This window comes from Myripristis murdjan, chromosome 9, assembly GCF_902150065.1.
Source record: "Myripristis murdjan chromosome 9, fMyrMur1.1, whole genome shotgun sequence".
NCBI lineage: Eukaryota > Metazoa > Chordata > Actinopteri > Holocentriformes > Holocentridae > Myripristis > Myripristis murdjan.
Genome location: NC_043988.1, coordinates 15,292,344 through 15,364,432, shown reverse-complemented (window position 1 = coordinate 15,364,432; position 72,089 = coordinate 15,292,344). Strand labels below are relative to the sequence as shown.

General features: G+C 42.2%; 1 protein-coding gene across 1 annotated transcript; it reads right to left on the bottom strand.

Moving 5' to 3' along the window:
- Nucleotides 1-35,633: 35,633 nt before the first annotated feature.
- Nucleotides 35,634-71,377, bottom strand: LOC115365904 (drebrin-like protein). The gene is made up of 16 exons (XM_030061116.1): nucleotides 71,067-71,377; nucleotides 51,744-51,799; nucleotides 51,381-51,493; nucleotides 49,963-50,037; nucleotides 42,732-42,875; nucleotides 42,070-42,147; nucleotides 41,783-41,934; nucleotides 41,581-41,635; nucleotides 41,396-41,470; nucleotides 40,426-40,531; nucleotides 39,645-40,226; nucleotides 38,348-38,761; nucleotides 37,807-37,905; nucleotides 37,428-37,591; nucleotides 36,971-37,022; nucleotides 35,634-36,864 (listed from the first exon to the last, which is right to left on the bottom strand). The coding sequence occupies exons 1-16, from the start codon at nucleotides 71,156-71,158 to the stop codon at nucleotides 36,728-36,730; spliced, it is 2,394 nt and encodes a 797-aa protein (XP_029916976.1). The 5' UTR covers nucleotides 71,159-71,377; the 3' UTR covers nucleotides 35,634-36,727.
- Between the last annotated feature and the right edge of the window lie 712 nt (nucleotides 71,378-72,089).

The following is a 72,089-nucleotide window of genomic DNA, read 5'->3' as shown; positions in this document are numbered from 1 at the left end:
ACAGAGACCACATTTAAATACCAAATATTGCCCATTCATTTCTCCCTCTCCAACCGTGGAGGAGTGCAGCACTGTGTTTAGCACAGGCCAGAGGGATTTGAGCAGGCAAACAGATGGGACCTGAGAAAAGGTATGGATAAGGTACAAATGCAGGAATGGGAATCCCCCTGGGAACACCCTCCTCATTCTGGCACCCACTTTCATGGTGTGTTTAGTGCCCTACTCTGTGTGAATTATGAACAGACTCAGAGACTGATTGTGTAAAGCTCCGAATACAAAGTGTGTTATGTTATATTCCGTGCTGTAACATCGAGATAAAGCAGTTTGCCGTTCTTTGCAGAGACAATAATCGCGTTGTTACATCTGAAAACAACAAACCTGACTATATGTTATCAATTTTGCTCAGATCTCCTCTCATCACAGTGCAACTTAATTCAGAGATTAAAAAAAAAAATCTGCCTCTCCATCTCTTGAGAAATACTGAGATAGGTATATGGTAGCACAGTAATCACGGCAATCAGCACTCTTATTTCAGCATTTCCCTGGACTGCACAGCACTGACAAAACACATGTAGGAGCAGAGCCGACAAATCTGGATACAAGATGGGCACTCTGACCTTCCCTTGGCACGCCGCCCACAGCCAGCAAACCCACTCAACATGACGGGTATCTATGCGTCTCGGCTGAAATCGTGGCAGGCATAATTGCGCCTCCTGTCCAAGTATGAGGAAGATATTCTTAAGGACCTTTTCTCTGTGCATCTCTGTGAGACATGACAGAACAAGAGTACTCATCCTCATCTATGCATCAGACCCCAAAGGTCCCATGCTTTAGCCTGAAATGTAATGAGACATTGTTAACTCAATTTTCACATTTTCAGAGGAAATGATGAAGATGAAGGCTTTTCAGTGGAATTGCAGCGCGGCATTGCTACCTTTTTAATTCTCTTGTCTGGAGTGAGGTACGCGGCTGAACGAATGGTCTTACAAAACAAGCGGCTCTGACACCTACAATGTCAAGTTCAAAAGAAGACTTGTAGCGTTATGATATCGTGGTAAAATACTATATTTTTACTAATATTCATGTTTTGTTTAAATCAGTACACTTTTTCCACATTTTTTTTTCATTTTCTCCTTTTTAATAGCCTCTAAGCTTCACATGATTCCAGGCACTTTATTGTGTTATTATATGACGACTCAGCTAAGTATTTTGGTGTTTTATGTTATACTATATGTTTTTTTCAGTGATATGGAACTGGTGAAGGACAGGTAGGAACTAAAACAGCAGGTCGGTGAATGAATGAGTCTAATAGAGGCAGTTATCTCTGTCTCTCTTGGTGTTAAAGGGGTGCTTACCACAACCGTGGGTTACTGTTCAGACACCCTGACATTTGCACAGTGTTTGATGTGCACAAATAGACACACACTGACGAGCAAACACACAAGCACAAAGAATCACAATGTTAATGTGTGTCACAATGCCCTCTGAAAAAGATTTGGCACCCTCAAAGAACCACCCCTTGCTACAGAGGACAGTTAGTGGCACCAGCACATGTTGTCAAGGCTGAGGTCACGGTGAACTGTGTCACTGCAAGCCCAGGAAACAAATGAGAAGTGTCTATTATGCCAACTCCTGGTTACATGGGCACATTTAAGGACATATGTCTGCTTAGGATGAATCAACTTGCACTGGATGGCAAGCAGGGAGAAAGAGCAAGTGAAGGTCTTGGCTATGCCCTTGCGTCCTCCTTATTCCCACTTTCCACTGAACGCACGTCCATCAACTACCACAACATCTCCATTTAGCGCTAATGAGTCTCACTTGCAAGCACACACAAGGGGTATGAGTGACCCTTTGCACCAGACATCAGTGTCCCCAAGCTGTAATCTTTGTCCTATCGTCCACTTCCAGCCTGATTTTTTTTTTTTTGAACATATGAATTTATATAATGAAGCATGTAAACGCTTTTATAGAAACAGGAGAAATGGAGAAATACTGCATGCACATAACAAAGGTTTCAAAAATGTTTTCATCTTTTACTGTGAAATACTGGTGTTCCTCAGATGAAGAGTCAAAAGAAGCCAGGCTGCTGTTCTGGTACGTCACATGGTGCCTGCATGTGAAGTGCTTGAGGAGGCAGCTGCTGGTTTGAAGCTGCTTGTCAGTCAATCTCTTTCACACATGATGCCTGGACTGTGATGTTAAGCTGCGGGCCTGGGGGCCATAAGAGAAACACAGCATTGTTGTGCTGTTACTACTTCCACTGCTGCCTCTGTGTTTTAAATCTGAAGAGTTTTACATCTGTACGTTGCTCCTTTATGTACAGAGTGCATCTGCCCACGCAGACCAAGTGTGTACGCCCAATGGGAGTAGGAGCAGGCATGGGGTGCAACAGGATGTTGTTTTCTTACTCAGAGACAGACTACTTACTGCCACTGACAAGGGGAGGGTGTTAAAAGTCAGTGTTTCCTTGGTAACAACATGCTTTCTCCACAGCCCAGTCCTGACTATTTCTTCGCCTCAATCAGCAGAATTATCAATGCAATTAAATAAAAAACGCAAATATTTTCATACGCAGTTCAGCATTTACTCTTGTTAAAATGAAAGATTGCGTGTTGGTGACTAATTGCCGTTGAAAAACAGTACAAAGCCACATGTGGTTATGGCACATTAACCAGCTATTTGGAAGCATTAAGCTATTAGCAGGTTTTCTTTTTCAAGTGTGGTGAGAGCCCCTATTTTCACTTTTTGTCTGATAAGAGACAAAACACACATTTAAAAAGGAGTTACTTAAGCTTCTCAGTGTGCCATACCACTGACAAAATGAATTTCTTATGTAATACTGCCCATCATACTTAGGAAGTCCAACTACCATGTGGCTTTAAGATATGCCACAGCTTATGTTTTAAGCAAAAACATCAATATTGTATGACATTGTATTCATTGAGTACACAATGCTGAAACAACAGTTCAGTCGTGTCATATATTTAGAATATGTCGTTCAACATAAAAAACGAAGCACTTGTCATTGAACAGACAACCTAACTTCTGAAGTGTATCCCATGCTGAGCTATAACACACCATTACAATCATCTTCCCACCCCCCTGTCCTTCTTCAGGACTAAATAACTAAATTGACACCACCCAAAAGCATGCACTTCACTGTAGACAGAGACGGGGTCTGTGAGGGGGGATGTGGTCCTGTGGGGATATAAATACCTGGCGGATCATCAAATGCCTACCGCTGAGACATGGAGGAGAGGCCAATCAGGTGAATAATGGCCACAGTTTTTGCACCATAGTGAGCAGCGCTGGTTGCCATCAGTGGTAATGTCCACCTTGAAAAACCCTAAGTGTGCTATTTGATCAATGCTGCCTGATGGGAAGCGAAAATCAAGCCCATAAACAGGCCCTTGGATGCTAAAAGGGGAGAGGGGCCTGAGGGACCGTGCATTAAAATGTATGGTGAGAGGTATATTGATGGCTGAGTTCCGAGAAGTAGAAGTGTTTGACCCTATAGCAGTCTCTCCCTGATTATAATATGCATACACCGCGCACCTGCGTATGTATGCTGGTGTCTGCAAACATATAGGCAGAAGCAACATATAAGATGTGTACACCACACGACTTTTCAAATCCTAACAGATTATGAAAAGGCGGGGCATGTTACACAAGCAGACTGATTTTTGTAGCTCATTTTATTTTATGACAGCAAAAAAAAAAAAAAAATGGAGATCACATACTTAATGATAACAAAATTCAATGGATCACAACATTACTAGACATTACAGAGGCACACATGTTCCTGCCATAATTCAATTAATTTCCATTTCTATTGTTCACTGCACCTGTGGATACTTCCCCTCCTCTGTTCACCATTTTTCTTTCCTATTTGCTGTATTTACTTTCTCTTCCTCTCAAATTTCCATTAGTTATTGACAGGATCTGTTCACACTGACTATTCATTACTTGAATACGTCCAGGTTCCACTCATTAATATCAAACATTGATAAAATCATAATGGCTTCAAATTAGATAAGTAGAGAATTGTTTAGTTATACCCCTCCTACGCTTTCTGATTTTCTGTACCAACCGTCCACTCCAATTTCCCAAAAATCGAACTAGCACAGACCAGCACTGACTAAGCCTGGCTAAAATCGGGGCAGCGGTTGTCCATTGTAACCCCAGCTTAAGGGTATCTGTGTCTCTTTCATCATGCTTCCAGGGTTGAAAAGTTCATCTTTTCAAATGGAGAGAAGGCCGGAGAAGTCTCCTGCAAAAGAGAAAGGGAGCACAAGAAAGAAGAAGAGAGAGCAGCGAGGAAAAGAAATAAGTCGCTGTAAAGTTTATCTTCTCAGCAAAGAGGAAGGCATGTTTCTGTGTCACTGTTTTCCCTTTTCATGGTGGAGGGAGGAGAGCCAAGGTCGAGCGTGTCAGTGTGAGTCAAGCCTGAAAGTGTGAAGACTCCAATTAGACATAGCCTCAGGTCTGACTCCAAAAGACAAGGATAACACACACACCCCTCCGTGAAAATGTGTCAAACAACGCAAAGTGCAAACACATACACAAACACACATACATGTGTATGCGCGCACACACATACAAACACACACACACACACGCCGCATGTCTTCATGTCCCTGTTTTACATGAAATGCATGTTGATACCACAGCTGTTTGCACCCCATCCATCATCTCTAGCAGGCAACAAGCAGAATTATTAACAAGCAAAATCTGTCATGCCTTATTATCGCAATAAGGGACCTGCTAAGGCAAGTAAACAATTTGTTAATGTATGGCTGATGTATCTAATTATCGTGTTCAAGAATGACCAAATATTTATGATTTCACAGCCTATTTGCACTTTATCGAACACAGAAAAATCTCGCAGCACTGATTATCTAATGAGCATTGGGAAGATTCTCAAAGTTTGTAGTAATGACTTCTATTCCTCTAAAGTTATCTCTGAGTGCATGGCATCTTTTCCCATCAAGTGAAAGTAGCATGTTTCTGGAACAAGAGAAAACCTGACCAGTGAGTGTTTTTCCTGTAAAATTTAGAGAGTACAATATATTTCCATTAAAAATCATGAGTAGATGGGCTGTTTCTCAGGGCGGTGCATGTGAACCATGCATTCAAATAGATGAGCCATATCATTACAATGGAAATGTAAACAACATGGATTTGTTTACATCCATAATGCCACTCATACAGACCTGTAAGAATATGTTGTTAGACAAATGTATTATTTCCAAAGACATTCAGAGTCTAAATTGTTGTTGTTTACTCTGGATCTCACTGTAGCTTGAACAGGAAGCTTCCATCCCGTTATTTGATTGATGGCTGAAGCAGAGACAGCTCAGAAAGGAGACGGCTCACTTACAGTCATTTCTTGTGTCTGCGTCACGTGAGTTTTGCTCTGCCCCGCCCCTTCAGGCGACTAGCAGCCGTCCTCAGTCTATTCAGTCCAATGTGTGAGGTGAACGTGAACGCATTCTGTCACCCCATTGTCACTGAAATAAATATTTAATTAATTAATTGAACCTATTTTTCATAAGCAGTGTAGCCTCTTAACATTGTGACACTAAAATAGTGTAATAGAAAAATAAACCAGGGGATAATGAATTAATTTTTAAGACTGGAATTGAATTTGTGTTTCTTTGTGTAATAATTCCATTATAATTTTTATTTAACCGTTTCTGAAGAGAAAAAAGTGAATATTATTGCTGATATGAACTTGTACTGGGTTGATATCAGATCTTAAGTTAGCAGATAAAAACGTGTAGCAGCATGGTGGCTCAGTGGTTAGCACTGTCACCTCACAGGTAAATTCTCCTGTCAGTGCCCTTTAGCAAGGCACTGGCTTGGAATTGGAGTTGGCGATGCACAGTGGCTCCGGCTGCTCCCAGTATTTAGGATGGGCCAAAGGCAGAGAACACATTTCCACAAGGGGATCAATAATGGATCACTTAAAAAAGGTGCAAAAACTGTATCTAGAGTTGCATTCTTTTGAAACGGACAAAAAATAATCCATCAGTCTTTCAAAAATGCCCAAGCTTTGTGCAGCAATAGGCACAATGCACAATTTTCACTTAACCTTCAAAACACCAACTGTTTCTGACAACATTTAAAAACAAGATGAGGGGACTGGGGGGGACACACAACCGCGCCCACTGAGGAGACACAAGTGTACACCATGTCATGCCATTGGCGCAGATTGTAATGTCTCATCTTTTTTAGAGCATCTTTGGCCTAAGTTGCAGGAGCTGTACCTGCTTGACCCGTCAGCGCATCATTTACTAGAATTTCCAGCTCAATATGGGATTGTAAAATAAGCAGCACAGCCAAACTAGCTAGCAAGCTAACTTACCAGTAGTACAGTTGAATTCACTTGAGTAATACAGTTAAGACAGTACACACAGAATACAATACAATACAATACAATACAATGGAAAGCCTAGATTGACAAATCCAATAAATATGAAACTAAAATAAATACTATAAAAAGAATGAATATTGCACTTAAAAACATCATGTATTGCACTTAAAAATGTCGTATATTACATTTAAATGTTGAGAATTAAAAGTTAAAGTGGCTCAGTATACTTGTTTGTCATTAATTACAGAACTATCAATTACATAAGTGTGTACAGAAGCTTTGTTCAGCTTTGTGACGAGCTCAGATGGCAAGTATAATGGAGGTCAGCAATTGTCTGAAAGTTGCACTATGGAACAAGAAAACTTTGTTTTCACAGAGGCAGTGCTTCAAATTCAGCCGAGCACACACTTATACAAAGCAGCGAGTTCCAACTAGGCTACTTACTTCTCACCAGAACTATTGGAAGTTAACAACAAGTGGACCCAAAAAGTAATTTGAGCTTTAAATGCAGAAAATGGTTGTTTTTTTAGGTGATTTTTAGTGAGTCTATTATTCTTTTGTTTTCAATCAGAGCCCCACAAGGAGTGAGCATCCACCTCGACCTGCTATCATAAAGCTGAAGGCAGACTAGTTTGTTTACAATAAGTAGAACAGTCATTTCCATGTACATGCTGGCCAACTATACCCAAGATGGAAATCCTATTTTTTGCAACTTTCAAGTTTCACATAGCAATTTTTCACATTTTTGGGTATAAACTGGAGAAAGTTAGCCTTTACTCCTAAGCTACCACAGCATATTCTGTACACTCTCACGCCTGTTCCAAACTGAACGTGATGTGAGCAAGCAAATGGAGGAGCGGCTCAAAAAATAAATAGCAGCCAGTAGTTCCAGTGAAGATGTCCAAATTTGCAGCGAGCGTCAGCAAGTGAAGCGAGCGACGCCACTTTGGGTAAAGAAATTGGTCACTTTGCCTCTATTTCTGCGACAAGTCGCAGGTGTACCGGGTGCAGATATGATCATGACTGTTTACGGCAAGTGAAAGTGGGACCGGAATAGCAGGTCCTTTAAAGCAGGAAATAAAATCAAACTACATACTACAGTCTGATTATGAGATTACCAGTAACTTGCTATTGAATTGCTGTTTGTTGTTGTTTATAAGTTTGTTTTGTCGTTAGTTGCTTGTTTTTTGTATGTTTTTTTTTCTTTCTTTCTTTGGAAAACTCCAGGCATGTATGAGATGATCATTAGCCCGAGTGGGTGGGTGAAGCTCAGATGATAGTGGGTAAGCCTAAGAAAACCAACAGTCTAGCCACGGCAGCCTCATTAAGGAAACATTAACAAGGTAACTTTTTTCATACATTGTTTCACTAAATGACCCCTATTATAGAATATGAGAAACCTGTGGAAATGTGACATAGGTTGCACTTACTTAAAACATAGGTCATTGCAATCCTTGCTTATGACAGTTTAATTGTGCTCTCTGTCTACTAGGTCAGTTTCACATCACTTTTATCTGCGTACCTGCTTCTAACAGCAGCATTGCATGAGATACAGCACCCTCAGAAAACACGGGGTCACATTGTTATGTGGAGAGGGAGAACGATTGTGTGTGTGTTTGAGCGCGTGTGTGTGAGAAGCAGAGAGACAGAGAGAGGAGAGAGACCACAATTGACCCTGGAAATAGAGTGGAGAGAAAGGATGTGTCAGGGAGAGGGAAAACTGTGACAAAATCCCCTCTCTCTCTTTCTCTCCATCTCTCCCTCTCTTGCACACACACACACACACACACACACACACACACACACACACACATGCAGAGCAGATGTCCAGTGTACAGTGTGGGCTTAATGAGCCATGAATGATATGAGAGGCAAGTGAAGAAGCCTGTCCTATTCAGTATAGAGTTAGACTGTGGTTGGGTCACATCTGGTACCTGCCCCCCTCCCCACTGCACCTGTGCTTCAGATGCTTGGGGAGGGATGTGAAGCAAACTACAATCACAACCTTCGCTTTGCCATTTGTACCCATTTGATGCCCAGTTATGGCACAGACCAGGAGAGGCGGGTTCAAGAACCTCACTGACACCTGATGTTAAAATGCAATTTGTACACACATGTTAATGCAAGGTGTGAATGTGCATAGTATCCATTTGCAGTCATGATCTTATTATTTGATAGACAAACCTCATCCAGAGTCAGCTCAGTGTAAATGCAATCCATACAATGGGAAGAAAAATCACCACTGTGCCTCTAACAGTAGCTGTACAAGATGACTTCTTCCACAGCAAAGGAAAAAGTGTATGTTGTCTGTAATGTCACATATAACAACCCTCCATCTACCATATTTTTGTCAACAATTAAGTGTAATGCCACCGCCACACCTTCTCACCTGCTTTGGATAGAAAGCACAAAAAACAAGGTCAAATCAAAAGGGCAGATAACAAGAGCTTATATAAAGTATAAAGTTCATTTAAACTGCATTTTAATACCAAGTGTAAATGTGGTACAAATGTGAATTTCCAGTGTCAGATTGAATTTTGAATTTTTATTTTATTTTATTTTTTTCTAAATTAAATTTTTGGTTTCTTGTCTGGCCATGTAAAAGCAAAATAATCTCAACAAAAGGCAAAAAAGGTTTGATGAAGGTTTGGTGGGGGCATGGGGGGTGATTAAAACACGGTGGTGATTATAATAGGGCATACAGGAGAGACGGAAATGAGAAAGGGAAATGAAAAAGACCAAGGATGGAGAAGGATGACGGTGAGGAGGGGAGCTGAGGATGGGAGGATGGAACATTGGTGGTCACTTGCTGCCCACTGGCCTTCAACTGGCTGTGTCTGGGGCACAGATGACCCAAAACCGGAAGCCCCCCTCCCTGCTGTCCATCTCCCGAGACCTCCATGGCACAGACATGACCTAATTTACTCTGATAGATCCTCTGCCAAGCCCTCAAAGCTGACCCCACTTTTCTCTACTACAAAACAAGTAAACTTCTTTTTCGGTATCTTAATGTTTTTAATTTGTCCGTTATCTCTATTATTTATTTACTCTTGTATGCAACTACATTATCTATCTGTCTATCTATCTATCTATCTATCTATCTATCTATCTATCTATCTATCTATGGCACTTTTGCAGGATTTGTAATAGAGAGATATAGAAAAGATAATGACATTGCTTAGTGTTTAACAAGGTTAAATGTGCCTTAACTCCTTAAAGTTATAAGGTATTGCTGTTTGTGCCCTCTTTTAAAGCTAAAATACTTTTGTATGCTTTTTTGAGTAATCAGTACAGCAAACGGTGCAGCCAGAAAACCACCAGCCATAGTGATAAATCACATTCCAAAAAATGTTACAACAAAGGCCTTAAATTTCACACTCATGAATGCATCTCAAATTCAAGTCTGGGATAGTTTGATGATATGATTATGGCAACATGTCGTGGACTGATGTATGATAATTTTCAGTCTGTCATCACACCCCATACTGCTGATTTATTTTATTATTAGATGATATGTCTCTATTATTCACCACTATCTATGTGTGTGTATGCTTATTAGACAGTCCATGAGGAGAATAGTACTGTGGCCACACTGATAAATGTTTTTTGTTTTTTTTGTTTTTTGTTTTTTTTAAGGAAGTGAAGTGAAGGAATGTTAAAGGTACATCATGCACAATTGCAAAGGGTCCATTACAGGCAGAAGAATTTAACCTCAGCTGACAAAAAAAATGGAATAAGCATGACATTTGATAGCTAAACCAGCATGGTTCTCATCATCAGCCAATGATGAGGACTGTGTATGCTCAACCAATAAAATACAGCTCTACATTTGATGGTCGAGTCTACCTGGTTGTCACTGTCTCACTCACCGATATACTCACCGATATTTATTCTGCTTGGTGCACGTTTAATGTACTGATTAGGAAGTCTGTAAGGCATCATTGCAATAAAGTGAAAGGCACATTGCATATTCTTTTTTGTATTTTTTTTTTCATAATATCGTCATCACCATCAGTGGTACCACACGAGGCTCGGCTCAGTCACCAGCCGTGAAAGCCAGATATGAAGGCACATCCATCCATCTATCCCTCCATCCATCTGTGGTGAAGAAAGTCTGAGGACTGGTGTTAAGAGAGCAGAGGGGGAAAAAAATCACTGGTGGCCTAAGACCAGCCTCTGTAGCCCCACACCATTCCCTCCTGTCCAGGCAGCATCTCAGTGAGTGAGACTGAGTGGCCTTGCTCCAGCTTGTTGAATAATGAATTAGAGGCTGATATCCTGTGACGGAGACTGGGAGAGAGCACTTCCTCCCTGGGCCAGAGTGAGGCTTGAATACCCGTGAATAATACATGGCCAAAAGTGGGTCTGTTGAAATGACTCAATACTGGGAGTCAAGTGCAAGATTATCTTTCCATGGTTATGAAAATATTGCAGCCCTTCTAACACAATAGGTGAGGTGAGAAGATGATCACATGAAGCAGGCTCAAATGTACTATTCTGTCTGTTGCGCTGAATTTGTTATCAAATTTTACAGAATGCCGCAGTTATTCTTCAAATGTTAGCTCTACTCTTGAGTTTAGGTATGTGCTTGAATAGTTCACCCATCCAACTGAAAAACTGATTTAGCTGGCCAACAGTTACAATTTAGTTTTCAGAAGGCGCACAACAACTGTATACGTGAGTAAATACTCAAAAATACATGTATTGTAGACGATGATTCTTACATTTGAAAAACACAAACACTTAAGTATCACATTTCATTGAATATGCCTTGAGAAGTGTGCCTCGCTGTTCAGCAGTACATGAGTAAATTTTCAGTTGTACCTTTTTTTCCCAGTCTTTCCTTTTTTTCCCTTCTTCATCAGTGGATTCTGGTTACATAAATGTGGAAAACTAATAATCGAGGCACCTGTCTTTTCAAACAAAAATAAATCCTCATGGACAGGATTATGACATATTTACTTATCTTTATACAGTTGTCAATTTACACATGCAGAAATGGATTTTCGGCCTCCCACAAGACTAACCCGGGGCCCCCTGTCTCTCACTGGGCCAAGTCAGCCTCCAAGAAAGCTGGAAACCACAGGCTCTCGCTCAGCCCCAGCTCTCCCAGCTAACCGCTAATCCATGTGTTTGATACATTAGACACTCTGCTTGGCTTTGTTCTGCAGGGATGTGCTGTCCTCTCTCCTGCCAAGTCTCCCTCTTTCGCTTTACTATCTCTCCCGCTCGTGCTCTCTCTCGCTCCTGCTGCAGTCCAGAGGATTATGTTGGAGTCCATGGGATTTATCTAATTGTGTTTAATTAGGGCCGGGTCAGGCCAGAGTCACACAGCTCAGGCTGTTGGATTTCAGAGAGCAGATACAGTGGAGCCCCCCCTCCAGATCTGAAGTCGGCAGGTGGGCCTGACTGGGGGTGAAAAAGAGCAAGAGAGAGGGAAGAGAGAATAAATAGATAGATAAAGAGAGAAGAGATAAAGCGCGGGAGATAGAAGACATAGAGAGTGAGGTGGATGCGAGGAATCAGCAACACGACGACAGTGTCTGTGCTGGATTCCCCCCGAGGAGAAATCGATTGCCACGCGCCTCGCTGTTCCCCAGACCTCTGCTTCTTCCATGCCTCTCTCCGTGACACCGTGCTGTGGGGAGCCGTAACTCATTGTGCCCTTGGTCGGGGCTTAAGCGGATTGTGGGTCAGGAAGTCTTTCCTTTGGCATGATGCACTGTATCCCTGCTGAAATAAATTCTCCACTGAACAGCATTAACAGCAAGCGGCCTCTTGCTCTTGTCTGCCGAGGACTACCAAGGGCTTAGAGGAAGACAAAGGCACAGAGGGGGTGCGAAGGAAATCACCAGTTCCAGTGATTTTCATCGCCTAAAGAACTTAGAGCACACTGAGAACATTTAACACCCACTATATCTGGGTTAGTTAGATACCGTCTCATCACATGTTACAACCTTATCACATGTAAACAAACATGTCTACATAAGTACACATAGTGTAGGAAAGAAGTGTACTACTAACTTGGTCCACCGCAACTCTCCGGTGCCAGCTTGATCCAGTATGTTACCATACAAACTGAATCAAGTGCTTAATTACACTCATCTATCATCTAGTGAAAAACATATATACACATTTTTTTCTCCATCCAGTAATCCACTGAAATACTGTCGAGAGGCAAACACACCACTTGAAGAAATTCAACAATGGATCAAAGAAAAATGTTTATCCTTGTGAAGGAGCTGTCATGTTAAATCTCCTGAGCTTTTTCTCCTGTTACAGACAAAATGAATCTGGTCGCCTCATAATGAGCCCTTATTATGGCATTGTGTTTATGGTGGGCGAAACAAATTGTTATTCCTGTGGGGAGGGCTGAGAAAAAAAAAATGCTTCTGTAATTTGTGTACCACGGCATTGTCATCAGAACTTACTGTAAAAGCAGGCGGCCTGTGAAATGTGATCCATAGACACACAAATGAAAAGCACGCAATTGCAAAGCCGCACAAAAAGGAGCTCTGGGGCCTATAAAGACGCGCTGATGGAGTGGCAGTTGTAAATGAAATGTAATGAAACGCTGCTGCTTGCTGCTGTCCTGATTCACTTCATCACACTGTGATCTAAGCCTTTATGTGACACACACCCCAGTGGACAAATCTGTATTGTGTTTTTTTTTTTTCTCTCTTTTTTTTTTCCTATGTGCTTATATGTGGGGGTGAGTGTGTGTGGGTGAGTGGCTGCATGTGTCCACGCTATTGACAATAATTTTTAAGGTTAGAGTTTACAAAGCTGATTGTGGAGGTGTGGGAATTGTCGACAAAGTGTTGAAGATAGAGTTATTCCTGCTGAATAGTCCATGTCAGGGCCCCTGTTAGATACAATTTCAAAGCACCAAATTGCTCAATCCAAATAACTGCCACAGACCAACCAGACAACGTAACCCTATGATTCCCCGATGTCCATCACAACCATAGAGTGTTGATTCAGCGCGCGAGAGACAGATGGCTGTGACAGCCAACGCTATCAACCTCAATTGACTCCAAAAGCTCCTACAATTACTCACTATCACTTAATCACAATGACCCATAACAGTATCCAAGGCACTCCACTAGGCTCAGAAATGGTTCACTGTACAATTATTCAAATCACAACCGAACAGGAGTAATGGATGGAATTGTTGGAATTGAGTAATTATAGGCCAGCCAGTGGTGGCTCCAAATGCCACAAGCTGAGCAATTAAGTAGTGGCCTTGTATCCAGGGTAACCTTTCTGAAGGAAAGTAATATGTGTATAATGTGCCTACATCACCAGAGACAGCGAGCCACAGAGAGAGAAGATGGTCAGCATCTTTGTGAACAGGGAAACATCAGTAGAGACACTGTGTAGGAACCTAGGTGTTGATTAATTTGTTTTTTTATATTCATGAAATAGTGAATCATAGGGTTTTATTACTGTGATACAGGACTTGAATATGAGGTGCACTGTATCTGCAGAGTCTGTCATAATCAGTGTTTTCTAACAGGTTGGGCGTGCTTCCAAGCATGGCCTGTTTTCACTCCCTACAATTTCTAACTTATTTTTAAATCGACATTGATGACCAGGAAATAAATATTATCACTGCTCTTCACAATCCCTGGTTTTCTGTACTGCACTGACACCTGCATTTATCCCATCATATAGAAAAAAAAGGGGAAGGTCAGTGGGAGGTTTCATCACATGGAGAGAGAGAGGGAGATGGAGAAAATGAATAAAACTTTATTATTCATCACAGGGTTGGCAGCAAGAAAGACTGAACACAATTTATCCATTTGCATTGCCCTAACATCTCTGTCCTCTGTCATCCCCAGCATTAAGAATTGAGCTCTATATCTGCCCCGGTCAGCCTCCTTTAAATCTCTGCATCCTCAAGTCAGCCTTATTCATTTTATTTGAACTCTGGGCATCAAAAAAGGATCCCAATGTGTTCCCAATGAGACCATTCTGTTGCATGTATCCCAAAATGCAACATTTCGGATCTATATATGTGAAGATGACCCTATCCCTGAATGGTCCAGCAACTGATGGTTTTGTGTCTCGATCCTCTATTTTGGATTTCAAAATGAAAGCAGAGTATATGAGAGCTACAAATCATATTTGTGTGATTCGTGTGATTTGTGCCAAAACTGGTGCCAAACACCATGCAATGCAATATTAAGGTTAACTCAGGACAAAAGATATAATGTGGAATATGGGTAAGAAGTTGCTGCCTTTTTATTACCCTTAAGGTATTTTCAGTGAGTGAAGGATAGTGTTCAAGTGAGCCAAGAAAGGTGTGATTTTTTTCTGATCTTCCCAAATGTCTCTGTAGAATACAAAGGGATATATGCAATTCCATACAAGAGTGCTATTTTCTTTACAGTTTGATGATTATATAAATGAATTTAAAAGTGACAATTACAGTTGAAGGGGTTGTGATATTATGCTGTGATTAAGATCCCCTGCGTGTTTTGACACCTGTGTAATTACATGAATTTTGTGTTTCAGGTGTTCTTTCTGCCTGCTTTCACTATAAAGCAGAGGCTGCGTAAATGTCACACAACTTAGAACACTTCTCCATGCCAGTGCTATGCAACACATAAAACAGCTGGGAATAGATGCACAAGTAAAACAATGGAGTTTAAAAAAACAACAAAAAAAGAGATAGGGATAGAGAGAGAGAGAGAGAAAGCGAGGACTGAGAGTGAATGTACGACTATGTTCTCCGCATCAGTCACCACTGCAGGCTGGCAGTAAGAAGTATAGCTGTATTGTCCAGACTGCATGAGGTAAAAGTGGGACACAGCCAGAGTTAAATTAAAGAGAGGCACACCAGTTGTATGTGTGCACATAACATTGAGGCTGGTTGCCTAGTCACAGCGGAACACAGCGCTGCATCCCCGTCCCAGAGAGTGGACTGGAGATGCTGACTCAGCCAAATCCCTCAGCTGCAGGCTGGAATTGGCCCCCACAGGAGCAGCATGTCTGACCCACATAACTCCATGCTAGGTACTGTAACAGCATACATTAAGTTTCAGTGCAGCGAACTTGTAGTTAAACTAACATTTCTGGTGACTTTTATGTCCTAACAGTTTGGATGCACCCTAATGATATCCCTGTTCTATTCTGCTTCACTACCGCACAAGCAAAAACAGTAATAAGGGCAAATTAGGCAGGGAATAACTGAATTAATTGCTTGAATAATGCTGTCCTCACCTGACCTGTGAACTCATGGAGAGAGTTAAAGGCAGGAATATTTGAGTTGTGTGTGCGGCATCTGTGTAATTTGCGACCGAGCGGCCCACCACATGTGTCTATTAGCTTGGTAAATGGGGCTTTTTGTTCTCAAGGTAGGCTTAAGCCCCATACTGGTCATAGACACATACACAAACACACTCACACACATACACACACACACACACATAAAGGACAGTCAGATGTGTGGTAGCCTGAGGGTTGCTTGCCCGTGGCTACAGACCGCGCGGCCATCGCCTCCCATTAACCTCCTCCGAAGAGGGGGGAGAGAATTGCAAACAGACACAAGCTGAAGACTTTATATTTAGAGGTGTGCTGTCGAGGCTCTGCTAGCTATCTGTTCCTTCTTTGTTCCACCTTGAGAGGCAGTGCTTGCGGGCTGGCTGTAACCTGGCAACAGGTTAGGTACACTTCAGTTATTGTGTGCTTTTATGAAACAATATTTACCTGTGTGACAGAGTTGAAGAAGTCGGTTAAACTCCCTCCTCTGGTAGAAAAAAAAAAAGCTGTCCAAGGGTGTACTTCTGAATATGTTTTGATCAATAGAATGCTTGCAGGCATGGAAACTGGAAGGTAAAGACTTCGTAATAAAGTCACCCCGGAGAGAGCGAGGGGAAGGAAAGGAGAGAAAGGAAGAAGAAGCTAGAGCTCTTTCATCTGTGAATGTCACCTGTGATACTGATGCTGTGGCCTAGATCAGTTGGTTTTGTGGTTTGTGTCTTCATGCTCCCCCTGCTCCACTCCTCTGGAAGAAATCATATCCTACTCATAATGTAAGAGCAACTCCTGTATGAGAGCACGGCTTTGTTCAAGATTGATGCATAACATGGCCATTTATCATGCTGGTAGGTACAGCAGTCGAGTTTGAGCCTGGGAAAAGAAGCTATGAGTTTTACAAGGCTGAACAACACCAGAAACATATGGAACATAGACTATGTTGTCAGACAACAGATTATATTTTCCTGTGACTGTGTCTTCAATATAGACCTAACTGTCAAACAATATTTCTGTGCAGCTACTACTGATACATGCCCAATAAGAAAATATTTTCATTAGTGATGCCTTGTGCATAGATTGGCCACTTAATAAGGCTCTGCCTTTGCCTATATGTGCTTGTGGGTTTTGGTTAAACATTATGTAGCTCTGAGGGACTTCTTCCTTCCTTTCAATCAATAATTCAGCATGTTTTTTGAGCAATGAGTAAACAGTAAACAAGATCAGGCTCTATGAAGATAGCATGACCTCCACTTTGATGTCATTTAAGCATGAAGGTTATTGATTGGTTTGGAAAAATCATCACTTATCAAACATATTCATTTATAGCTCCCATTTGCAAGATGGTTGTGGATCCGGAGGTAAGATCAGCTGCCCCTCTATCGGTGTAATCCATAACTGCCAGTTGTCCCACTGTGACCATAGTCTACAGTATTTTTCTGAAGTTGTAAAGTCTTCTTAAACTGTTGCAACTGATCATAAACAGATAAAACATAGTGACTGACGTGAAATCAGTGCTTTAATGACTTAGCCGCTGTTTCATTTCTTGGTTAGAGGTGAAGAAAAGCTCACGTGTACTTTTCCATGCCAACTTTGATCAATGTACTTAAAGCGGTGGTCATCTGGACACCGTAAAGGAAACGCAACCGTAATTGTTAAAACTAACACCGTGCAGCCTGCGCCGTATGCTCTGTGGGTTCTAGTGGGTACAACGGCAGCTGGCTCTATTTTGTTGTCAAATACAGGAAGGCGGGGAGGAGAAAAACACCATGAACTTGTATCAGTGCAAAGAGAGAGGACACTTGGTATTATTAATAGTAACAGACCCATGACAGTGAACAGAGAGGAGCCTGTGTGAGCTCCCTTTTATTTCAACCACCCTCCCATATACCCCACAACCTCCCACCTCCCTCCACCCCAGCATCTTATGAAATATGTACAAGGCAAACAGAGGTGGGGTTGATGCGCAGACCTGCCTCCACTACGACTAACCGCTACACGTCCAGTACCATTACTTATTTATAAGGCATGCCGTGTAAGTGCCAGAGTGGCCTCGCTCGCTTCCCTCCACGCCATAAGGGCACTTTCATAACACCCTGTTTACATTTCAACCACCAAGAGAGGAGCGATAACAAAAAGGGATCTCCAATTAGTTACAGTGTCCAGAGCATGGGCGAGACACAGGCCGCCGAGACGGTTCTGATAAATATTTGTAATGTGTCATAGAGCCCGTTGGTTTGTGCTGGTCATCATCCAAGGTTATTGGAGGAGATAAGTTGAACGCTTTCCCATAGGGTCTCAATTTGCTTTTGAAGTAAATGGAGGGAGTAAGAAGAAAAACAATAAATGTTGAGGTCTAAATGGCTTGTTAGATGTACATTGGAATTACATCCAAGGAACAATATACCCTGGTGTTATTATATTGTTCTTTTACATTGTCTGCACCTTGGAAATGATCTTTGTGCTTTCCTGTCTGACTGTTTCCACGTTTATGATGACATACCCTTACACATGCAGAGATTGTAGGTGCCAATTCATAATTTCAGTATTGTAGCAGGGACAGAACTATTAACAGGATTCAATATTATAACCACTATGCATGGTAGGAAATCATTTTGCAACGGCATTCATTTCAGCCCATATAATGATTTCATACAGATGTACTGCATGTTGAAAGGAATGATGGATGCTCAATAGGTGGATTAGATTCTCTTGATACACATGGATTGAATAATAATTATTTTGTCCATTAAAATCAAGTCCTTTCAAATCGATTCTGACATCATTATTTTGGCTAAATCATTTGAAGACTGGAAAGCCTCTTGCATAGTGAAAATATTGCATGATTTACACACAAACCACTGGAATGGTGGATGTGGGGGTTTCAGAAATTTGGCACCTCCGAAAAAAAAATGCTGCCACTTACATAGAAATAAGTGGGAGTATTCATTGTCAGCAAGTAAACAAAGCAATGTGACAAGCCAGCCCCCACCCCTCAACACACGTACTCTTTTGCAACATAATAAAGAAGTAGATCAAATCTGGATTAAGGACAGAGTGCCTGTGGCATTTTACATCTACTGTCCAACTGTATAGGTTGCCAGCTTCACCAGGGTACTTTGCAAGGGGACAAAATCTGGTATAACTGTTAGCAGTCTAGTACATGGCTCTGTTCACCCTAAATCATGTAACTCAGTGGGCCTTTTCATGAGATACTTTAGCTGAAAATCAGGTCACAGGCTGTAATTCAGCTATGAAAACAACAATGTCAAACTGAAATGTAACTGAGTCTGGATGACCATACTGAAAACCTTATTTTCTATGATATCATGTTTTATGGAAAATTGTCTGCACCACAGGACTATGTGCTAGGGACGTCTTTGAGATAAAAATTGTACATATAAAGTTCTCAGTCAGCGTCTGTCTACAGTACATTGTAAAAGCTAAGCAACCCTCCCTTATGGCAATGTAGGTCATATTTTCCTCCAACTCTGCCTCTTGAGTGTCTCAGCATCAGGCTAGCCCTGCTCCATCTCTGGATGCCACCAAACACAGAGCAATCACTACCTCTTGGGACACACACACACATAGACACACTGACTCACACACGAATGCACACACACACACACATTCTGACAGAACCTGTGCCAGACAGACCTCAGACATGTCACTGTACTGCACCACTGTCTGGGAGCTCCATTGCCACTGTATCCCCAAACCACCATCCAGTGCCACGCCTCATAGATCCAGCCCCAGGCCAGGCCAGCCCTGCCCAGTTCTGTGTAATCCAGCCCAGACCTGGCTGCCACAAGTCAGCCCTCTATCCACACCATCCACTCCATCCTTCTCCACATCTCCCACACCCTAATCTCTCTCTCATCACTTGTCTCTAGATGGATGGGGGCTTGGGATTGACGGCAGGCTTGCCGCCTCCGTCCTTGCCATGGCCATCTGCTTGGCGAGCCCGCGGAAAGGGAAAGGAGCTGTGGCATGCGTCTGCCAGCCAGCCAGCCGGCCTTGCCGAGGGCCTTTGTGTCCAAAAACGCTGTGCCGTGCCGCGGAACCTTAACTCACTGTCACAGAGCCGTCCAATGTGATTGATCTGGTCCATTTAGTCAGAGCAGCCAAGTCCGGAGGAGGCCTGGTCCTCTTGTAGCCCCTCCAGCCCCCTTCAGCCCACTCTAGCCCTGACATCCCAACTAGCACAACACAAACACTAGAGCCCCGCCAGCTGGCCCACAGGCTTGACATGCTCTGCCTGCTTATCAGTCAACACGCCGCAGGCCTAAACCCAGGCTTACATGGCCGTCCACTGCTGTTCAGTCCTTTGGCTGTCCTACTGAGGGGTAATTGAACTGAACTGAATCAGATAGGCTTAAATGTTCATATTGCTTTTCTATGCTTTTTAAGGCATGATAAAAGTCATTTTTTGAAAGTGGAAGATCACTGAATTTTTTTGTCAGTCATATCTCGTTTGCCACTGGAAATCTGAGGTTTAATAGGTTAAGGACAGTTGTTCTGCACTGCTAAATTAATGTTCAAAGGGAAGCAGAGGCTTTTGATCAGCGCCATAAAATTGCACTGATTCACAAAGCAGAGATATAGAGCATATTTCATATTCCAACAAAGTTGTCCTCCAGATTCTCCTCACTGACGTTTATAACTCACAGATAGCTTCGCAGGTTTGTGCAGTTTCATTTTACATCCCCCAATATTATTTCCTGTTCTGAATATTTACGTATCCCTATCCCCTTTATTGGATGGCCAGTGCTCTGGCTTGGCTCATTCCAGGAAAGACATTTCATTGGTGTTTAGTTACTATGAAAATGAGTTCCCTAGACAGAGAGGTCATGGCCACAGCCCTTCATCCAGTTGCTATTTGCGCTCTGTGTGTATTACATCACTTTGAAATCAAGCTAGTCCAAAGCACCGATTTCTCAATGCTCCCTTTTAACAAGCCTAGTGTTAGTCTTTGGGATTTACCCACTGCCAGACTCGAAGGTTTTCCTTAAAATTCCAACCACATCACATAGACTTTTTTTTCCTTTTTAGACGTCTGACTGCTGAGCAGAAATCGATTCTCGAGCTGCTCCATTTCACTATATAAACATAAAATGATTGTATATTTAGCGTTAAAAGTCATGTAAGGTTTGTTTGATTTGTTGTTATAGATGTGACATTTAGCTGAAAGAGACATTGCTTTAAGGCTTTAATTGTGAGCAGTGAGGCAAAGTAATGATACAGACCTTTTAGTTTAAGGCCAGGATTTGGTGGAGAAACAGACTCCATGTACTGCACGTACGCTGAGTAAGTTGCAAGAACTCAGGGAAATTGTTGGGAAAGTTGCGTGTCCTCTCACTTTAATATTTAACAAGAGGAGAGCTTTTTCTCTGAAACTTTCCACTATCCTTTTGGTCACTGTATTTTCCTTCAATCTACCAAGCTAACCTAACCATGCTCTCTGTGTGTGTTTCTCTCTCTCTCTCTCTCTCTCTCTCTCTCACACACACACACACACACACACACACACACACTCACACTGCTTGCTATTTCTGTTTTGTTTTGCTGCAGAAGACATCTTTGCATCAGAAACAGCGTAGTAAAGTGGAAGGTGAAAGGTGTGTAAATACACATTGTGTGGTTAAACACCATTAAATGTTTACATCCTTCTTCTTTACGCCATTAAAAATGTGCAGCGTTTACAATTTATTCACACTGACCACCTGACTGTTTCATAATCTCTTGAAAGATACTGGACTGATAGTAAATCATCAACACCGCTTTTATGTGATACGAGAGATATCTTGAGCTTGCAAAACACTTGAGCATGAGAAAGAAATAATATACAAATAGGGCAGTAATTGAGCTTATAGTTAGATACAGCAATTGAGCTTATAGTGTCTTTTTGTACCTTTGGATTGGCTAAAATATAAAAAATGGACTCACTCAACTCGAAATTCATAATATTTATATGAATTTAAGTTCACCTTTAGTTTAGGCTTAAAAACATCTAACACATTAGTGACATTTTTTCCATCAGGCTAATATTGTTGTCATTAATTCTGGATTTCTACCAGAATTTGAAGTCCTACGGCAAACTCCCTGTCTATGGCTCGATAGTCTTGGAGGGCTCGTCTGTGGGCCGTCCAAGGCCCACCATGGGAACTTTACTGAGGGAGTTGGCTGGAAAGATTGTGGGAGTGCAGTGACAGTTGGGGGACTTTTCTCATGTGAAAAGGACCCGGCAGTCCCATACAAAAACATAGCACTGCAGACAAAGAGCATCCGTGACCTGACAATGAGGCACTCTGAGTTTGTTGATTTAAGAAAGTAGTAGCAGTCCGCTGTTTTTTTTTTTTTTTTTTTTTTTTTTTTTTTTTTTGCCATCTCCACATCCGCAATCATACCCAGGTTAATTAAAGAATTCTTTTCTTAATTTCCCAGAATATAATCATGACAGTTTTACAAGCAGCAAGGTAATATGATCTCGTATTTTTGTTCGGTGTTGCTAAGCGTGTTGCAAAGTAGTTTTAAGCGTGTCTCCAATGGTGACATCTCATCATGGCGCAGTATGAAATGGTCCTGAAGTTGAATGAGACTCAAACAAAAGCGTGAGGGAATTAGTACATGCGAGGCACATTTCCAGAAAGTGTTTATGTTCTTCTTAAAGCCTTTCTCTGGCAGAAGCGATTACATGAACGTCTCCTACTTATTTGTTTTCATCTGAACATTTGGCTGAGGGGTTTATCCATCTTGACAAGCACATAATATGGCTTTTGGTGCTCTGAGGGAGAAAACGAGAGAGATCGGAGGAGAGAGAGGGAAAATGTGAAAGTTAAAACAGAGGCTGTATGGTGGGGTTTTTATCACTTTTCTTGTTCTTCCCTTCCTCTCTTTAACAACATGCTTAACTCCCCAAAGATGTGTTGAAAGATCACAATAATCCCCTCGAAATGACATTAGTCCTCACTCTCCTCTTTGAGTAGGTGGAATGTATCTGAGCCAAATTACTGAAGACACTCTAGGGTGTTGGGAACGTTGTGATAAACACATAAAGTTCCCAATGTAATTTGATTAAGTCTAAAAAGTATAAATATGGTGTCTGCTCAACGTTCCACGCTAAGCCAATTAGGAGCTCTACAGTAAATGAATTTGTGTCCATATGATACTTTGACTTCCCCAACAGTCAAAAGGTATGGCGTTTAGAAAAGAGAGCCTTTTTACTCTGAAACTTTCCATCTCTTCGTCACTGCATTTTCCAAGGAAAAAACAAAAAACAAAACAAAACAAACAAAAAAAAAACTTCAAATTATGTCAGCATGAAAACTGTTCTTATCACAGTTTCCACTAAAAATTCACAAGGAAATGGTTTACAAAGTCAGTGCTGGTGGTGTTATCAAAATCTACACTGGAGCGTGAGACTTCCTGATGTTGTGCTTTACGTAAAACACATCCTTTACCAGACAGACGGCCGAGATAGAAACTTTGTTGTGTTTTTAGCAATATTGCAGTGTTCTATTTTGAACAAATCACCAAAAATCCTACATGATAATATCTGATTCAGATCTTTCTACCAAATAAACATGTTCATTTTGAGAGAAAAACCACATAAAAAATCTAGGGAGGACTATTTTATTTGCTTCGTGGACTGAGAAAGAGAGAAAACATATCCTCTTGCCTAAATGGATTGGCCTATGATGCAGTGTCTCAAAAATTTTGCCACCACTTGAAGTTAAGTTCAAGCAAGAATATAGGCAATACAAAGCATTACAGTATGTGGACCTCTCCCTTCACCAATGATGCATTTTAAAATTACAGAGAGAGCGGCAAAGTGCTTATTTCTCCTCCACCAAATGGGGAGCCTGGAAGGCTGGATTGGAGTGCACCGCTCAGCCCCTCAAATTGCTGCCAAGATATACCACTGACTTCTCAACCAGCTTTTAGTTACACCAGTGTAACACAGCAGAGGAAAGGAGAGGAGGGGGCTCTGGTCTTTCTGTCGTTGCCTGGCTATTTAAGACACATGTTTTGGACCTCCCATTGTTACCCTGCACTGTTTTTATTTTATTTTATTTTATTTATTTGTTTATTTTTAACAAGATGAGTCAATTGATGTCATCAAGGAGAGGTGAAAGTCATTAGCAATTTCATGTTTTTTGGTTCTTTGTTTTCCCTTTTTGTTTTCTCATAGTTAATTTGCCAAGGAGCCAAATAGGTCAGCGGCTTGAAACAGTTTGTTCTGACAACGAGATGCTATGATGATAAATTATTTTGCTTTCCACTAAATTTCATTGCAATCCTAAAAATATGTTTCTCTTGTATAATAATGTAATTTTATGTTCACATTAACCACATAATATTTTTGCTTGGTGACAATCCCTTATTTTTACTAAATTTGGAATGTAATTACACACAAACATAACTATGTATGCATATAGTGTTGTGCGAAATGTGTGCTTGCGTATGTTTATATCAGTATACATGTGTGTGTGATGTGCATGTCTGGCTTGTATTGTGTACTTGTTTCCTTATGTTGTATCCTATTAGTGCATGCATATGTCTGACAGTATTTTTGCAGCCCATATAGTGAGTGTGTGTGGCTGTCTGTTTGCCGATCCACTTCCCCTGGTGTGTGAAGTGTTGGATAATTAGCTGCCTTATCAGCCTGGGACACGGGCGGTCTCCTCTTCACTGACAGGTCATGGAGCCCAGGACCAGCGGGGGGTTGGAGAAAAGGAGGAGGTGGGATGATAAGGCCAGAGAGACAAGGAGGAGAGAGAGAGAGAGAGAGAGAGAAAGAGAAGGAGCTGAAGGAAGACAGAACAGGGGGCAGGATTGAAGAAGGGGGAGGAGGCAGACAAAATCCGAAAGAGAGAAATGGGATGAAGATCCAGACAGAGGAGGAGACAGAGAGATGGAGCAGTTAAAAAGGGGGAGACAGTAAGGCCCCGCAAGGACAGAGCAGCTGCTCCGGCCTATCAGCTCTTCCACGAGACCTCGCTGCTCATTAGCATAAATTCGAATGACAAATGTGGCCCGCTTTGGCAAAGACTAATTAATTCACAGAGGGGGGAAACTCACCAGAGTAAGAATCCAAATCCTTCAGTGCCACAGGCCTGAACAAGTGTTAAAAGGGTGTGTTGAGCTCCCTTGTATTCTGGCATGACTATACTCCCCTTGCACTTTTTGAAAAAGGGTTGCTTCTTTGACTTTCTTTGAATTCTGCTTGTTTATTCATTATTCGGTGAGGGAGATCAATTTTTGGAAAAGTTTGTGTTTGTAGAGAGAAAATGTATGTGTTGACTTTTTCTGTATGTGAGCTTCCTCTGCACATAGGGAATAAAGGTACAGTGTAGCATTTTTTTTTTTTCCAGTGGGGAAAAAGGATGTTTGGTTACATATCTACTGTAGGAGTGCGTGTGTGTGTGTGTATGCGTGTGTGCATGCATGTGTGCGTGTGGGTGTGTGCCTAGCTTATGTGTGCGTGTGAATGTGTGCATGTGTTCTGGATAGGAATTGATTAGATCGATATGTTCTGTTTAGTATCTTCTCACACTCTCTCTCTCTCTCTCTCTCTCTCTCTCTCTCACACACACACACACACACACACACACACACAAGACTTTATGATTTATATGAAGGAACAATGGATTGAAAAAGGCTGCTTTGCTATGGATCAGCAGCACACAGGGAAAGGATAAGTGCTCCCCCTTGTGGTCAGCAAACAAACTTCATTTTCGGCTCGAAACCTTCGCTGCTGGATGTGATCCTGCCTCAATCCAGCTTCATAAGCTATTATTACACTCTAGGGCACTGTCGTGTAGAGTAATATCAAAAGAACGTTGTATTGTATCACTATGGTTACTTGAATTGAGTTTTGCACATCACATTTAACCTCTTCCTTGTGGATATCCTTCATAACGCACTGAGCATTACCTCATTTTGTCCTCCATTAGCTTGTCTGAAAAGGAGGCAAAGCCGGCCAAAGGAATGTCTCTCTCCTCAAGTTTTATTAACAAGGCTATCATTCTCAGAGGATTTGTTCAACTGGAATAAATCCAGCATGTTGGCAAGTGCCAGTGAGTGGCGTGGGGGGCCTAAATGATCCATTTGAATGAGATTACAGATAAAGTGTCTGCTTCATGCCCCAGCTTGTGTTAGCCCTCAGTCCTCTTTGTTTTCCACTTTACAGCAGGCTTAACTGGCCAGAACATCTGGCCCTCATCAAGTCCAGGTGTTCCCGCAACAGTGTGTACTGTGTTTGTGTGTGTGTGTGTGTGTGTGTGTGTTGGAGTGCCTCCTCTCTGTCTCAGTCTCTCTCCCTCTCTCTCTCTCACTCTCTCTCTCTCTCTCCCTATGTTTCACTCTTTCTAACTCTGTCTGTCTTTCCTTCCTCTCTCTCCTCCCGAACATGCCACGTTCAGCCAGGTGCAACCATTTTCCTTACCAAATCCCTTGTTAAAGACCCCACAATGGTCGCCCAAGAGCTCCCTGCTAAACCAGGCTCTTCCTGCACCATAATTACATCAAAACAGAACATGTTGTTCAGTGTGAGGACTATTTATACATCCACCTCGCAAGCCGGTTTTCTCTTTCTCTGCTTCCAAGGAACATCCTTCTGTGACTACTGTGTGTTTGCATGTGTGTGTGTGTGTGTGTGCGTGTAAGAGAGAGAGAGAGAAAGAGAAAGAAAGAGAGGGAGAGAAGGGTGGTGGGAGGGTGTAGGGGAGTTAAATGGATGAAGGGTGAGTTTTGGGGCTTTGTGGGGAGGGCAGCATGACTCTCCAGGTGGCACACAGGGGCCCTGCTTTCTGGTGCCCATTACCCAATACCCCAAGACTCCTACACCTGTGAAACACATTATATCTTGACCCAAACACTGAAAAGTAGGTGGTATTCTTTTTTGTCTATCGTTATTTCTGACAGTGGCGGACAGCTAAAGCAATTTGAAGGCAATGCTATAACCAACTGTTGGTTCAAAAGGGATCATTCAGGCAAAGCCACAACTATTATGAGCCTACTATTCATATCTTTGCATGAGACTATCACAATTTCCATACTAGTTCTGTATGTAATATGATTGCTCTCTGGTTTAAACTACAGAATGGCTCTTTGTTGGACAGATCTCATAATCGTGCAATGTTCCAGCCCTCTAATGGGCAATTATGCCGGGAGCCTGGTCATTTATTTATTTAATACCATCACTGCGATGGCAATGACATGTGTGTCATTCACACTAGTACGCTGTTATTTAACGTTTCAGCGTACTCCCCCAATTTGCACCTTTGCCGTGAAAAAGTTGAGACTTCGACGTTTGTCACTGATGCAATAAGCAAGCAGCCAGTGTCAACGGAGAAAGAGGTTTCCACTGTTTTCCACTAAACGGTCATTTAGGAAACATCTGGTCAATAGGGTTACATTCCATTTTCATCTGTGTGTTTATTTATGTGCGTGGGAGATAGACAATTCAAGGTCACTGCAAATCTACAAATATGTTTTGATATATGGTCATGGCAAAATGATCACTGCGTGCCATGTAAGGAGATGGTCAGTGTAAGTGATGGTTAACCCAATGGTTTGGAAGCTAGAGGAGAGGTTGAGCAACAGGAAGAGCAAAACCAGTACAAACAAAGAGTAAGAAGAAATCCATGTTTAACTCGATATCAAACTGTAGATTGGGAACTGCAGTGCTTGCACAGAAAAATCTCTTCGGCATCTTGTCCTTTCTCCATGAGGTTTTGCGCTGAAAAGAGGGTTGAAATCTGGCAAACATGATCTGCAGCTGTAACTTACTTTGTGATAATTAGGCTGAATATACAGTTTGAAGGCGCCTCACATACATGACACATCTGCAAGGGAAATTTAGAAATCAATAAACGCTTCAATTTGTATACATTGTTAGATACGCTCGCCTTGTCTCCGTTAAATGATGTACACTTTGCCCATTGCTTTGCAGACAGATATGACTCTGAACCTTTGATGAATCCATACATCTGTGATTCTGTGAAACAGATTATCTGTAGAGGGCCGTCTTTGATGTAAGGGAAATATCCCTCTGCAAAGTGCAGATACACACACAGCAAAGAAATTCCATGCTCCCACACTCATCGTATCTTCGTCGGGACCGTCATGACCAGTAGCTTTGATAGGTTAACCACTGAGGGGACTCGCACATTCCTGATAAGCCTTGGGAGCTTCAGAGCGAGAGAGAGAGAGAGAGAGAGAATTTCTGGCATCAGTGTGGAACAATGACTGATGACCAGTGACTGATGACTAACAACATACTGTCATTTAATTGTGTAAATATTATTCCACCTTGATCACCAAACTTTCCAGCATAGACACGCACAGCTGCCCTAATGCAAATTTTGTTTAGATAGTGTATAGCTTCTAAATTCCCAGATTTCCAGGCTCCTAGCAATTTCGGGGTGATTTTCTCTCTTCATCATAATGATAAAAACTCCAACATCAACTTTGGACTCATGTTAGCTTTAGATATGGCAGTGCCACACATTGCCACACTGCACATGGAGCAAAGAGTAAAGGGAGCGGAGGAATCAGGGGAGGAAATGGTTTCATGGCTGAGCTGACTGTTTGAATCAGTGTATTTGAAATGGGCATCGTCTGCTAGCACTCTGACATGGTGTTGCTCTCGCCCTTGGCATGCATCCATCCCCTCAGACTGACACACACACACACACAAGCGCACACAACGCGCAGACACACACATCATGCATACAGCTCGCCTCCGACCTCCCCACTGTGTGTGACACGGCACCCATGATCCTTTGCCTCGCGGGCTCTGAGCTGTCAGAGTGACAGGGCATGAGGAGGCTGACATGTGATGCTGTGAGACAGGATCAAATGTGTCATCATCTCCTCAAACAAAGAAACAAAGAGATGAGAAACTCTTTTCTCTACTATGAGCCCTTTCTTGTCAGCAATATCGTAGGTGGAACGCAAAGACGGCGTTTTTGATCTTATTAAATTTTGCCAAAGTTTCAATTTTGCTGACAATTGTGAGGAGTTCTCATAAGGTATAGGTGAGGCTTTGTCTTGAAACCAAGCGGTTTATTTATCGTGTTTCTGCTCCACATGGGTGGGGTTTGTGACACAGGATGATACAATGTCTCTGATAAAGTTGAGAAAATCACAAAGAAACTATTTGAAAGGGGCTGGAACTGACAAATTACTTAATTTCCAGTTAAAACAAACACTGACTATTACATACAAATGTATTTTGACACTGATCTGGATGAAATTAAAGGATAAGCACAGATCGCTGAGAACTTAATTTTTAGCTGATCAGAGGGAAGGGTGCCTTGTTAAAATTAGATTGGGGGAAAGAGCGTGAGATTTGTGTAATAATCCTCTCCTCAAGCTGTCATCAGGTACAGCACATACAGACACACACACACACACACACACACACACACACACACACACACACACACACACACACACACACACACACAGTACACATAACACATAAAGCAGTCCAGGTCTCTCAAGCTTAGTCCAGTCTGTCCTGGGCTGTCCAGGCCTCTGCTGTGCCAGTAGACCACACATCCACACATCAGCTCTTTATTGTTCCTTCCACTGTAGTAATGGAAACACAGTCAATGTGGCACGGAGGGGGAGGAAGTGGTGGCCGAGGGCTGTGGGCCCCAGGCCCTGCATGGCCCCTCCATGGTTGGCATCTCCTTACACACACACACACACACACACACATACATGCACGCAACCTCTCTCAGTCTTCACACACACTCTGTCCTCTCTTTCTGTCTTTCTTTCTCGCTCCCTCTCTCTGGTTTTGACACACACACACACACACACACACACACACACATACTATACACCATTATGAGTGAGTTAGGCAAGCCACATTACAGTGAAAACATACACCGCCCCTGCATCCCTTCAAATGGAAGGAAATCCTGGACATGTCGAGCACATTTAGAAAAATACTTGAGGTTTTGGCGAAATTGGGATCACCTCGTCTCTGGGTAACGTGATGCCGGTTATATTAAAAAAATGAAGGGGTGCCCATATGGAAGCCATCGCAAACCTCATGCATGCACGTACCAATCAAAAGGAGCTGCAGCCCGGCTGCTAATGAGGGTGACCGTGACATTTTTATGCTGTTATCCTACTGTGTGGTTTAGGTAATGGCTGTAGGACGAGAGGTTTCATTCACACACGCACAGGGGGGGTCCGGGTGGTATTGTTACAGCCTAAACACATTTAAATGTCTTTTTTTTTTTTTTTTTTTTTTACCTTTGAATTGCAGTATCAGCCCTACATGTGAGGTAGGCTTCATTTGTTGGTTAGCAAGCTGGATTTATATCCTTTGAATGTTTCAGAGCAGCCAAACTGACACAGAGGGACTAGTGCTCTGAAAACAGAAAACACCAGTATTTCATCTGAGGAAAGCAGCATTCAAAGTAGAATAGAATAGAACACACAAACCTAAAACACATGTGCCGGGCTCTTACTGAAGATAGCAGGCTGTAATATCACCTTTATATAGTGTTTTTAAATCTGAATAGAACAATAAATTAACTTTATTTATGCCACCGTGGATTTCACTTTTTCAGATGGATTTCTGTGTGAAGGAGGAGGTGCTGTGGTATTAATTGTTTGAATGCTGCCCTGCTGTTGTTAGTATGTGTGTATGTGTGTGTGGGTGAGTGATACAGCGTGCACATGCCTGTGTGTGTATATTTGTGCATCCGTCTGTGTGTGTGTGTCTGCATGTGTGTGTGTGTGTGTAGACAGATGTGCGTGCTGGCATGCTCATGTGCTATCGGTCTTGGTCAGGTCCCTGCTCGGGTGTGTGAAGGTTTGTCTCCCTGTGTTGTTGCAGCCTGTGTAATCATGGTATTAATTATTAGCTGTTTGCTCTCCATCATCCTCCTCCCCTGGGGCGGGCACCGTGCCTGGCGCTGCCAAGGGCTGGCTCTGAGTGTCTCATCTACTATAAATCTGCATGGTTAACATCACAATCATCGGAACAGCAGTGTAAAACGCCAAGTCGTTGTTCACTTCTTCATGCAGAGTTCACCTCTGAAAAATGTGCCTTGGTCAAGCAAATAAAATCTTTTTCATGAGGTTTAAATTAATCAAAGAAAAATATTTCTCTCCTGCCTTTGAAGATTTTTCTCTCAGCCATACAAAATGATGCAAACGGGAGCGTGTTTTCCTACGTTTCTAAGTCACCCTTATAGCCGGAAATCATGTAGTTCAGCCAAGAAATAAACAATGTGTCCCCGTGGGCTTAGCCTAAAATGGTGTGAGAGGAGGATGTCTCACTTTATCCTGCTTGGTGTCCTTGGGCCAAGCTGTGAATTAGACTTAACTCCATCTGATCTCATATGTGTCCTTTTCACACACAACCACCGGCGTATCCCCATCACTCATAAACACATACGCATGCTTATGTACATTTGTCTCCCTCAGATGCTACCATCGGCATCTCTCTTTCAGGGATACTTGTGAAATGAATTGTCTGAGAGAAAGTCACAGCATCTGGCAGTGATTTTGGTGCCATGGGCAGCATGTGTGTGAAATCCAGACTGAGTTAGTGTGTGAGTCACCAGGAGGTCAGGGGCTTTCACCCCTGCTGCTCCTGAGGGTAAGAGACAGCTCATCCCAGCACGGCCCCCCAGGACCTCTCCTACGTTTGCCTGTTGACTGGTGACTTCTGAGCACAATTTAGTTTTTATGCTAAACTCACGATTCATTTTGACAATATTTCGCTATACTTCACATAATTTTCACTATTGCTGTTTGTTAAAAAAAAAAATGTATCTCAAAAATGTTCAATCACAAGCTACCCGAAACCTTTAAAGTCATTTACTGGATTGAAAGCAATTTAGAAAAATCTAAAGATTAAACCTTATTATCCATCATTTATCTTGGCCAATTTTGCTTTAGTTGCCTTTCAGCGGTTACCACAGCCTCTGTCATGTTTCCCATTTCTTTCAAATTCAATGACAGTCATAAAGACCAGAAAAGATCATTTTAGCAAAACACATTTTACGTCAATTTACTGAATGGAAATATAAATGATCGGTATGAACAAAAATCCAATAAACCTAAACCAGAGAGAGAAAGACATTTTCTTCTGGAGCCATGGCAGAGTTAATAAAAAATCACTTATGGTTTTCAAAAGAACAACAGAATTTCTTTTTTTTTTAAGGGGACAGTTTTGCAGGATAGGGGCTTGAGGATGAGGTAAGATATATGGACACGCCTGTTGCAAGATTCAAAGCATCAATTTTTGTTTTCATGTTTAAAATCAGGAAAATAAAGCATTTGTACTCAGTCTGCCGCATTAATTAACAACTACCAATGTTCCCATGTGGTTTCCAACCACTTTGAAGATTCCTGCACAATAGACTGAGAGACTTAACCATTTACCAGCTGAAGAAGAAAAAAATATCCTGTGATTGGATCACAATGCCACATGTTGGCTGATTGCAAGCACAGGAATGGTATCGTAAAAGAAAAAAACGCCTCTTGGGAATCATGTCAGGAAAAATCCCGAGGAGGAAATGTTGCCAACTAGTCTTCAACAATGATTGGTAAAGATTTTTTTTTTTCTCTCTTTTGCTCCAAGACAGAGAGATGTTCTAATCCTCAATTCATTGTTAGGGTTGTGTGGGACTGGCCGAGGGAAATAGCTTTTTGATGGCAGTAGAGGGGAAAGGGAGCTTTGCCAAAGAGGGCTTCAGAAGTTAATGGGCCAGTTTCTATGCTGACAGTAAAATCTTGGCTGGAGTCATCAGGAGCTTCCAAGGCGTTATCTACTTCAGCGGTTTTGAAGATTATCTTTAAACGGAAAAACAGAAAATGACAATGTCAAGAACAAGAGAGACGTTTAAAAGCAAAGGTTTAATCAAGACTTATACCAGATGGAATTATCACACAGCTAAAGCTGATTTATGTTGAGGGAGCATAATAGTCGGGGGTAATTCTGTTTCCAGATAAACTGTTGTAGCCTTGAGATTGTCTCAAAGAACACAAAATCAGCAGTGGATTCATATTTTGACGCCCCACACGGCTTACAATTGAGCATGTATTGCCGGTTGGTAGGTTTGAACTGGTGAATGAAGAGTAGCCTGTGGTAACTGTTGCCCCTACAGAACAATGAGCCAAAAAGAAAATGAGTCCCATTTGCTCAGAGAGTGCACTTGCACACAGGTGCTTGTAAACACCAATCTTTATTTCAGCAAGGGAGGAGACAGAGACAGGAGCTGCTTAACTATTTTAAGAATAGCATTGTCTGCCTGAGCTCTGCCAAGCCTTTACGCAAGCAGAGCACTGGGGGTAAATTTCACAGCACTTAGGAGTGGGGAAGATCCAGCCGGGCAGCCCACTGGCACAAAGATTGGCGAGACAGGCAACAAGGCAGCCTGCACCCTGGAGGGGGGATAGGATGACCCTGTCCTTCTCATGCATGCTTGTATGTGTGTGTTTGTGGATGTGGATGCGAATGTGGATATGGATGTGGATGTGGATGTGGGTGTGTGTGTGCACGTGTGTGTGTGTGTGTGTGTGTGTGTGTATGTGTGTGTGGGTGGGTGCCCCTGCCAAACAGTGAGCCAAAAAAGAAAGAGTCCTATTTGCTGTGAGAGCGCCCTTGCACACAGGTGCTTGCAGCTAAGGTACAGTAAACAGGTTGGGGAAGGCTGGAGACAGAGTTGTGAGATTGCTGTGGTAGGATTTTTGTCTCCTGTAAACTGACACCTCACCCAAACATATAATTAATCACCAAAAGTTGCAGCAGACTATTAGTTAGACAGTGACAGGCGAGGATTTAGGAGTGGCAAGGAGAACAAGGTTGCTTAGGAAATGGGGGCAAAGAATACTGGATGTGAGAAATCTGCGGTTACTGGCATGCATGCATATATGTCTGTGTTTTGATGTGTGTATCCACGCATATGTGTGTGTGTGCCTGTGCTTATCCTTCCCTCCAACTATCTTGGATGTGCCAAGATCTGCCTGAGAACAGAAACGCAGCCAGTGAGCCACAAGCCATCAGCAGCCAGGTCAGATTAGGTTTCTGTTATTGGCCTTTGTGCTGATAACCCCGCAATGAGTGGCATTTCCCTACCGCCACTTCACCTCGGCCCTCCCACACTTGTCAGTCGTCCACCGGTCAGATAGCTTAGAGATAGAGGGAAGGTCGGGGGTTGGTCTTCTTTATTAGTTTAGCACCCTAGTCGGAGGTTTTTGTTACTGATGAGGGTCACAGAAGGAAGGAAACAGCCTAAAGACAGAGGGGAAGGGAAAGTTGACAAAGAGTGGCACGTTAGCCAGGGTCTCCCTATCACTCCGCCTAATCTGAAGAGACAAGGGAGCTCTTGAGTTCTGGGGATGACCATGAGAACGGGGATATAGCACAAGTGGGACAAGGGGGAGGCACTGTCGAGACCAATTTGCCTTCACTTTCACAAATGTACAGATGTCCTCTCTCTCTCTTTCACCGTCTCTCTCTTACATAAACAAATGCAAAGACAGCGTACACATATGTAAGAGCTGCCCTGACTTCATGAATACCCATGTTGGTCTTGTAATTTTTTTCTCCCCCCTTTTTTTCTCCCAGTGTTTAGATTTGAATTTACACCCCGTTTCTATCACTCAGTCTTGATCTTGAAGTCTTTCACTGTTTTCTCTTTGCAACCTAATCAGTATTTCATAAGAGCCCTATCACCTTTTTAAACATATCAGTGATTAGCCTTCTGGGGGCAACCAAGACAGAATAGTCTCCTGGATAGAATTAGTCAGTCTGTCAACAGGCATCAGTTCAGACGGGATGAGAGCCATGTCAAACATTACCTCTCTATTTCAGAACAGAGACGGATCTGCTGGAGCGTAACCTAGCCCCCCCAAAAAATATTAAAGGTGTTTGGTTAAGAAATATTAATGTCATATTCAATCAATCATTATTACCTTGGGGGAAAATCTTGTTTGAGGTGTAGCGGCATTAGTAATTTTTAGCTTAGGAAATGTCTGGATATTCCGCTTCTGAAATATGTGTAACAATAAGCCTCCTCTCTGGCTGCCAAAATATTTTGCCTTTTGTCCTTAGGTATCTGTTCATTTCAGTGTGCTCCCTCTCAACAGTTTTGCCAGTGGCACACTGGAAAAGGCAATGTCTCCACCTACAGGTCTATATATAGCACTACAAGCAACAAACTTTTTTTGTGCTGAGCACACACAAAAACATTTACTTAAAGTCAGGTTTCCTCATGAAGACTTTGAAATTTAGAAGCTGTGGATAATGAATAACTTCTACAAACAAAATCCAGACACTTTTTATGACTATGCTGTCTGGCTGTCAGCACCCTCAACCTTATTTCCTCACAGGGATTTCATAAACTTTCTAAAAATCCATTTTCTCTTTATGTTTTAGATATTAAATATTCCTGTTGGTCTGATTCGAAGCTTTGTGGAAAATCATAACATCACCCGATTGCTTTAATGTGATTGCCAGATGGGGAAAAAAATGAATACACCATATCCATTTCCTGTGATCAGTATTTGTTTTGTCACTGAACTGTTGCAGGTCCTCTACTTTTCATTATCAATAATATACTGCACGTCAGACTCTGTGTTTTTGTGTTTCTAACAACAGCTGATCACTGCTGGAGTGCTATGAAATTGTAATTAAAAAAAAATAATAATAATGTGTAACCTATATAATGTATTTATCATTATTATGATTTTGTTTAATTTTGGTGCAAATTCAAACAATTTTCAGACATCCTGAAAAATGTCAGGAGTGATTTTTAATCAAGTATTTTTGCTGAGAGATAATCACACAAACAGTCATATTTGGGAAATTTCGTATTCATGATTGTAAACAGCTTAACAAACAACTATAACAGGTACTTTACAAGTAAAAGTGATGGTGGATGGCAAAATCACAGAGGTTTTTTCTCTTTTTTGTGTTAAACAGTAAATGTTAAGAGTAAAGAGGGAGACATTTTGAGTTTGGAGATGGAATATATTTGTGAGTTTGGAGTAAATACAAAGATCACACAAACAAAACAACTTGATTATAGAAAAAGAGAAGATCTTTGATGTGTCTATACATTCTTATATACATGTGTAGTGTATTAAGACATAAAGGAGCATTATAGTTGGATGTAACAGGTTTTTTTTTTTAATAGAGCATCTATATGTGTGTCAATGTAATGCTTTAAAATCTTCAGAGATAACATTCAGCATGTGATCAGATAAAAAAAAAAAAAAAAAAGCCCTTATTAAAGAGTGATTTAGAGACACAGATGCTGATACAGTGTATATTTACTCAGCTCATTCATCATTTTTCAATGCTGTTGTACAGGTTTCCCATTGGTAAATAAGGAGCGCTGAGATATTGTAAGCACCAAATGCTGTTCGTCAACAAACTGGTACAATAAACCCTACAAAATAACTCTGGAAATACAGGAAGATGTGAATAAGATTACACAACAGTCAAGAGCAGTAAATTCATTTTGAGCGATGCAACTTAACCTTTGCACATGATGCAAAATGGTAAGCAGAAAGGAATGCTCTGCAATAAGTGTGTGTTCAAAGAAGGAATTTACACAATAAAAATCTGTTGTTGTTGTTTTTTCTAATAAAAAAAAAAAAAGCAAGCGTGCAATCATTTGTTCTTGTGATCCGATCCCTCCCACCAACATTCCTGCTGTATCTCAAAAGGAAATAACATATTTTGGTCCAGAAAAAGGCCTCTATTATTTTATCCTAGAATATGAGGCTGGGTAGTTTCTGTACGAATTTCTTTGTTGTTGTTGTTGTTGTTGTTGTTGTTGTTGTTGTTTTTGTGTTTTGTCCAAATAACATCGAAATAGAGAGCAAAGTGTCGGATGTTATTCTTTATAAGTTTTCAACAATATATAAAACAGAAATTTTCAGTGGCAGAGTTAAGAAGAAGACATGCATATACTAGTAAAAATGTAAGGGGAGATGGTAACCCTGAGTGTGTGTGTGTGTGTGTGTGTGTGTGTGTGTGTGTGTGTTTGTGTGTTGGTGGGTGGTTGTGTTTGCATATGTGTGTTTCTGCCTGCCTGCCTATATCGTCTCCACATAATTGGCAGGGAACAAGCCCTGACGGCCATCTTTGCTGCACCCCCTCCACCAGGCTTTATCTATCGTTTCCACGTCGCTGATGATGTCACCGGGTTCAAAGGAGATCTCGGTCTCGTCCTCTGTGGGAACCGAGAGATAACACGGTGATCACCCGCTCATCACAATGCAAGTGGAGGCACTTGGTGTGCACGTGCGGTGACAATTACACAGTGAACAGCGGCTTACCTGCTTGGTAGTCGTACAGCGCCCGGACGCACATTTGTCGCTCTGGTGTAGCCTGAGGTGGAGGAGCAAAGAGACAACAAGAGAAAGACAGAGAGAACAGCAGATCGTGGTAAATATGGTACCATTTTTCAGGCTGCAATCACAAAATACATATGTTTAATACGTAAAGTCACAGGTAGGGATAAAGGAGAAATATGCTTAATGAAATAGAGGAAAAGCATTACTTCAAATCATCAATCATCATCCATCAAAATCAGAAGATCTGGCAGAAACCTGCATTTCCTTTCTAATTTTTTATTTATTTTTTTTTTTTAATTCCAACTGACAATCAGACATTACTGTCTGATTGTCATTACTGTACCATATATAGGGGATGCTTCCTGATCCTTAGACAAAGCCAGTGAGTTAAAAATGTTTTGTATGATGTTTGTTTTGTTGTTTATTTCTTGGTCATTACCATTTGTCCGTTCTCTGGAATCTCCTCTCCCTGATCCTCAGCATCTTCCTCGTCCTCCTCCTCCTCCTCTTCCTCCTCCACCTCCTTCACTGTACCATGCAGATCGTAGCACACAGCCAGCTCTGAGTTGCTCAGTTCAGTGTCAGATGGGCTCAAAGACCTCTCTAAGAAAGACCAAATGCAATAAATGCAATTGACTGGCATGTGAATAAGAAATAGCAAGCAGATAAATATGAAAAACACCATAAAAACTATAACAAAACATTATCATAGAGTAGTATCGTATAGCACATTAAAGTAAAGCATAATGTAGTATAATGTAGAGAATTTATAATGCAAAGTATAACATAGTGCTGTTTAAATGGATTAGTCGTCAAACCTATGCCGTTCTGTTTCCGTATGTTCTCTTCATTTGTAATCCCATTTGTCGCCGGGACTGCAGCCTCTTGCTTGATTTGTTGACAAATTGCTTTACCATCTGAAAAAAATAATTTGGTTGGCTGTAACCTTCGATGCTGTGAGATTTTTTTTAATGTCATCTGTATCGTCTGGAGTGACACATTCCCTCAAATTAGGCCGGGTTGATAATTCATTACAGAATCGCGTGGTGATGAAACGGCGAGTGTGAGATACAGTGACACACAATTCTGCGGTCTAAGCTGATGACAACAGGCAAGCTTTTATTTAAAAACTCAAGATTGACCATAAAACATGAGAAATTGAAATTGAAACTTGAAATTTATGGAGTTTTGTTTGAAATCAGTCCTAACATCATCATTCAGTTCAGCAAGATGAATGTTAATTTGAATGTTTAACATGCAGTTCTGCACAGTAATTATTGTATCATGTGGCAATATTGAAAAATCACCCATTAGTGACACTTTAATAATCCTGTTTATAAAACCTCAGTATGTTTCTACCTGTTACTGCAGACTCTTCCTCCTCCTCTTCCTCCTCCTCCTCTTCAAACAGCTCCGTTGCAGCTGGCTGAGTGAGGGCCTGGCTGTAATCTGTGTGGTCGTTCTGCTGTTCAATGTCCTCTGCCTCTTCTTCCTCTTCCTCCAGTGCTGTCTCCACTCGCTCTTCCAGTGATGCAGGTTCTGCTTCCTCCTTAGATCCCCTCTCCTCCTGTTCATCCTCCTCTTCCTCCTCCTGTTCCTCTTCCTGCTCCTCAAAAGCCCGGGCAGGTTCTGCGGCGACTGTACGAGGTTCTGATTGTGGTTCTTCAGGCTTCTCTTCCTCCTTCTCTTCATCTTCTTCCTCATCTTCCTCCACCAGCACAGCTTTCACTGAATAGCCAGTGTCTGAGACCAGCTCAGTGGCTTTGTACAGGTCTGGAGGATGGAAGATGACAGAGGTGTAATAACAGCACAACAGTACACAGTACAGCACATTAAGGTTACATATTAAATGTGGCCATGAAGGCTCCATGTGTTTCTGCAGTACGGCACCTGGAAACGATGCAAAAGGCAAGTTCTCTGGAGAGTGAAAACTTGACATATACAGAATGTGTTAAATATTTATTTCTAATTGGCCAATTAATACATTCTATATCCAACCACTATGTAACATCTTGTCATATAACTCACTGATTTTGTTGATTTGTTGATCACGTTAATGCTTGTGCCAGAACGATGCTATTCCTTGACTGAATGTTGATTTTAAAACACTATCAAAACTCTATCAAAATTTCATTAGTAGGTTTATCAATTTCAGTGCATAAATGAAAAAGTTAAAGCAAAACAAACTGGAAAGATGGCACTCAGTAGAGTAGCATACCTCTGCCAAAACGCTACACAGTTCTAAAAATATGCCATTTCCACGTCATAAAGTTGACCAAAATAAACTTTCATCAACTTTTGAGTTTTCATTTTTTGTCAACTTTTGATATTTTTAATTGAAGTTAATGTTTTTTGTTTAATAAATTCAGAGATATACATCTTTTTATGACAGGCCACACCCAACACCATACTCTCTTTTTGCCAGTCAGTGTGAAAGGTTGATCAGCTTTTCTTTGCCCAGCCATCTGCAAAATTTTTCCATGTTACATGAGTCTGTTTGGAAGTTATCTGCCTTTTGGTGATCGGTGACACCCACCGCTATGCCGCATTTTGACCAATCAGCATGAAAACTTCATCAGCTCCTTCTTGACTAACCATGACTAATCCTTCCACACAGTTTTCTGCAAATCCATTCATATTTTTTTGACATATCTACCTGTGATTGGCTGTGGGCTCACTGGCAGTGGAGCTGTCGGGGCCTGTGGGACTGGCTCAGGCTCAGGGATCGGGGTATCCTGCGGAGAACGCGATGCAGTTTGGGTCTGTGTCTGGGCCCGGCCCTGAGGTGGGGTGACTGGGGGGGAGGGCGGCAGGGCCTCAGGCTGTGGCTCTGCAGGATGGTCTTGTGGTAAACTGGAGGAGAAGGAGGCCAAGAGACTAGGGGAGGCTGGAGGTGCAGAGGGCTCGGTGGGTGACGGAGATCTGGGCTTGACGGGGGCATGAGCCTGGTGGTTGATCAGGTTGAGACCGGGCAGCGACGAGACTGGAGGGGCGGAGCGCACAGGTGATGAGGGCGGTGTGATCATGGGCGCTCGGGGCCTTTGAGGAGAGGTGATTGGGCGGAAACTGGGGCTGGTGGGAGGAGAGGTGGTGCGGTAGAAGGGGGAAGGAGGGGCTCGCGAGAAAGGTGACACCAGTGGAGGACTGCGAGGGGAGGTGCTGGTGCTGTCTTCTGACTTTTGGAAGATGAAGGCTGTGTCTGTCAGGCTGCGCTGGTATCGTCTGAACGGAGGTTTGCCTGGACAGAGGAAGTTTGTGAGTATAAGATAAAGCAAATTAGAGAGTAAGTGCTGCAAATTTCATACACAGCTGCCAAAAGACATCAAAATAGCTTGATAACTGTGACCAGAGATTGTTCAATGAGCTCATTTGGATTTTTGAGTGAGGACATGCATGCATCCTCTCTGTTATCACACACACACACACACACAATGTACCTGTGCGGCCACTTCCAGGACTGGTGGGACTTTGAGATGATGATGACAGCTGCCTGAAGAACTCCCTAGGATTCATGGAGCGCTGGGACACCAATGCTGCTGCCTCCTGCAGTTCACAAAAGGACAAGTGTGAAAAATCACCATCTGATTCACAAAGATCAGCCACCTAGCAAAACAGGCAGAAGGAAGTAAGTCCACTTGAGAACAACAATTTTATTTTCAACCCTTACTTGTTTTTTTCTTGGATCTTGGTCAAACCTGAAATGCAGGAGCTGATTACCTTTCTTGGGCCAATCACAGTACACTCCCAGAGAGTTCTCTAAGAACATGTGGTTTGTTCACTGATGAAATTTTGTCATTTGTGTCCTGAAGGCTAGTCTTTGTATATAAGACATAAAAGCCATAGACATGTAGCTAGATTCAGCCTTCAAACACTCCATCTTTTACTTGGTTGCCGGCGACTATTGCATAACCTTTTCTCAGAACCAAGGTGCCTGGATGGTTTGATCTGCTGCAGTCGTAACATGGCTAAATCCTCGGTACACCTTGTTCCTACTTTAGTGGAATCCCAAGCCGCTCATTCCACAGGTTCATCATTTCCTTATTAAGAGACTAGACTGCTTCTTCATATTTGTGTCATTATCTTGTACATGGCCACTTAAGGTATAACCCCACTGTGTAAGCAATGTTACAGTTACAATCCTACCACTAAATGCGGTCATCATCATCATCATCATCATATACTTTATGTGCCACTTCTGTAAATACAGTTTCACATTGCCTCACATGAAGCAGTAGCACAACACAGAAAATTCAAATAAGTAGAACAAGGAAAAGGAATAAAAAATTTTGTTCTCCAATCTAAAAGTCCAATCTAAAGGTCCCAGGTTTTGATGAGCAGCAATGTAAATTAAAGGGATAGTCTGTAACGTTTGCATTACAGGTTTATCGTAGCGTAGAATTGACTTACTGCTGCTTTCTCTATGGATTCACTCCTTCTGAGACGAGCCCGCATATCCTCCTCATGCTCCCTCTGCTGCTGCTCCTGTCAGCACAGAAATACAACCACTGGTTATACCACCACACACACACACACACACACACACACACACACACACACACACGCACACACGCACACACATATTGTTTACTTACCCATCTTAATCGCTCCTGTCTGCGCAGCTCTTCTTCTTTCTCTGCCTGTTTTCTTCTGCAAGAGGGATTTTTTAAATTGCAGCACTTATCATTACTGTAACCCTCACTAAACTCCATTCACTGTTTTTCGTTACCTCAACTTCTCTATTTATTTTGACATGACACATGATACTACGCAATGATATGTGCTTATGGTGCCAACCTCTGCTCCTCGATCATCTGTAGTTTCTCGTTCATCTTTCGGTCTCTCTCTTCAGCTTCCCTTCGCTCCTTCATGACTCTTTCTCTCTCAAGGCGCCGTCTCTCCTCTGCTGCTCGTCTCCTCTCTTCCTCTTTCCTTTCTTCCTCCTCACGCTGACAGAAACAGTGTACTTATACAAATGAGATCAAACACTACCAATCTTCAGCAGACCTCTGACCCAAAGTAAAGGACAAGTAAGCACAGAGCTACATCTTAACTACTCAAATTTGAAGACATTTTCTGTATACCTCTGCACGTGCCCAGAAGGAGTCTCTGTTGATTCGTCTCATCTCCAGTGCAGCGTTAGTTTTTCTGTAGTTTGTACCCTTTCAAACAAGAGCAGAATGGTAAATAGAGAGGAACACATTGCAATTTGCCAATGGCACACATAGGGACATTTCTTAAAGGTAGCCAGTATAGTTTGTGACCACTGGCTTTATAGGGCAAACTAGGGAAACTGGGTCCTAGTTTTGTTTACTACACATTATGCTGATGTAATCAATGCAGGTTACAAAATATTCAATAAAAGGGTTTTACATATGTCGTTTGAGGTAAGAGTTGCATTTAACATCTTTATTAGGCCTCAAGGCCACTAACAATGTATTCTAGTGACAAATTTTTAATGTAAACAGAACTATGTCTACTGTATTTAGAAGGAAAACTCCATTTGCTACCTTTCAGTTTCAAAGTATTTTCAGTGACTGTGCTTTGTCCTTGGCCAATGTCAAAGCCACAGTATTTTCACAAGATTTACTGGATGAACACACAAGGAGTAAAAATAAAATGTAAATGCCTGCCTTCAGCTGAGAGGTAACTGAGTTTACAGCGCGCCTTAACAAGGTGTCAAAACACGTATATGTGATTCTTTGTCTCCACCCGATGGACAGATGAGGAACTGCAGGAGACTCACCACTGTCTCCTCCTTCTCCACAGATCTGGAGCTCCTCCTGACTCGGTCCACAGGAGCACGGGCCGCGGCCTTACTGAGCTCAGCTGCTATCTTCTCCTCTGTCACCTCATCCACCTTCTCTGCACTGATGAAGACATGAACTTCCTGGGACAGAGAGCATGTGGAATGAAAATGAGTAGAAGAGAGAGATTAGGTTAAGACACACCACTGACCTGGGAGAATTCTGCGAGTTAGTCCACCCTTACACACACACACACGCACACACACAGACACACACACTGTCCCTCTAGTGGTTTTCTCTTGGCCTGGCTTGGGGCAAAGCAAAGCTGGGCCCAAACAGTTGTGCAACTGCTTCAGTTATGAGGAACAAAAATACTCTCTGGCTTCAGCGAAAGGGCAGGAATGCATTGGTTTGGATGATTCTAGATAGCCAAGAGGGGGAGATGGGGGGAAAAACAGCGATTGGGGGGGTAAGAGAGACACCAAGCGAAAGGGATGGTGAAAGCATGAGTCTTCAAAAAAGAGAATATTTCCAGTTTTGTCATTATTTCATTTACCATTAGTAAGATTTTGTCGTAACAAAGCTGTAATAAGTAGTAAAAGTAGCAAAGCCGAATGAACCTGAGGTAAGAATGGCAAGAGAGGTTGTGTGCAAGAGATCTTACTTAACACACAGTTGTTGTTCCATACCAGAATAGAGTTTAAAGGGGGTTAAGAGATCTAAAAAATGATTGGTCAGATTCAGCAACCACAGAACAAAACATTATGTTCCACTGCTCCACTTTCTACAGGGCAGATGTGTGTTAAGAGCAGGCTGAATGCGTATGGCTCTATGGGGGGTTGCATGTGTGTGTGTGTGTGTGTGTGTGTGTGTGCACACATTTTTACATCTGTGTGTCTGTGGTTAGGACTTGAGAATTGTTCCACGGAGAGTTTAACTAGTCCAGTAAGTCCAGGGCTGCTGATGGAGAGCCAGGAGTGTCAGCCACCAGCAGCAGCAGGAAACCACAGCTTTATCAGAGAGACAACACTGACACTGACACTGCACAGAAAATTCAGTGCACACTATAATACACATCAGTGCAGCGTATAATCCATATCACTCTGTCACTGCCAGAAACACAGCCACACATCAACTAGACCCAGTAGAGTACAGTGAGTGCAGTCAGGGTGACGGACATAAAAAAAAAAAAAAAAAAAAGAATCTCAGAGCAGCACTCTACAAGCACAGAAAATCACTGTACTGCACCCGTGTGTTTACCTGTCACTGTCAAAAACCTGTGTTTCCATTTCACTCACTGCCCACAGGGCATTCCTGTCCACCTCATCTTTTTTTTCATCATTCTGTTTTTTCCTTTAATTCGGATTAGGTATTGTATTTATTTTTTAACTTTTTTTTTTAATTTCATCATCACATTGAGCATGTTCAGTTGCAAGAATATTAAGACAAATTGGTAATCCCTGCTGGTATAGAGTGTTGATTCTATGATATACTGCACGTAACATCATATCGCCATATAGAGTTTGTTTTATACTATGCTACGTGGGAACTGTATCACCACAAATTGTTGTTTTATATGTTGCAATACAGTCTGTATCGGCATAGTAGGTCATTCCTATGGTGAAATACGATCAGTTTTATAGGTTGGTAGGTTGCGGGTAGACGTTGCTGTTGTGCTTTACAGTCCTTTTTTCTGTTTCATTTTCTTATAATTTTCTTTATGTCTATATGTCGGTTTGGTTTTTGGTGCTCAAAACTGCCAGGGCTAGAGGTTACATCACCATGATGTCACTCACACCCAAAACGTATGTGCTCACACACAGCATTGTAAAGCGGTTTAAATAAAAGCACGGCAAATGGCATATGTTAAAACCCAGCCCAAAACCACATATACTTCAATAGTGCTGTGTGTAAAGGACTCTAGTGGTTTAGAATAATCTCACATCGAGAACAGGATAGTATAGAACCAACAGGCTGCTGTCTGAGAAAGTGCAAGTATAGTATATATAAATATATTCATTATTCCTTCATATCAAATGCAAATCACTTCTCTCTGTTTGCACAATTGTTATAAAGACATGTCTGTACAGCACTGCAAATAGTGACCTCCATTTCTTTGAATCTGTTTTCAGGCAAAAGTCATTGATATGTGCAATTAAATCAATCACTGTCATTCTTTGCTTCTCCTCCTCTCTCTATTCTCTCTCCTTTTCACCCTGTCCCCATCCCTTAACCCCCCTTGTTAAAGTCTATTGTTGCCGACCTGCTTTTTAAGTATATATTTTTCACTGTTTTTATTTTCTGATTTGCCACACTCTCCAGTACATTACATATAACACACACATGCATGCACACACGCATACTGTATAGATATCTACACAGACACACACAACACAGACAATCAGACAGACAGAGACTCAGACAGACACAAACATGTTTGGAAGAGAAAGGCCTCTCGAGAGGAGCGGGCAGCAGAAGTATGAAATGCAATGAATTGTATATGAATTGATGTTAGCAGCCAAGTAAAGAGTTTAAAGAAGTCAAAAGATGCACAAGCCAACAATAAATATTGCCACAGGGGGGCTCAAAGTTGCACAGGGAACCAAAGTGTGAATGGCGTTAGATCCTCTGCTCTTCAGTGTCTGTCATTACTGTGAGATGACAGATCGCTGTGATCCAAACAGCTTCAGGGCTCAGCACCCTGACTCTAAGATGCTCTTGATTTCTTGTACACAATGGAGCTACTGTTCTTTGATGTAATCCAAGTCACCTGTCCCACTTTGAAAGACCTTTGCCAGGCTGTTGCCAAGCTGTCATGTCATCACATATGTTGTGCTTGTAATTAATATGTCTAATTAAAGAAGATTTAAAAACAGGAACTCAACTCCTCCACTGCATCTTTTCCATGTCTAATCCTATAAATTAAACTGTTATCTCCCTCGTCATCTCTGCCAGTGTTACTGACATCTCAATCCTTACCCCACACACACGCACACACACACGTGCACACACACAAACACAAAGACTCTCCGACTCGACTGAATTCTACTGTCATTTCACTGGAAACGTGAAACAATGGAAACATCTGCATCCTATTCACATTCTAGTCTTTATAACGTAATGCTAAACTGGAGTACAGTATGAAACACACCCAAATTTGCTGCTGTGGACTCGCCTTGACACAACCCTCCCACTGCCAGCTGGGACATGCACCAGGATAACAAGGCAAGGAGAGACAGAGCAAGCAAGAAGACAAGAAAGCAAGCAAGAAAGAAAGAAAGAATGCAAGAAAGCAAGCAAGCAAGAGAGAACAAATACAACAAGGGATGAAGAGAAAAGAGCAGTAATACCACAGGGAATTCTGACTGTGCTGAAGCTTATTTTCTCACTTATAATCCCTCTAACATAACATCCAATATAATGAAAGCCAAGATTTTCTGAAAAAAAAAAAAAAAAAAAAAAAACAATAACCTGAGTTCCCATTTTGCTATCATCAATCAATGTCAGTATGTAGGTCATCTGAGTAACTTTGTTTTGCACGCTTTGCTCACCAAGGTCAACAAGGAATTTAGGAGAGGATCAGGAGGGATTGTGTAAAGCTGATGCATCTGTTTATTTTCCTCCGAAAGGGTGAACAAAACTAAAAAAAAAAAAACTCACATCAGCTTATCATATACATTGCATTCATGCCCTCAAAGTCCCTGCTGTGAGGGCTAGTCAGTGAGACAGGTAATATACGGCTCTACCCTGGGGTATTCTATAGTTAGGGGTGGCATAGGACATTTTGTTCCTTTAAATAAACTACAGTGCTCAAAGTCCCCTAACTCTGCGTCTGTGGCTGGCTCAGAAGCCCTTTGACAGATCTACTGAAAGGACATTGGATTCTTGTTGAGTGACACTTAGAGAAGGATGGATTTGGTCACAGAGATGACTCTAAACAAACCACAACACAGAAAGCCAGATCACACCACTACTGAGGCTTCAGCGCTCCTAAACAATCAGATGTACATTGTAGGGGGGAAAAAAACAGAAACAAACAAGAGTGAAAGTGACTTTTAAACAGGTATGTGTCATCACAAACATATTCTGTTGTGCAAGGATTTTGTGTCATAAAATCAAGACATGTTGGTAACCGTAGTAAGGATTGTTAGCTCAGTGGTGTAATCAATTTTACGAGTAAGCCTACGAAGTGAACTCTCATTTTCTCTCCTCTTTTGTGTTTTATTAATTTAACCCTGAAGTTTGCTTTATCTTCAGTCATGTATGTATTTGTAACCCTTTTTCTCTGTGCATTTATTTATTCACATGGCAGACTTGGTCCTTCATAAGAGCTGGCTGGGAGCTAGTTAGGCTTATGGTTGCTGCAGTAACTTGTAACTGATAATTTCTGAATAATCAGGGCATTATTATTGTCAAAGTGCATTATACTGTATAGCCACACACTGAAAGCACGCCTCCTCTGAGCTAAATTCCGAGATGCACGAACATTATATGGAGTCTGTACAAGCTCAGTGTCTGCCAGTAACTATAAAACAACTGGGTGTTGTAAATAGTGAGTAATAACCATACATTAACCCCAGATGATATATCCCGGTCAGCGGTTATGACACAGAGCGCTGTGTTATTTTACAAGCTTCCAAAGGCATTTCAAATGACGTACACTGTCTGAAGCAAGTTCTGGGGTGGTAAGAGTTTCATTGTTGATTTCTCTTGACGAACCTCTTCATGGGAAAGATGATTCATGCTAAGAGAGGCTACACGGTCTTAACAGAGTGTGAAAGCACCATGTTTGCTGGCAAAGCCAAGTTAAGATGACCGTGAAAGATGGGATGGTACTGTAATGTATCATCACCGCACTCATGTCAGAATATCTCTGTAAATGTAACCCATGTGTTCGGCAAAGTAATATGTTTTCTTTCAGTCTCAGTCAGCGTCAGCTAGTAAAACGACATGGTAAAGAGCATGAACTCAGGTGCTGACCGACGGAAAATTCATGAAAAAAGTGTGGAAAGCTGAACTCACATTCTTTCTTTTCTTTCACTTAGAAGATCAGATGTTTACTGCAAGACCGCCGCCAATACATGAACTTCAACTCAGAGCACATTTTTTCCTCCTGAATAAATTGTCTCTGTTTCTCATGCAAAAAGAAGCTGGCTGGGAGGCAGTGACCATGGGTTATGTCATTTGGGTCTGGCCATTAATGTATGAGGGTTTGTGTTTGCTCAAGTTAGAGGTTTTGGTTCTCCCACACTTAACAGAAACAAAGAGAAGGATTCTCTTTGCTCCAGGCCATATTGACCATCTAATTATTATTCCATCATTTTTAAATCCCTCACTGAAATATACAGAGGGCCTAGGATGCTGCAACTGATTTACTGCAGAAGTACAGACTCATGTGTGCGTATACACACACTAACACACACACACACACACACACACACACACAAACACCACGCATGCACAAGTACAAAAACATGGGTGGAAGTAACCACTTACATTTCCTCACATTACTGTAATTGAGCGGCTTTTTGTGGATTTGTACTTTAGTAAGTATTTTTCTTAAGTCTTCTTAAATACTTGTTATACTCCACTACATTTTTAATTACATGTACTGCAGATTGCATTTTTTAGACTCTCCAAAACCAAAAGTGGACCATCACAATTTGGTCAGTCATGGAACCATTTGTGAACATGAGCTGCAAATCTGCAAAGAAGGGAAGAGTGATCTGGCTTTATTTTGTTTGTGCACTTTGTTTTGTAAGTTCCATATTTCCCAGCTACAAAAAGCAAGTAGGAACTTTCTCATATCTCTCATCTTTGTACTGCAGCATGGGGAGGGTTACATTTAAAAATGTTGTCTTTTCTAAAAAAAAGTAGGTTTTACACTGAATACATTTTAAATGACCCACTTTTTACTTTTTACACGCACATCTACTCCTAATGAAGTAAAACATCTGCAAAATGACAGCACTTCTACTTTGGTATGACATTCTAGCCCTGTTTCTACCACTGCTTATTAAGTCTTTCACAAACACAAATAAATCGGCTCTTTTACACACCAACAGTCTCAAAGACGGGTTAAGGGGCTTTAGACAGTGGCTCGCAAAATCCCAGACTCGACATTCACAGTTTTGAAAAAAAAGGGGGACAAAAAAAAAAAACAACAAACATTCCACAGATGCTTCTGCAGTTGACTGGGCAATGCCTTTATATGGAAACTAATAAACGGAGGGGTCGGCTGAACCTCTCGTTAGATGGAAATACTAAATAATTAATGTTTCAGGGGCACAGATGGAGGGGGGATAAATGATGCAACAAGTGAGATGATTTTGTGTGTATGACCATTTTTCCCGTACAGACATGCACACACACACTAAGTGTAGAACAAATGAAAACTTAACCATTCCTTTTTCAGTCTCTTCCTTTGCTTGAACCCCATGTCTTTCTTTGTTTACTGTCTGTCCTGTCACCACTTGGCCAGTGTTAGTTAGTGATTTGCCTCCCAGTGGCACCACAAACAATGGAGCTTTCAACCCCATCCCTACCCCATGCTCCCCCCTGTAACAGCATGGCAGACAGACCAACCATACAGGACCAATACACCAACAGAACAGGAAGTAGACTGAGGACAGGAAGCTCTCAAAACAATACAAAGTAAACTAACACGGGTAAATATAGAGTGTTAAGAGTCCACAGATGCAGAAGTGGGGAGGAAAGAAGGTGATGTCTGCTTGTGTCTACACAGTTTTGTGTAATGTGCATGCCTATGCACATGTGTAAGCCGTGACAGAGTATATAAATATACTTGTTAACACATTCACACAACGTCTGCCTGTCTGACGTGATTACTCATTCCCTCGTGTCTAGTCAGGTAAGTTCTGTGTTCTGTGTTTTTCTGGCAACAGTAACCATGGAAATCCTTTATTCGTTCTTCATTGTCATGGGAGGAACAGAGCCACAGAATGATATAGAGCAATAAAAACACAGACCATGAGGAACATTATTACATAGGAGGAAAACAGGATGCAGGAAAGAGAAAAAGGGAGAAAGGGAGGGAGGGTGGAGTGTGTTAACAATTCTTACATCTTCTGTGCTGATAATGCCCCTCCTTAGTGCTAAAAATGCCACAGCGGGAATGATGTCATCTTTAATGCTCACTGTGGTGGGTGAAATGTGGCCGGCAGACAACACTGTCTATTGGATGAATTGCACTTAGTCACTTTCATCTACCTTGAAGAAGTTTTTGATGGCCGGCATGTGGCTGGCACATTCCGTTCTCCGGTAGTCATCCACGTTTTGGCCAACCTGCGGACAAACACAGGATATAGACACTCACACACACATCATACTTCTCTCTGAGGGGGGTGAAAAAATGAGGAGGGGAAGAGAAGCCGAGGAACAACAGGATTCACATTCCTGCGCTTTAGCGGAATCTCTGCGTGTCATTTGAATGTGTATTAAATCTGAAAATAAATGACATGTTCAAGTTTCTTTCTCTTGCATGTGCATGTAAGTGTGTGTGTTTGTGTGTGTGAGTGAGTGAGAGAGAGGGAGAGAGAGAGAGAGAGAGAGAGAGAGAGAGAGAGAGAGTTTCTTCAATACTTGATTCGCCACAATCTCTAACCCCAGCACAAAATTCCACACTGTCTCTACACAGGAGGGACCAGCAAAGCACACTGGGAAACTTCACAGCACCTGTTACCTGGCCAAACCTGTGTTCACAACATGTGTGTGTATGTTTTTACATGTAAGTGTGTAGGTGTGTGCATCTGTGTTTTTGGAAGGGTACAGATAGTGGGCAGTATTTTATATTTTGCTGTGACTTGTCATGTATTGTGCTGCATTGTATCATTATGGTTGTTGCTATGGTATTTTTATGTATCTATGTTGACCTGCCCAGAGACAACGGATGAAAAATTAGCTGCGGTGCATTTACACTCAAGTGTTACTGATGAATAAACAAATGTAGCTGTTAAATAAATGAAGGTGATATGTCCAGCCATAAATGTGCACAAAAAATGAGGCTGATAGGCCCAGTAGTTTCTGAGATTAGCCGCGGACAGACAGACAGACACACACATGATCAAGCTTCCGCCTGGCAGTGATTACAATCAAAGAAGATTTCCGCAGTGGTAGCTGGGCTCTCACAAATTTATAACTCCATGTAAACAGCAGACTCTCTGAGTGTTTTGCTTCTTCATAACATTACATTTGACATTTCTAAATGTATTTAGATTTTACTGTGATTCATGCACTTTTATTGCTTATATTTAAACAGCAAAGCTGTAACAGGCCCTTAACATTTTTTCCCATGTCAGATGCCAAATAAGCCAGTGTCAAAACAAAACCATAGAATCTGAATAAGCCATTTAGCTTAGGCTTTTCTCCAAAGCGTTTTTTTCAGTTCACTGAGTGCATGCATTTATCTGCATGCGGCCCCCCAACTCGCTGAATCTTGAGGCTGCTACATGCTTACATTAGCTGTTTCTAAGTAGGTGCAAGTCTGTGTTTGACTGCACAATTACGTTCATATGTGTGTGGCACGCAGGCATGTGTGTTTCTGCATTTTGTGCTGGTATGTATGTTTCATAAGCTGGATAGTCTCATACTTAAATGAGCTAAGCCACAAGAATCAGCCTGCCACTCACCCAGCTGATCATAGCTATGCGGGGGCCTCCTGTCTCTGCAGTTCCCACTCTGCACAGTCCGTACTGGGGCTTGGAGATATGAAACTTCCCTGCCAGCTCTGCCACACCACCCACTGTTTGAGAAGAGGCAGAGAGAGAGGAGAAGGTGGAAGGAACAAAGGAGATTGATACAGAGTTTCAGAACAAAACCTCTACTTTTTCTCTAAATATCAAACTATGACAACTTTAAACATTCCTGAGCAGCAAGAGAACAACTATATGCCTTTCAATTCAAATGTAAGTGATGCGGCGGAGAGGTTTCATTCTTTGCAGTGGTTACTTGGAATCCCACAAAAACATCCCACGCAAAACAGCCTGTCTTACCTCCCGAGTCGGCCAGTTTGAGCTTGTTGCTGACTCCATCATATGTGAACAGTGCCCTGTGGACACAGAGACACAGGTCAGCTGCTGAGAAACAGGGGTAACAATGAAATGACAGACATATTGGCGATGTTGCGAAGTAAGTGCTACTTGTTTAATAATGTCCAAGAGAAATATCACATCCAGAAGTTTCATTTCCAAGCATGTGGACAGCTGGGTACGCCATGTGTTGTCTATCACTGTGCATAGGGACACACACAGACACACACAAATGCACGCAGGCACAGCTGTATGTCTTACTATACATACTTTATCTAACCCCTATCCAGCTTCCCTGCAGTGCAGAACATCTCCATAATGCACTGACAAAAATGAATTCTCTTCACCTGTGACACATGCACTTGTCTCGTCCTTTCAGCTTTCTCTCATTCGTCTTTTCTAACCTCCAGCGAGGGCACCAGCGGCACAATAACCATCATTCATACTGTAGTAGGCTCTTTATCCCGTAGATGGACAGTTCTCATCTGAATGTTAAATATATGCAGCCACTCTTGTTCACAGCTACAGGGTTTCTGACATTTAACAGGAGAAAACCTGTCCCACCACACCCTAGAGTCGGTCAAACTGCAGGTCACGGTAACAGCTCAGGAATTCATGATGTGTTCCCATGAAACCAGTGAAACACAACTCCCTGTAAAATAAGCTAAGGAAGTAAGTGCAGAGTATCTGTTTTAATAACACCTAGAGCACAGGGTCAAGAGTGGCTATTCCAATGGGCCAAAGGTGAGCTGCATTTATTTGAGAGTGAGAGTTTGTCTGTGTCTATTGGTGTGTATGTGATATGCATTCACATGGTTTACTTGAATGTATGCATCATTTAGTAATGCTCTCTCTACCACAATACAGTATGGTGGTGACTTTTGTGTCTACTAATCACAGAAACAAAAACAACATTGCCGCGCAAGACATGGATTGGCATGCCTAAGTATTTGACTGTTCAAATTTAAATTTGCATATTTGTAAATTACACGTGTCTGCAGTGGCTGACATGGTTTGAACTTGCTGAGTGTAAATGTCATGCCACAGGATTTTATTCTACCTTGATAGATCCACCTTATAAATACCGCACGTTTACTGTTCAGCGTTAAAACTTAAGGCAAAGTAGTTAAACTTGGTTGGCATTTCACTGACTCTGCCCACCTCGTCCATCAATTGGGCGGTTCAAAAGAGAGTCAAAGGCAAATTTACCCAAAGGTGACACCTTTGAATTAACTGGAGTCAAATTAGTTTTCTTTTCAAGTGTCAGATTTTTTTGGCAGCATAAAGCCACTGACCTCTCCACCTCATCCATACAAGCACACACAGCTCGGCGCACAGACTGACAGCAGGCCAACTAACTCAGTTAGTGTCTCTGAATCACTCTGTTATTATTTCTGGTACAACTGGTCTCTGTCCTTCCAAAGAGAAGAAGGAGACAGACGTCAATCAGTGTGTGTGCGTGTGTCTGTGTGTGTGTGCGTGGGTTTGTGAATATGTGTGTATATCCGTGCATGTGAGATGAGTACACAATAACTATATTGTGTCAGCTGTTGTGCAAGTCGTGCGCTGGCTCAGCATGTGATGAGGCAGGGTGACACTCCTCTCTCACTAATCTCAACTTTATGTGTGTGTGTGTGTGTGTGTGTGTGTGTGTGTGTGTGTGTGTGTGTGTACATGTGGGTATGTGTGTATCCTAGAAATAACACTATGCTCAAGACTTTTGTTGATGACTGTTTACTGTTGATCCTTCCTATTACTAAGTATTGCGGAGTGTCAAAAAAACATCTATCCACCTAGGTCCCTCTTTTTATTGTTATTTTTTCTTTATGGAAAGGTGAAAAATACAATGAATGTAATGGAAAAATTCTCCAGGGCTTTCCTGCATTACTTGAGCTTTGTGTCAACCGGATCATTCACATATCTTTTGTGGGATTAGTCCAGCCACATCCAGAGCTTAGGCACCAATCCATGTCCACTGTGATTAGCCTTCCAAACATTCCTAAAGGTCAGCATTCACAAGCAGTCAGGGTCAAAGGTCACAGTGCCTCTGAAGGAGTCTTAATTGCATGCACAAATTCTTCACCCACAGGGACCAGGCACATGAGGATACACTGTGCTGAGGGAGGCTCTTTGTTCGGCCAACGCTTTTACCAAGGCAGTGTTTTCAAAGATTTTCTGCCATTTGCATCCCTGCACTTGACTGTCTCAGAGCCTTACAAGGCTAGGGGGCACCGCTGCAGCGATTTCACAGAAGCAACCAAAACAACAAAAGGTCAAATAAGTGAAATCTTCCTTAAATTCTTTTGTTTGATGAATGTGCAGGACAGAAACCTGGCCTAGGATGTGATTTTCAAGGGGGAAAAAATTTGTTCCACATAAATATTTGTACAGATATTAGCTAGGTAACTACAGGCAACTGACAGGATTAGGGGAATCAGCCATAAAGTGAGGATGAAGAAGCACTAAATGTAAAATGACAGTAGTCTCCTTTGATGTTCATATTTCTGACACTAAATCAGGGAACATTTGAACACAAATTGAGGGGAGGAGACCTGGAAGAGGAGTCAACTTTTTACCAAAACTGGTGTTTGACAAAAAGTGTGCCAAATATGAGCAACCACTTCTTTGCAGACAAGATACAGAATGGATTATTATTCACAGAAACCCCCAAAAGGCTTCTGCCAGTGCTCTGGCCTATGAAAGTTCATGATTTGGGTATTTGCAAGACTATATAATAGTGATATGCACAAGAGAGGAATGTCATAACTTGAGAGGTAAGCAGTGCAATCGTATTGCCCAGTATGACAGTATGAGATAGCAGTATGATATATCGCTGCATCAATAATCTAATAAATTGGACATGCCAGCTACATATGTTTTGTGGGTGACAGCACAGCAGCAGTGTTGTTATAATGAACAGGGAGACGGTTCTTCAAATGGAAGGTCAAGGTCCCAGGATACATAGATCTGTACCCTGCATGACTACAGAGTATGTAAACCATTAATAACATGGCTGCTGTGTCACCAGAGCAGAAAACAGTGTTTGGCTGGGTATCTATTAGGAGTCAGATGCAGGCAAGCAGAGCCGTTGGTCTTCTCTCCCCTCTCTTTACACATGTGGGTTTCCTGAGAGCTCTACTGACTGATGAGAAAAACAGACTCTCTCATCTCTGTACTACAGCCCACTTCTAAACCCAGCCAGCTATGAGCTCAGCTCTGAGAGAACGTGGGAGGGAGGGGGAGAAGAGAAGAGAAGAGGAGAGAAGAGAAGAGAAGAGAAGAGAAGAGAAGAGAAGAGAAGAGAAGAGAAGAGAAGAGAAGAGAAGTTTAGGGAACATTATTAAAGAGGGTAGGGTATGCAAAAGGGAGGGGACAAGAGGAGTAGAAAAAAAAACAATGATGTCATGATCTGAAACAACATCAGGTTTTTTTTTTGTTCTGTTTTTTTTTTTTTTGGTTGGTTGGTGGAAGTAACTAACAATGAGAATTGAAATCTGTGCATCATTACTGCAGCCAGCCACTGTAACCTCACGGCAGCCATAAACAAATTAAGCAGGCATTCAAGTCAGAGCATAGAAAGACACACGCACACACACACTCAAACACACACAAGCAAGTGCATGCTCGCACAATATAGGACTGAGCCAGAAACAACAGGGATGGTTTGCTTTGGACTGTGAAAGCCCCTGTAGTACCTCCAAACACGCTATGCTCTACCATTTCAAAGATGAACATAACATAAGCAGATGGTGCGCTGTACTGCAGAAGGCTCAGATCTTACTTATCCAGGCATTTCACAACACCAGGCTATATGCTCAACCGTTTTACTTGTGTTAGTGTGGCAATACTTGAACACAATGTACTCTCCTCTCTCACGTTGCAATTTTCATACAGATTTTAGGGATCTTAATCTCCTTTCCTTGCACTCTCGTCCAATTTGTTCTTTGTTCTTTGCACCGTACTGTACATGTGAATTCATACTACAATCGTCAGGATGAACTCAAAAATACAGCTTTGGGTTCGGGTTTATACACAGTCCACTGCATTAACTATTTCTAGTGCCTTGCCTTCTTACCACCCAGCTCTGTCTCCCTCTCTGTATATTCTCTGTATAATGATATCTCACCACCCGTCCCACTCCAATATCATTATTCTGACCCTTGTCTTCTACAAAGTATATTTCTTTCCCTCCTTCCTTTTCATCCCCCTTTTAACCGTGTACCCCAGCACATCTTTCTCACACTAAGGCAATATCTCATCCTCATCTTTTCTCCCTCGACTCCACACTTCCTATCCTCTACGTCTTGCTGACAGCAAGATCTTGTGGGCCCATAGGCCGTTTATTCGTTCCATTTTTGCCAGAAGGGGTGATATGAGAGATTTGTGGCGATGCACGTTGTTGGGATATGATAAAGTGCACATGAAGGGAAAGATACGAGAAAATGGATGGCAGGCTGGCTGCTTTCAGCAGGATATACTGCCCAGATTAAGCTCTCCATGAGACATCTAAAGACATCACCTAGCTCTTTCTATCTGTCTGCCTCTCTTTCTCTTTGTCCCTCCCTCGGAGGCAGGCCTGCGCTGTGACTACAGCAAGTCATCCGTCAAGGCCTGTGGTTTTAACTGTGATATCTGTTTGGCAATCTCTTGAATACTGGTGATTTCCTCCTCTCACTTCTTTACATCACGCTCCTGCTTTCATTTCAGTGCGACTCCTGTCCACGAGCCCCTGCTGGTCCCATTCGTTTTCCATCAGGTTTTTTGCCCCTGTCTTGCGATGCACAGCCTGCTCCACCACTACCACCACCAACCCCCCACTCCTTCCTCTTGGCTCAGTGTTGACCTGGGCTCCTCGTGCTATTTTTAACCCGTCTCTCTGTCTACCTCTGTCTGTGTTGAAGTCGAGAGCTCAGAGACCTCAGAGACGTCCCCGCAGCACACAGCGCTCGTTTCCTCTCTCCAAACATGGGCAAAAGCAGCCCAGCCAGACTCTACAGCTGAATAAGTCAACTTTTTTCCTGTCCAATACGTTACTCATATAGAGTCCATGCAGTTACCCCAGTGGAACATGCATTCCTGCATCTGTCTGGACTGCATGGACATTACTGCTGATGATGAGGAAGGAGGGGATGGGAGAAAAAAGTGTCAAGGGATTTGAGGTTTAGGGTTAGAGGCTACAACAGAGAGAGAGGAATTGAGAGACAGAAAACGAAAGCATCAGGCAGAGAGAAGAAGGAAATAGAGATGAAAAGAAATGAACTACATCTGGCTAAATTGTATAGACAGTGCTGTTGCTTCCTGCTGGAAACTGTCTGTTCACCTTGTATGAGCCATCACCATCATGGCTGAAAAACCTGGCCTTGTGTTAAACCATAAACACATTCCAGTTGTAATGAGTAGTAAAACATGTTGTTAGGAAGCACACAGACACATTTGAAAACCTAAAAAATAAAGTTAGTTATTTCAAGAGCTGTTTCATCTTATCTTGGTTCAACAACTCACACTTTTTGGCCGTACCGCTTTATGCACTGTCAGGAGTGTCAGGCATCATGTTTATCCACTACACATTATGTTTATGCATCATGTTTATCCACTACACATTATGCTTTAGCCCTGCTTGTGAACCAAAATCCAAATGTGTAATATCAACAATCATTTGTATCTCTTTACAGCAGGTTCCCACGTTCAGCTACAGATCACTGCAGTAACCCAAACAGTGTTTTCCTCTTTGCCCCCTCAGTAGGTGACGAAAGGATGATGTCAAAGGGATGCAGACTGCTGCTGAGGGACAGTGTTTATGTGAAAACCTCTCATTAAAATCCTATAGCAGAGCTGACCGAGATCCAGTGCCCTGCTAGTGGAGACTGAGAGAGAGAGAGAGAGAGAGAGAGAGAAAGAGAGACTGAAAAAAAAGTTGCAAAGTAAAAAGATGCAAGAGACATATTGAGTGGCTAAAAAGGCAGAAGTACAAAAAATAAGATAGCTTTGGCCCTCGCTCGGATTCAGTCAGGTGCCCTGCAGACAGTGGCCTGATAATAATAATAATAATAATAATAATAATAATAATAATCAGGCCCAGCAGAAGAGTCCAAAATGAGAGCTGCAGGAGGGGACTGAAGCACCATACCAAAGACTACTTCCGTAACAAATTATTTCTGTAACAGGATAATATTTTACCACAAATCAGGTGCATTTCAATTACTGCAAGTTTTAGAAAATATGTAATGGGAAATGGAAATTTACCTGAAAGGCTGTGGTAACCGAAAAACTATGGTTTTGTGGTTAAGAAGTCACATGGTACAGGGGCGACTCAATGAAATGTCTCTTTGTAGGGGCTCACAACAACAACAAAACAGAAACCAACACAACAACAAAACAGAAACCACTGGAAATGCAAGGGGCTAAAATACCTGCAGCACAGTGGGCAGAAATAACAAGACAACAGCACAGGAGGCCTTTTTGGGGGGCCTGTGGGCATGTAAAGTGAAGTCACGTGTGGATAAGCCAAACAGCCCCAAGCAGAATAAGGTGCAATATCCCTTTACTGTCATTTCAGCTGCAGCTCAGTATTCAGCTCGCTCCTCTCCCACCGCGTGCAACGGATTCCAGGAAGGCCCCACGAGAGAATCACTGTAGCTGTTATGTAAATGGATTTAAAACAGAAGCAGAGATCCAGGAATGGTACAACAGGGGCTTGAATTAGACCGAGTCGACTGAGCTGAGCTGATCTGATTCAACCATCAGACTCATTTCCCTTATTTGGCCAAATCGCTCTTGATGCCAGATTAATAAACAGCATGCGTTCTCATTAAGCAACACCAATACTGCTCCGTCTTGCCGGGTCTGCTCTAGGTGCACAGTTGCGATGGAGGTAGAGCCTGCTGAGGGAAATGGGTTGAGTAAACCTCTGGCACAGGCTCTGCTCTGTGGGTACGATGTCTGCTGCCGATGATAGTGCCTGGCACAGTACCCTTGACCCAGTAAGAGCACAGTGCCAAGTCCCAATCAACAGCATTTACACTGGCCAAACAAGCTCTCAGGGTATCCTACATTGGACACACACATACACACACTGACTTTAATTTAGAGAGTTTAATTTACTCAACGCTTCACATCCAATAAAGTCTAAAATTAGATTTATTAAGTAATAGTGGTGCCGCTCCAGACTGAAAGCTTGTATTTAGTATGTCTGTTATTTTCCATTTGTATTCTAATGATACATTTTTAAAAAAAATGTTTCATTGCTCCTACATGACAAGAAAAGCTCTGTTATTGTGCTGATGTAATACTGATGTAAGTGCCCCAAGCTATAATTAAACAATATTGCTCTCCGTATTCTTTATTATTATTATAACTGCCATGGCAGTAATAGAGACAGGAATGACGCAAAAGTGTTGAGTGCTTGACAAAAAAAAATGGTTGATTGTTTCATTCTTTGGTTCAGCTAAATCTCACCACATCAAGGGAAAGGCTAGCAAGTTAGACAAATAGTTCCTTTGCTACCCGCTGGAGAGTCCGAGTGGCTCCAGTGCAAACCAAATAATGCAAAAGCCACAGCTCGCTTTGCATGCTTCAAATACTGAAAACTTTGACAGCGTGACTGCACAGGATGTTGACTAAGATCATCCACCGGCGATACTGCGAAACTGTTTGTTATTTCCTCTGGTTTTGTCTCCTTCCTTTTTTAAAATCATCTTTTTCTCATCATACACGAATGAACAAATGAATAAAAATGGACATTACTGATTCACTGGGTAGCTCATCCAAAATAAATCTTTATACAATGTCGCCAAAAAAAAATGTTTCATAGTCTCTGATAATTTGCACTAGTAGCGGAGTAAAGATGGGGCAGCATGTCTCATTTACACAGCAACATGTGCTCTGATGTTGATTTGAAACATAAGCAGAATGCCTATTTGACCCATCAGGATGCTTGGTGGGATGTCCATATTGTGTAACATTATCAGTATACATTACAGCAGAACACAGTACGTGGCAGAGCAGTGACCACAGTGAGTCCAGTTCTGCCTGGGTAGAGGATGCAGCCGACTCCCCTGGGAGACTATTAAGCCATATGACCTCGAGTATGAGAGAAGAGAATGGGAAGCAACAGGACAAATGACCAAAATAAGAAGGGCTTTGTTATGAGGCAAAAAAACAAAAGAGAAAGTAGAGGGGGGAAAAATACCAAAAAAAAAGAAAAGAAAAGAAAACAGAGAGTAGCAAAATCAGCGCCACAAAAAATGTAGGAAAATTGAGCAAGGCTTTTGAAAAAAAAGTTTAAAAAAAAGAACAGAGAGTGCAAATACAATATGAGGGGAGTAGGGGGTGAGGTGGCGAGGGGCAGAGGCAGAGGGAGAAAGCGGATGGAATGCCGAATGGAGGAGGGGAGGGATGGAAAATTCTGCTCTCAGCAAAACATGGAGCCAAAGAAGTTTAGAATATGACAAACTAAACAAATAAGTAATTAAATCGCTGCCAAGGATCGGTGAGAGAGAATAGGACTGTCTGTGCCGAAGCAGATGGAAAAGAGGAGAGAGGGAGGGAGGGACAGAGTAAGAGAAAGAGAAAGAGGGCTGCTATACAGTTGTGGTCAGTTCAAAATGTCTTGAAAACAATGATGAATGTCCCAAAACTGGGGACTTAGACTGGGGTGTCACACAGCTGCACCACCAGTTGTCAGGTGATGAAGTGCTTAGTTGTGGCTGCAGTGGTGCGTTCAGTAGACAACAGCTGGTGTAGTGTTGCAACTATGAGCTAATCCACAGATAACTTTAGTCACTTGTTGTGTAAAATGAGCTGTACATGTACTAATTACTTGGCCACCACATTGCTCTCTCAGTAATCTAATCCTAACCACCATGTGTGGCGGGTGCTGTGCGTGTGTGTGTGTGTGTGTGTGTGTGTGTATGTCTGTCTGAAGACATAATATGAAAGCAAAATGCCAGGCCAGGCAATCTATTTCATAAACCTTTGAGAAAGAGTTTCACAGAAACAATATCCTTCCTTTCAGACATAAATGAGATATTTCAGTTCAGAGGGAGGAAGAAGTCTAGACCTCCCCGGTTGGGTAAGTGTGTGTGCGTGTGTGTGTGTGTGTGTGTGTGTGTGTGTGTGTGTGTGTGTGTGTGTGTGTGTGTGTGTGTGCGTGCGTGTCAGAGTGTGCATCTCAGTAAAGCGGGTGACAAACAGCATGTTTAAACTCAAAGCAACTTTTCAACCGTAAGTCTCAGACCAGCATTTGGACCCCAAAAGGAGGAAAAATAAGGCTCAAGTTGAAAAATAGCAAAATTATCCTTTAAGATTATCAAAACCTGCTCTTAAAAAAGTATATTCCATGCCCTAATGTTACAATATTGATGGTACCTGAGTATACAGAATTTAATTTACATGCTCTTCAGTTTTAAGGTGTCTACACTGTATAGATGCTGTACAGTGGAGCAGAACTCATTATAGCTTTTTATTTGTTTTACTCAAAAGTGCAGCCAAAATAGTCAAAGGCCCTATCAGCAGTCCAGCCCAAAACTCACGCTGATTACGATAAGACTGTAGCTCCCGGAGCCAAAAGAGGAGAAAATCGTTGAGAGGGGCTTTAATGAGGTACAGCAACGGGTACACTGAGTTCAATGCTGAGAAAGTGTGCGTTTAAAGGAGGGATGGGGTACATATAGAGAGTGTCCACATAAAGAGGGATACTTTCTGGCTCAAAAAAAAAAAAAAAAAGGAAACCAGGCAACACAAATGTGCAGTTCACACTGGGAAAGACGATGAGAAACACCAGGGGAAGCACATAGGGAGGTTGAGAGGGGCACGTTTAAGAGTGACACACAATGGGATACAGCCAGAGTGTATAGGGGGTTGCCAAGGGGGCAGAAGAGTATGTTTATAGGGGGCAAGCATCTTGATTGAGGTATTACAGAGGAATTGTCATGGGTCTCTATGGGGTAAATTGTTATGACTCTCAAGGGGACCTTCACAGAGAGGTGCACAGTATGTTCACGGGGCAACAGACAGAAAGATGGGAGCTGAATTTTCCTCCTTGCACCTGACGGGGAAAGCTGTACAGGGGAGGTGTGGGGAAATAAATGTATATATTTCATAGAAGAGAGGAGAGGAGAGCAGAGGAGAGGAGAGGAGAGAGGAGAGGAGAGAAGAGAGACGAGGAGAGGAGAGAGGAGAGGAGGGGAGAGGAATGAGTGATGATAAATGAGCCCCTCCAAAGTAGCAGTCCACAGGGATTGCTCTGGCATTTCCTGTCCATGCTGTCCCACACTGCTACACACACACACTCATACACACTCACACATACTCACACCCACACCCACACACACACACACACACACACACACATACAGACACACAGATACTGGCCTCCCTTTTCTGCAACAGTTATGGAACTATTAAAAATATGCAAGGATCTTATCTTGAGCCATTTCCTTCAATTACAGCAAGCTAACTCTCTCAAGTAGGCCATATCCACTTAGACCCAATTTGGCCCATCTTTTCTGCTGCCCGTCTGCACTCTTTGATCTGTCTTTGTCCTCCTCACCCCTCCACCTGTCCTCTCATCTTTCGCTGCGCCCCCTTGTCAGCTCTTTCGCTGTGCTCCAACTCGATTGCTTACTTCAGCCGCCCTTGAAATCCGCTATTTTATCTTTTCAACAGCCTCTTTGTCTAAATCAATGTTAAACTTATGTCTTCAGTGTCTTGCAAAACTTTCTTTTTCCTTTCATCTGTCATTCTTCCTCATCTCTTCATTCCTCTATTTCTCACCAAGTGTCCCGGCCACTTCATTCACTCCCTCCTCCCCTCTCCACTCATCTCCCCCCTTTTCATTCAGTCTGTCTTAACAAATAACAACCTAGCTTTCCCACCAGGGTAGTCAGGACAACAGAGCCCCACTCCCCCCGCCCACCCTCAACCCAATCCCACCACCACTAGTGACCAAACAAGACAAAAGAAAGGAAAACACAGTTGAGTCCTCAGTTGAGTCCCTGCATCCAGTGTGGCTTTGCTGTAGACGCCAATAGTTAACCCTCAAATGTCATGACATCACTGTCTATCTTGTTACCATGGTGCAATGGCACTAAATCACTCAGCAAACACAGCTGATGATCCCTCACAGTGTCAGACAGGTCAGCCTGAATAAAGACAAGGGGTGGGTCATCGTAACTAAATCAGTGTTTGTGTTTCTATGTGCATGCATGCATCCACATGTGTGTACAATGTGTGTGTCAGCGTGTGTGTCCGATGATCTCATAGCTGTGTAATTAAGAGCAAAATTACGATTAAATGTTACGGTGTGTGGAGAGATTCATGGCTGTCAAGCGTTGCTAGTGTTGTGCTTGGCGCATTCACAAAGAGATGAGACAAAACAACGCAAAACATGACGGAGCCCTCCCTGTTTCAGCATGCACTAAAAGGCTCACAGCTTTCTTTTCACAACATTTATTGAGGGTCTTGAAACTAAGATGCAAATCTCACACGAATCAGACTGGAGGAGAAAAAGCACCGGCTTTAAACTTGTGGCAAATGAAAGTAAGAAAGAAAATCTTGAATGACATCAAATACAAATAAAGCTGAAATCACTTCATCTTAAGGAATAGTTCAGTCAAAAATATAAATTCTGTCATTATCTGCTCACCATCATGTGAATGAAGTCTGTACAAAAACTGAGTTTAACAGTAGTAGTGTTGCTCAGCCTTTTTCAGAAGATGCAAAGTGACTGGGAATTGGTTCTGTAGAGCTCCAAAAGAGGCAAAAAATGTGCATAAAATTACTCCAAACAGCCCATTATTTACCTCATTAGCTCTGGTCGCCCTACAGTGATTTACTGTAAGAGTCCTGCTGCCTTCATGTGCTGCTTGCAAGCTCACACTTCTGGGTCTTACAGCTGTGAATACAACTTGTCATGCACTTTTTAGTCAAAAATAACAAAATGGTTCATGAAACAAAAGTAGCCTTTTGCTCACTATATTACAAACCAAGTGGAACAGAGCTACAACAGCAACAACAGAGTGAGGGAAATTGAGAATTGTAACAGGTTTATTGGCTAAAGGTCATTGTATATGCTAGACACAAGAAAAAAATGAGCATGTCACATCTCTGGTATTATGTAAAATTCCGCTTTTCCTTTTATCGATATTTACCACTTTCTAGGGTCATTCCTACAAATAATGCCAATGATACAGGCTACATTTGAAGGCAGCATCTATGTGTTGCCGTTGTAAAAGTTGGCACAGTGCAGAACAAGTGTTGAAAATACTGAAGATAATGAGTAACATGTTGGATTTTTTTTGGACCCACAGTGAAATTATTGGGCCTCCGAGCATGTGGATTATGTTGTTTGGAGTGGAAGGCTAGTGCTAGCAGATTCATTATGAGGACATATAAACTTCAACATGTGTTTCAACATGAGAGCAGATAATGAGAAAATTTTCATTTTTTGGGTGACCTACTCCCATAAGAGGACTTAAGGAGATCTGTAACTCAGGCTAACTCAAGAGCATCATTCCTGGCTCCTGAAGCATGAGACAGCTGTGTGAGACCTGCTCTGAATGTTGTAGAAATAACAGAGAACACTGTGTGCCTCACCGTATCGCAATGAAAAGTGTTACAATTTGCAATCCAAGTGCAGTAACAGCATCTAGATGGGTTTGTTATAGTACCCCAAAAGTTTCAATTTGTTTAAATGGCAAGGGCCTGGTTGCAGCGAGTATTTATTTATTTATTTTTTTTTTTGTCATATTCCCTAGCATAAACTAATGTCCAAATGTGGAAGAATCTGTGTGATATCATGCTGTCACCCATCACACCACATTCATCATCTGGCCAATGTTTGGAGAAACGTAGACATACAGATGTTTTAGACAGCTGAGTCTGACACACCCTTGGAAACATCACACCCTCTTTATTGTCAAGGGGCTAGTGGTTAGATTAAATGAGCAATCCTCCTCAATCCAACCTCTATTTTTCATAACATTTGTTTGAAAAAAATGTATCTGGCTCCACAAAGACACAGGCAGAGTTTGCAACAGAGTGCCTGACTGCCTTTATCTTGGACTGCAAAGAGGAACAATAACTTGTTTGTTGTTTCCAGTGTTGCAGGCATACAAAGGGGAGACTTCCACTGGGAACAATGTGCTGAGGGCATTTGGATTAAGGTCAACTGCTCTGAGGCACTGTCATGAAGGAAAGGCGGGCTTGATAAAAAGGTCAGGTGTGAGGACAGCTAACAGGATACCTTCAAGGTTATTGGGTAAAATGTTCTCCCAAACAAGTGGAGGGAGTCCCACTTGTTTCTCTCAATGTCTTTATTTTACTTTGCTCCAAATGGAAAATACATAACAGAAAATAACAGTGCTTGTGTGCCATCAAGTCATCACATTATGTTACATTACATTACATAACCCACCTACCGCATCTGCAACGCACACTTACAGCGCCATTTCAGTTTGTGGTCTTATACCCGACAATCTGCATGATCAAGAGCACACACGCGCACACACACACACACACACACACACACACACACACACACACACACACACACACACACACACACGCAAACCTAAACAAACACCTTACCTTATGCAGTCAAGACCCATCATGCCTGAGACCTACTATTACCCCGCAGCTTCATCCTACACCCAACATGGATCTAAACAGTGTTTAAAGGAGCAGCAGGCAGTTGTTTAGTGATTACTGCTCAGCTCATTCTCTAAGTTCACCTAAACATAGGAACCCCCATATAACAGCCATTATATCCATCATTACCATCATCTACCACCATTTGCCACCCACACACTTGCTCACACAAGACGCTAGGCCAGCTAAGGGCACTACTTTTCAGATACCACAACCTGCATAAGGTGATTTACTTCAATAAAAGGGTAGCCCTATCAGCAGTGCAGTGAATGCTCACACATGAAGAACCTCCTTCTTTTCATACCCGTGGTCTTACATCTTTACAAAGCTTCCAACATCCTGTAAACACCTCCATGCTCCTTTGGAAATCAGTAGAGATCAGACAGCTACTGCAAACTACTGAGCAGAGAGCAGAGGAAGAGATCTGAGTAATGGTTCAGTGAAACTGCCCTTTAACTTCCGGTTTGCACCATTATTTATATCAGAATGTGATCAAACATATCGTGTTATCATTCAGCTTGATAACAGCACAATGTGAGGTCTTTGAAGCCTTATCCTGAACGGCTGGAGGAAACCAACCAGACCGTTTGTTCTCTTCCTTAAGTTATGAAAACCTTTACTTACACCTAGATGAGGATTACACAACAGCTCACATGCAGACAGCAAGCATTAACTGCCGTCGGATTGCTCTCTTGATAGGTGGGCTGATGTGTTAAGCAACTTAACACTGACAGGGCATGCAAGGAAGCTCAGGCATTTGGTTGATCGATAATGGTTGTTTACCTTTGCGTACAAGCTTGCTGCACATCTATGTACAGTCTGGAGTCAGGAGGTATGGCATGATTGGGACTCTTATCAATTTATTTCTAAACAAGCATATGCGCTCAAGCAAGCACATCAACAGAAAACAGAAGGCCTTCGTTTCACCTTCCTCCCTCCCATCCTCTCCCCACCCACAGGTGTGTTCCATCTAGCCGGTAACTTTAGACCCAGGAACTCTTTAGGCTTTGGTTAATCATGCATGAGCCTGTGGAAACTCTGGCAGGTAGTAGCAACAGAAACACCCCAGGCCTATACACTGGAATAAAAGCTCATCCATTTATCATCAACGGGAGAGGCCTTTCACAGGAGATCAGAGAACCTGATCCAAAAAGAGAACTGCAACACAGAGGGTAGTGTGCTGTTATTTTAATGAAAATTGGTGAGATGAATTGCTTTAAAGCTCCAAAAGACTGTCAAAAATCAGAGATAGGATTAATGAGGATATAGATAGCATAAAAACAAGTTGTTCAGTTCTAGACATGAACCGAAATGAACTACGTGCCTACATTTAAGTAATCAAAGATTTCTGTATGGTAACTGCAGCCTGCTCCAAATATTGAAAATAGGATTGAATAGCACACTCTATTATAATACTTGTGGTCTCTCAGAGGATTGTTTGTCAGATGATTCTCTCTACTTTCTGACAACTGCAAGAGAACAAAATTTCAGGCTGCGGCAACAGGATCGCATTTGCGGACGGTCACATGTGGCGCACACAGTAAAAAGAGGAACCTTAGAAGTGTTGACAGAGGTGAATTTCAAAATGAAGGAAAACTGCTGGATTATGACAAAGCAATCTTCCTGGAATATGGGTCAAAACTACGAGTGATACTTGATATGTTTAATTCAAAAACATTACCGTTTGGCGACAGTGGTCTGTCAGTTGGCAGGCACCCTCATGCCAAAAAAAATCAAGAGTGCAGGCTGTGCATGATTTTTCAGGAAATTCAACTTAACTTCTCAGGAAATTCTTGCACCATCAAATCACTAAGAGGCTGCCCTGGCCTGGTACAAGTTTTTTTTTTTTTTTTTTTTTTTTTTTTTTTTTTTTTTAAATGTGGGTCAGTAAACCAGCCATAACAAGATTCACATGTGTTATCTCTACTGTGTAAATGTTTGGTTAATATTTGCATACACAAACAATCTTCTGGCTTCAAACAGCAAGAAACAAGAGATTATAATGTGCAATATCATTAATAAACACTTCCTTTTGTTGGTTACTGAATGAGGTCCAGCAAGGTAGGTTTTTTTCTCTGGAAAAAGGGATACACTTCCTCACCCATAAAAGTAAAATGAAGTTACTGAGGTAGTTCTTTATGTTAGTTAGTTGATGACGCCACATATTCAAAAAATGCTGATTAAACTGCACACAGTCACAGAAATAGCAAAATGTAGGTTAATTCATTGTAACACTGATTTGGTCTGGTGATCTAATAAGTGATCTAAGCAATATTTCTATGCTTAAAACATCACGACTAAAGGATTCTGACTTGGAATGAGGGCATGAGTGATTCACACTTATGATCTATCTACAGTCAGTGAATGGCACTGTTATTACCAATGAAATCATGTATTTACTTTATGCGTCATTGCTTGACTGTAATAAATTCCCACAAGTGAATACACTCAAATTCTAACACAGGCACAGCACACACTAGCAGAGTGGAGACTGCAAAAAGAGAAGTCCAAGAAGAAGGTGTGTTTGTTAGTGTTCAAAGTCACCAGGGCCCACAGATGTGTGGATACAGCCCACACCCAGCTCTGATGAATAGAGGTCATGCTGCTGCACAGCGCAATAAGAATTCCCATCTGATATGTTGTGCAGGACTGAAACAATGCTGTAAACATTTTTTCTTAACTGATTTATCCGCTCTTTTTCTCATTCTTTTGCACACTTGACTGACCTGGTGCCACATTCTATTTGATGCTTGGCATTAAGATCCCTCTAGCGATGCATGCCGCTTTGAAAAATCATTGGAAAATTGTTTATATTTGCACACTATCTCGCTGCTGGGTGGATTACATATAAGATGCCTTTGATCATCAGCATTTGTAGCAGAACAAAGTGCTGACTGACTGCATTGAGTTGTGAAAGAAGAAAGGGGAATTTTCTGAACCAAGTTCGTGCTCTAACTTAAGCTGAACCTGTATTTTCTGAATGCAAAATAAGCTCATAAATGTGTCGGCAGACTTGCTTGGCAAAAATTTCCATGTGCACATGGCCATATAAGCCAGACTGCCTTTACAAAAAATCTCTGTCTGAATAATGTATTCTGAGTGTAAATGGATATTAACATGTCATGACTTCTGCTGCTGAAGAGTTAGAAGTATTTCCTGTTCTGAATATTGTTTAATTGAACATGCATTCTCTTTCCCTCACTCCCTCTCTCTCTCACTAAGCTCACATAAACACAAGACACATGCAGGCAGGCAGACAGTGCTGGTTTCCAGACTATGTATGTGTGAGAGACTTTGTTGTCCTCAGTGGTCTGGGAGAGCGAGGAGAGACCTCCAAGGCTGTGTGTGTTGAATAGCGAGGTCTGAATGAGGGATGCATTGAGATTGCTCCTCTATTCTTCACAGCCTTCCCACAAAGGGCCTGTTTCCCATTCACGACACAAGGTCATTAGATAATACACACAGGGACCTCAAGGCCACACGGTGGGGGTGGGAGTGTTCAACAAAACAACCCTCCTTCCCTCTTGGTGCAAACTTTTCAACCCCTACTCATTTTTAATAGCTTTTGCAAGATGCAGGCATATCCACATACAAATATATTCACATTCAAACTACCATACACACCCGTCCAAACACACACACACATGCACATGCAGACACAAACATGCACGTGCCCATAAGCACCTCAGTGGTATGACAGCGGGAATCATGACGTCATTATTCCCCCTGACCCAACTTTTTTTTTAGCCTTTTAAAGCGGGTTTAGTCAATGCTGTGGGATCTCCCTCTCTCACTCTGTTTTTTTTTTCTTTCTTTCATACACACAAACAAGCACGTGCATGTGGAGTCTATGGGTTTGTGCGTGTGTGAATACTATGTGTGTATGTGTGTGTCTGTGTGTGTGCATGAGTGTGTGTGACTGTTTGACAAGCAGTGGGTTGGCAGTGACACAGTCCAGGGCTGTTGTTCACTGAGACCTTAGTGTGTAAAGCTCTGCAATGAAAAACTGCTGGATTGGTGAAGTATCACTATGGTGGTGTTGCCCCTAAACACTGCAACTTTCACACACCTTCCCACTGTAAGATCTGATGTTTAGGAAAGCAAACAAAGCATGTTCTGCCTTTATGGAAAACCACATAAAAATGTCTCACAGTTTTACTCTCAGTGTTCTGCCTCTCTTTCACTTAGGTCTTTTTTACTGTAAGCATTTAGCAGAGAGCCAGGAAAAAAGAGGGGAAGAAAGTGGGCAGGCAAGCCTGATGGCAAAAAGAGATGTGAGCTAAAGGAAGATGAAACAGAGAGAGACAGAATGAGCTCTCTACTTCCACATGAGCACACATGTAGGCTTATGCCTTGGCCCACTGCTCTGGGCAATAACTTGGAATGTGCAGTAATTTTGGTGATAGGCTAGTTTGTCATCAATGGAAGTCGACACATGGAAAAGAGAGTGGTCATACTATGTCTACTTCCTCCCTAGGCAAGCTGAGTAGCCAGTGACGCTGTGTCTGAGGCCAGAGTTGAAAATACCACACATGCACACACAGACACATGCGCGCACGCACACACACACACACACACACACACACACACACACACACAGTTGGAGACTGATATTGTTTGGACAGGATGGATAAGTCACCATAGTGATGACGCAGCCAACCCTTGTGACAAGAGGGAGGAACAAGCCAAGTGTCAGGTTGTCAGGTTACAGTTGACATGGTGTCACTATACACACTGCACACTGGATGATAGTTTTTTTTGTTGTTTTTTTTTTTGGTTTTTTTTTTCACTTTTTCATGGTTTACAGAGTTACTTAAAAAGTGCAAAACATATTCAAGTCATGATTCTAAAATTGAAAAGGAAACAGTTCATGATTTTAACTCTTGTGGTCTTCATTTTGCTTTTGCACTCGGTTTAATTACTGCATTTGCTCTTTCACATTAAGTTACGCATGCGGGTTCCACTCCAGCGTGCCCGATATGCTGTCTGTCAAGATGCATGGCATCTGACTGAAAGACAACCCCTCTTTCAAACATCAGCACATCAGCAGAAACCCGAGCCTGAACACAAAGAATGAAGCCGCAGAGCTGCCGGGGGGAGAATAGCCGAGTCATTGAGCACCGGCTCGGTTCACGGCCAGCGGGCTGCGGGCCAGCTGCTGCGCTCTGAGCCACACAGGTAACCAGCAGAGCCGCCTGGCGTGCGTAATGGGCGGCCAACCAAAACCCATGCACACCCAGAGGATGGCGGTGAGAGCCAATGCATCTCTGAGCCACTTACACAGCCTCTGCCAAACTAATCTGAATTTGCTGGTCCTGTAAATGTAATCCTGGTGGCGTGCCATCTCTTGGTTGGCCATCTCAGTGTCCTTTTCAATCACTGGATAAATTAAAACAAGCCTCTGGTTACACAACAGGCCGCTGGTTATGAATAAGTAAGTAGACTGCACGACTCTTTCAAACAGGATGGAGTTTGCTGTAAGTTTCTGTTTACACTTTTCGTGGTTATCATAATAATGAGCCTAGCCCATGACTAATCATTCATTGTGTAATTATTCCGTTATGTTATTGGTAAATGTAACCTAGTTCAGCTATACAGTGTTAGGTAGAGGTAGTTTTTCACAAGAGCTTTCAGTGTTACCAGTTGGTGGAGGAACGGGGGTTGAGGATGTCCTCTTTGGCCGTGAGCAGCGACAGGCTGTAGGTATCAAGGTTGACCGTTCGCGTGGTCATGATGGCAAAGTTTCCAGACCACTCCCGGGGATCCTCTCTTCACTTGTCCAGACGGTTTATGGGCTCGGAGTATCCGCAGGGGACCGCCACACCGAAACACCGAGGAGCGTTCACGGCCGAGGAAACGACAGTGTGGGTATGCAGCCAGGTTCATGCAAAGTGAGCTGAAGTTTCAAACTGCAGCGATCGGTGCAGGCGCTGCGCACTCACAGCGTGGAGGAGACTGGGACTGCACACCAGACTTTGTGCAGCGAGATGGAATAAGTTTTCACCAAAAGCCCCACCTCCCGTTGAGAGGGTGGAAAGCATAATGACTTCACTAGCTGGGTCACTTGGAAGAAAAGCGCTCACAGTGCAACAATCACTCAACTTCCTGTACAGATAATGAGACAGTCTGTTCTGAGCATTCTCCTCTCTAACAGCAATATTCATCAGATGACCTTTATTGACTCTAAGGTGACATGGCAAACAGTCAAATAGTCTGGGGTGGTTTTGCAACACCTCTGCTTATATTTACATAATGATCTTAGCAAATGAATGGCACCTGGACCAACAGCATGGAACAATCCATGAAAACTATTCATTTTGTATAATTCAAATAATTATGGTGTCTGAGCAGTGAACTCAGACATCCCTTAAGGGGGAATAGGAGATGTTGGTGTGGTTTAGAGACTGGGGTGCTAAAGAGGGGCAGTGCGGCAGCTTTGGAACTGTCAGTCTCTCTTTGTCTCCTCGGGTCTTTGAGTTGGCCCCCAGCGGCCCTTGGCAGACTCCAGAGAAACCATTTACAGTGCAGACCATCGCTGAACAAGCCAAAGAAGGGCCAATTTCATGGGAACTGAGTCTGAAGCAGGCGGCACATGAAAAAAAAAAGAACAGGGGAGGCTGTTCCAGTGTTTGAGAACGGCTGGGGGTCTGCTCAGTGGCTACC

Coding starts and splice junctions, on each gene's coding strand:
- LOC115365904 (XM_030061116.1), bottom strand. CDS start 71,158: ATGACCACGCGAACGGTCAACCTTGATACCTACAGCCTGTCGCTGCTC. Junction 40,227..40,425: donor TCCTGGAAGTGGCCGCACAG/GTACATTGTGTG, acceptor TCCTCTGTCCAG/GCAAACCTCCGTTCAGACGA. Junction 37,592..37,806: donor ACGGAAACAGAACGGCATAG/GTTTGACGACTA, acceptor GGTCTTTCTTAG/AGAGGTCTTTGAGCCCATCT.